This window comes from Gigantopelta aegis, chromosome 9, assembly GCF_016097555.1.
Source record: "Gigantopelta aegis isolate Gae_Host chromosome 9, Gae_host_genome, whole genome shotgun sequence".
Lineage (NCBI taxonomy): Eukaryota > Metazoa > Mollusca > Gastropoda > Neomphalida > Peltospiridae > Gigantopelta > Gigantopelta aegis.
In genome coordinates this window covers 50,265,052-50,329,463 of record NC_054707.1, presented here as the reverse complement: position 1 = coordinate 50,329,463, position 64,412 = coordinate 50,265,052, and the positions used below count along the sequence as shown (strand labels likewise).

The window sequence follows — 64,412 nt, the reverse complement described above, 5'->3', positions numbered from 1 at the left end:
GTCGGTAGGTCCATTAGGCTATTTCTCTGTTCAGCAAATGCATGACAACTGGTATAGCCTCTATGTAATAGATAATAGAAACATACGTTTATAGTACGTCCCACGGGGAACGCATTTTTTTCATACTATGGAATTTACTACAAGTTATTTATTTTTGAGCCGCTTGTTTTCTGAGTTACACACAGAAATAGTATATTTTAGTTTTTTCCAAAACACTTTTATTTTTATTTTTACGTCAAACCAAACTTAAATTATTTACAAAAACAACAAAACAAAATTTGTGTAGGATGGGACGGACTATATGTAATATTCCGATCAGAATAGTCCCCTTCCCCACGTGTTATATTATTTTTGTTTTTTTGTTTTTTCGGTGTATTTCTGGGCACGCATGACCCGACCACTCCCCTAAAAACAACACTAGCCAGTTTAGACTTCCTCTTCGTGGCAGGCCATCGGTCTACAGGCTGGTAGGTACTGGGTTCGGATCCCAGTCGAGGCATGGGATTTTTAATCGAGATACCGACTCCAAACCCTGAGTGAGTGCTCCGCAAGGCTCAATGGGTAGGTGTAAACCACTTGCACCGACCAGTGATCCATAACTGGTTCAACAAAGGCCATGGTTTGTGCTATCCTGCCTGTGGGAAGCGCAAATAAAAGATCCCTTACTGCCTGTCGTAAAAAGAGTAGCCTATGTGGCGACAGCGGGTTTCCTCTAAAAACAGTGTCAGAATGACCATATGTTTGACGTCCAATAGCCGATGATAAGATAAAAAATCAATGTGCTCTAGCGGCGTCGTTAAATAAAACAAACTTTACTTTTAGACTTCCTCTACACAAATTCATGCACATGCGCCTGTTTGACTAAATATTTTGTTTGCTGTAAATTAATTAGGACTATATACACTGCATTATAAAGTGTAAATTTTTCTGTAATAACAGCTATATATATATAATTTAACCTAAATACATTTACCTATAGTAACAGTACTCGTTTTGTTTACATCAAAATATCTGTGTAAACATATTTATGTTGGTCTTGCATGCCGATTATTTAAGGTTAAATGTTAAAATGAAGATATTGTTCTATACATGATTATAAGCGTCTGTGGGATGGTACTAGTAATGGAAAAATGTAGCGAGTTTGCTCTCTAAAACTAAGTCAAAATTACTAATATATTTTATGTCAATAATCCTAGTACCGGTATGTTCATATTTTTACAACCATTGCATAGCACAAACCAGAAAATACATGGGACCATTTCCCGACCTCGAGATTTTCTGAGCTTACGAGATAACGGATGTCGAGATAACGAAGTTTGAATGTATATATCTTTTTAATTTATAATATCCGTATTTTGTAGGGGTGGACTTTCTTTCCGTATGTTGAACACTGCTTTTAAAATTTTGTTTAAACCCAGGACTAGTAGGCCATTTGGTTTAATGCATTACAATGTCTATCTAATTCGTTCTTGGAAGAACTGTCACTCACACGACTGATGTGACAGATCTCAGGGGTCAGTGGTGATTTTTGGCAGTTGTCATTGTAGGCAAGAAGGGGGAGATGGGGATGATGAAACGGTCTTGTGTCGTGCTCGCATCGGTCATATATTTGGTTACACATTTCATTTATTCTGAAGGATTATCCGCCTCAGTGTGAGCACTATCAGTGTATTCTCATTATCCACCCCAGTGTGAGCACTGTCAGTGTATTCTCATTATCCACCCCAGTGTGAGCACTGTCAGTGTATTCTCATTATCCATCCCAGTGTGAGCACTGTCAGTGTATTCTCATTATCCACCTCAGTGTGAGCACTGTCAGTGTATTCTCATTATCCACCCCAGTGTGAGCACTGTTAGTGTATTCTCATTATCCACCCCAGTGTGAGCACTGTCAGTGTATTCTCATTATCCATCCCAGTGTGAGCACTGTCAATGTAGCATTCAATAGCCAATATCTGTGTTGTGCTGGGGTGTCGTTAAACATCCATTCATTCATTTATTCATTCATTCATTCATTATGTACAAGATGGTGTTTTTGTAAATATTCCGTGAGTACATTTTGTTCACGCTGAAGGTGACTCTCAGAAAAGTGTAGACATGTTTTTTTGTAATATGACCAAAGATTTACTACGCGTTGCGGCGTTGTGGCACTCGTCAACGTGTGACGGTCAAACGACGACGACTTCCTGGGGGTATTCTCGCAAATCATCGTCTTAATGCGCCGAGGCAATTAACACGTGGAAACTTAAACCACTTTTCTACGTCACGCCGGTTATTTGATGCTTAAGTACAATTGTGTTAAACACGTGTTGTCGTTTTTTTAGGATGTCAGTCTCGTAATAAATATCATAAATTTAATACGACAATTAACGGGAGGTTCTAAATTACGGTGGACGCAATTCAATAAATTTCCACAAATGCTGAAAGTGAAACGACTGGTAGATATTCCATGAACTGTAAAACATTACATTTTAGTCTCAGTTCTTGATGACGCAGAGAGAAATGCAACAATAGCAATAAGACGTTGATAGTCTCATGTAGTTAATTATAGTATAATGTTATTACTGACAGGCAGACAGACATACAGAGAGAGAAAGACAGAGAGAAATTTATCTGTCTGTTTGTGTGTCTGTCCCAGATATAGTTTCCCGGATGTTTTTCCTCACAATGCCTCAAGATATTGATCAAATAATGTTACAGATCAAGTTTGACATTCACAGCCTATTTTTGATTGTTATGGCCCTAGACCTTAGGAAATAAAAAAACTAAACTTTTTTTCCGGACATTTGTTTTCGAATTGCTTCAGAATATTGATCTGAAATCTGTATATAGCTTTATCTTGTACTGTTCCTGAACAAGTTTGAATTTTATTGCGATATACCCATTTATGACCTTTGAACTTTGCTGGGCCCGGTTGGGGAAATGTATTGCTTTAGCAGCACTCTCAGAATGCCTTTTAAAAATATTTCATACTACGTATATTATAGTATTTAAATATTGAAATTAATATGAATAGAGGTGAAATGTTGGTAAAAATTTGTATAATGACTAACACTGTGGCTGGATGTTGGAAGAGTTTTTATATGAAGGAAATGAAGGAAATGTTTTATTTAACGACGCACTCAACACATTTTATTTACGGTTATATGGTGTCAGACATATGGTTAAGAACCACACAGATAGTGAGAGAGGAAACCCGCTGTCGCCACTTCATGGGCTACAAGAGTTTTTATATGTTTCTTTATGAGCCTTTCTGTTATGAATGGCGAAGAATTAATTTCTGTTGCAGTTGTAGTGGGTTATTTCATAAAGTGACTGGACTAAGTGAGGATTTAAAATTAGCTGTTCCGCGTGAACTGATTTTAAAAAGCCAAAACTTTGGCATTTGATATATTTAATATATTCAAGGAGTACATATTACTTTGGGACTATTTGGTGTCTGAAAAAATAACAGTTATTTCAACACTTGGTTTAGATAGAGCGGGAATCATGTTACATAGACTTCTGGGATCTGTTATATGAATTGTCTCATAGACAGGAGAACGCATACCACATAATTTGATATACCAGTCGTGTAGTATTGGTTGGAACAGGAAAACCCCAACGGCTCCACCAATAGCGAGCAGTCGTGCCCACATACCGCACATTTAGTGATCTCTGTACAGCACCATCAGACAACTTCGCGTGACATCCCGTCGCTAGAACAGGATAAAATAAAGTTTGTTTTCTTTAACGACATCATTAAAACACATTTGGTAATTTTGATAATTTTAACATATAGCCCGAGAAAGAAACCCGCTACGTTTCCATTAGTAGCAAAGGACCTTTTATCTGCACCATCCTACAGACATGATAGTACATACCACGGTATTTGATATACCAGTCGTGGTGTACTGGCTGGAACGAGAAATAGCCCAATGGGCCCACCGACGGGGATGGATCGTAGACCGACTGCGCATCAAGCGTGCGCATTACCACTGGGCTATGTCCCTCCTCTAGAACAGAACGTAACACACAATTAAAGTTTGTAAAACATAGAATTGGAAGCATCATGCTGTCAATCTATGACACAATTGTGACACACCAAATAACCAATAAAGCCGAAATAAACAAACTGTATGCTAGTGTTTAGTGTTTCCGTCAGTCGCTCGGTAATATGTGCAATTTGGAAGATAGAAAGTTATTAATTTTATCCCAATTACCACAGGCCCCCTGGGTCCGCTGGGTAAATATCTATTTTCTATTTCTGTCCATCCATTTGAAATTGCGTGTGAAACAAATGTTTGCTATTGATAAAAAATACATGATAACAAGCTACTATATTATCTGTTATATTTTCTATCTGTTGTAAAACTGTGTATGTTACATCAAGCCGCACTTGCTACTAATGGAAAAATGTAGCGGGTTTCCTTTCTAAGAGTATGTGTCAAATTATCAAATGTTTGACATCCAATAGCCGATGATTAATAAATCAATGTGCTCTAGTAGTGTCATTCAACGAAACATTTGATAGTGGAAACAATCACAACTTTGTATAACTTTCGATTCTACCTTGTGCAAAAATACGATTTTAATCAGGGAGTACGGTTTTGTCGGTCAGATTAGTTGAAAATGTGTAGTGGCTGTATATTAAACGTGTTTCTGATAGTTCTAATATTTGTACTAGGTTAAATTATATTTTACTTCTTAAAATATGTTTTTTTTCGTACGTACGAAATTATATGAAGACAGAATCCAGTTTGGGCTTCCTACAAATATTAAGACGACCAGAAACACATTGAATATACAGACACTGATATTCTAAACAAGAAAATATATTTAATAATTAAATTTAATCGTAGAAATATTTTATTAGTCGGAAACATCTTACAACAGAGCAAACCCACGAATGTCCCTTTAATTTAAACCAATCATATTTCTCTTTTCTTAAGTCGTTGAAAATGCAATTCATAGCATCATTTTATAGTCTACAGGATGATAATTGTGTACCGAATACATTTTTATGTGGATGCACTTGGGATTTTAAATAGTTTAAGGTTTACAAGCTCCGTGGATCTACTTTCCTTCCCACCAAACACTTGACCAAGAACATTGCGATTCTGTGATAGTTGTGGATTTTTGTGCTTCTCTTGTCTTGTAATTAAAGCTTCATTTCTCGTTGCCAAGGTCCCTTTTGATCCTATGGTTTTAAACACAATTTGACTATAGACATTATAAACTGTATATAAATAGATTGTACCATGATTATTGCCGTAGTTTTTATGACATCATGGGTGGGGGAGGGGGACGTAGCCAAGTGGTAAAGCGCTCGCTTGATGCGCGGTCGGTCTGGGATCGATCCCCGTCGGTGGGCCCATTGGGCTATTTCTCCAGCCAGTGCACCTAGATTGGCATGTCAAAGGTCGTGGTATGTGCTATCCTGTTTATGGGATGGTGCATATAAAAAAGATCCCTTGCTACAAATGGAAACTTGTAGCGGGATTCCTAAGACTATATATCAAAATCACAAAAAGTTTGACATCCAATAGCCGATTATTAAAATATCAGTGTGCTCTAGTGGTGTCGTTAAACAATAAATTTTTATGACATGATGGAGCGATTTCTGTGACGACAGGACTAACGTTCAACCATCTGATGAACACCACTTAGTTTCGTTCTTATATCTAATTAAGGTTCATGCACGCTGTCATAGACACACACATCAGCTATCCGGGATGTCTGTCCCAGGGACAGTAAGTTAGTTGTTAGTTGTTAGTGGTTAGTGAGAGAGAAGAGGGTGTAGTGGTCTTACACCTATCCACTGAATCGTTAAAACTCGCTCTGGGTGGGAGCCGGTACCGGGCTGCGAACCGAGTACCTACGAGCGTTATGTCCGATGGCTTGTTCATGTATGCTAAATACTTTTAAAATGTTGAGCACTATTACAGCGATAGTGAGTGTGTGTGTGTGTGTGTGTGTGTGTGTGTGTGTGTGTGTGTGTGTCTGTGTCTTTGTGTCTGTGTGTGTCTATGTCTGTATGTATGTTTGTGTATATATGTGTATGTGTGTGTGTGCGTGTGCGCGCGTACGTGCGTGTATTTTTGTGTGTGCGTGTGCGTGTGCGTACGGGACGGTCCTGTGTATGTGTACATTGTGAAAAACATACTTAAACCACATTAAAGATAACACTATTACACTTACTGTTCAAAGCGTTCTTTGCCGTTATCAAGTTGATAAATTGCTTTAAAATAAGAACGCTTTGTTCTGACACGCTATTCAGTAATTTCTTTAGAAAGTGATTTCAATTGAATTTCAATTTTGAGCGGGTAATTAGATCAATTTGACCCAGTGTCGGTGACAGACACGTGGCGTACCCCAAGGAGGCTTTCTTTTCACGTTCCCATTCCGGGTCGGCGTGGTGAGGGCTAATTTGATAAATCTCGTTACGACGAATATCACAACAGATGAGCTAAACCTACGTGGTTTAATTCGTCTAGTCAATCATGATTTGTGTGGCGTGTAGAAAATACAACGTAGGACAAGCGGCTTCTGTTGTAGCAACACATTCATGTCAGGGTCATAGAGGAAGTCACGAGAACAAGAAAGGAAAGGAATGTTTAGACCTACCCCCCCCCCCCCCCCCCCCCCCCCAACCTCAACAATATTTTGTTTGTCCAGTTGTTGTTACATATATGTGTATAAATTTTGGTAATTGCACTTTTTGGTATAAACGATGAAAGAAAATGAACACAAGAGTAACGAAAGGAGTATTATGTGGCTACTAGGGTGACTAACTTTCAGTAATTGAGAATTCTGCTGTAGAAAATGAAAGAAGAAATTCTGTCGCTAACTAACTTATCTACAGCTTCCGTTTTTTATCTTCTTCTTTTTTCTTCTGTTCTTATTTTTATTTATTTATTTATTTTATTTATTTTTTTATAGATTTATTTTTTTATTGATTTATTCATTTATTCATTTATTCATTTATTCATTTATTTATTTGGGTTTTTTATTGGTTTTTGATGTGTGGTTTTTTATAGATGAATAGTTACTTGAATAGTTAGGAAAATGTGCGACACAATGTTCACAAAGCCAGTTTCTTGTGTTTTACTGGTGGTTCAGTTTTTATTTTATCAATATCTCACGTTTAAAATATTACATGATACAAAACCTAATGTATAAACTGCTGAGAAGCTACTCAACATTTACTGCACGTGCTGATAATGATGATCGATTAGCCCACTATATTCGGGGGGGGGGGGGATCTTCTTCTTTTTACCACTGCCGGGTTTTTTTCATGATCAAATGATTTGTTATTTACTTAATCGAGAGTTGTTCTTTTACCCACACATTTCGAGATTTCCTTTTCATTCTACTTGAACTTGATCTGAGGACTGTTGTCGGCTTTCAAGGACGGAGAACGCCATATTGAATAGTCCACAGGGTTACAATTGGGAGACTGTCCATCAGTCCAAGAAATAACAAAATGCAAAGAGAAAATAATAACTTTCTGAGTGGTAAGGAAGTGCATTGTTTTTATGCTGGGGAAAAAGCCGGCAAGCTGCGGTAGAAGAAGATAATAGGCGGCCAATCGACTTTTGTTTTCAGTATGGTAGATCGTGAGTAACGTCTGAAACATATAGCATGTTTTGACATTCGGTTTAGTATTATGCACCATTTTAAAAGTAAGGAATGTTTGCATGCGAAAATTGGACCATCAATAGACAATATCACAAACTAGTTGTGTGTAAATGTTCATTGATCTATGTTCCATACTTTTCCTGTTATTGAACTTAACATGTGGGACGTTTTTGTTTTCCATTTCATTTAATTTTTTTACTTATTTACGTGTTTATGTCCTGCACACGCACCAAGGCTGTCTATCCAGGATAATGATTTAAAGGGACATTCCTGAGTTTGCTGCAAATTTAAAGATGTTATCGACTAACAGAGACTTAAAATATTAGTGGCTGTATATTAAACGTGTTTCCGATCGTTCTAATATTTGTACTAGGTTAAATTCATTTTATTTCATAAAATCCTAAGATTTCCAAAATCCAGTTTGGGCTTCTTACAAATATTAAAACGACCAGAAACACATTGAATATACAGACACTGATACACTAAACAAGAAAATATATGTAATATGTAAGTTTAATCGTAGAACTATTTTATTAGTCGGAAACATTTTACAATGCAGCAAACTCAGGAATGTCCCTTTAAGGCATCACACTATCATTTGTGGTGTCTTTACTTATTGTAGCAGCTTAACATAGTCTGTTTAGGAAATAATTCCTCATAAAGAAATACTAAAAAATTCTGATATGTTTTTTTAAAATCTTTATTTGATGATTACACGTAGGCTGACCTCTGTAGTATTTCTGTAACCCATTGGTTTGAGGTTACTTGTTATATGTAGTATTAACTGATATCAACTGTGCAAGTGGTATAGTGTCACTTGTATAACAGCAACACGAGGCGGTGCTCAGGCTTCAGGGCTGCTAACTGAACAATTTCGTGGTCTACCTATGTTGAGTTTCTACACGGTACTTATCTGTTGAGAGCACTCCCTAAAATTAGTAGTCACATGACCCTCTCGATAATGTTGTATTTTTCACAGGATATATTCTGACATAGAAATTGCATTGAACTGCATGGAGTAATTAATGGTGGTGTGTCACCTTAATGGTTAGTAGTAGCCTTAGACCTACACCACCCTTTTATATTTTGCTGTCGCCCCATTACATGACGCACCAATATACGTTGACCCCCCCCCCCCCCCCCCCCTCCACCAGTATATAATCCTGGGTACGCCAATGACTGAAGCAGGCCTAATTAACTGTCACCATCCGCCCCTATATTACGACCTCAGGCAAATGGATCTGTCTTTAATTGGTTTTCCTCGTCCTAACAGAATTTACTCAAAGCTTTAAAATTATACTTTAATCACCAATGTTTATATTCAGTTGATGACTTATAAAGTCTGTATATAGCTATTTAAAAAATAATAAATAAACCTGTTTGCGTCATAAGGGATCCATATTAAATCTGTAATAAACACATAAAGTTCCGAACCCATACGAACTCGCATAAAAAACTTTTAAAATTTCAGTTTAATGTTTTTTAAACGGTTTTTTTTCTTAAACAAATTACAGTCATATTAAATAGATAAAATCTCTTCTCTTTTTTTGACACAAGTATGAAGTCTGATGGAACAGCCAAGCTAAGATAATGGCACGCACAGTTCTGCCTTGTTTATCCTGTAAGGAATGGCACATGCACTTTTATATTGTATTTTATATTACATTTTATTATTATTAGCATAAAATGAGACTCAAATAAAATAATTTTTCTGTCTGTTTGTCCAGGCCCGTAGCTGGGGGGGGGGGGGGGAACCGGGCGCGCCCCCCCCCCCCCCCCCTCCCCCCCGGCTTGTGAGTTCCGCTCAAATGAACAAACAAATATCGAATTTTACATACAAGTCCTTGTCCCCAAAAGACCGGGATAATGCAGCCGGCTTTGCTACTCGTCGGACTCCTCAGTCACCAAATCAGTTATAGCGGTATGGTTAAATAATGACAATGTATTAAAGGGACATTCCCGAGTTTGCTGCATTGTAAGATGCTTCCGCCTAATAAAATATTTCTACGATTAAACTTACATAATAAATATATTTTCTTATTTAGAATATCAGCACTGGCGTAAGAAAGGGGGGGGGGGCAAGGTGGGGATGGTGCCACCCAACTTTTCTGATATTTTGCTTTATATTTGCTTATAATAGTATAAAAGTGTATAAATATAAAAGTGTGCCACCCCCCCCCCCCCCCCCCCCCCCCCCCCACACACACACACACACGCGCGCGCGCGTTTTTGGCACATTCCTACGCCACTTATCGGTGTCTGTCTATTCAGTGTGTTTCTGGTCGTTTTAATATTTGTAATAAGCCCAAACTGGATTTTTTCTTCAAATAATTTCGTACGTACAAAACCAAATCGTTTTTAGGAAATAAAATGACATTTAACCTAGTACAAATATTAGAACGATCAGAAACACGTTTAATATACAGCCACTAATATTTTATGCAGACAAATATATTTGATACGTAATTACAATCGTTAAAAAGCCTCTGTTAGTCGATAACATCTTAAAAATTGCAGCAAACTCAGGAATGTCCCTTTAATGCATTAGCACCATCCGGCGACTACATACATAGATACATATATACATGCGTGCTTCTATTGGACAGGAGCACCTTTCTAATTTGGCGCTCCTAACGATTCATTATGACCAAGATATAGATGTCAACGAGGTTGCAACATTATTCGCCCAACAGCACCAGAGGAAAATGCAACTCGACTCTGTATTTATACAATGAAATGATATGATCTTATGCAAGTTAGGGAGCGGGACGTAGCAAGAACGTCTGTCTGAGGTTCAATTTGCTGAAGGTTCGATCCTGCTCAGTGGGCCCATTTGATTATTTCCCCAAAACAGCGTTTATCCTCCCTCCTAACCTCATGGGATATACATTAATATATTATAATTATAAATATATAATATATTTAGAACAACCCATCAAAAATTGCGTCAAATTCTATTTTAATTAGTTATAGATTTTTTTCTATATTTAAGGACGCGGTCAAAATTTACTGACTTCCACTTTCCACTGATTTTTACTTTTTGGTGTTAATTTTCAAAATTTCTAAATTGACCCTATTAGTTAGGTGATTCCTGTCCCGAGTCAGACCCCCGATCTTATCGGAAGCCGGATTCGGGATAGGCGTGTTCGAAAACATAGAGGTATATGGACACGTTTAAATACCTAGTCAAGTCAAGTCAAGATTATTTCTCGTCCCAACCAGTGATCCGTAACTGGTCCATCAAAGGACGTCGAGTGTACTATCCTGTTTGTGTGATGTGGGAAGTGCACGTAAAGATCCCTTGCTGTTATTTGGAAAGAGTAACCATGTGGCGACATCGGATTCATCTGTGACCAAGTATGAATATACTAGTAACTGTGCGTTAGCCATCCAATAACCGCTGATTAATAGTCAATGTGTTCCAGTAGGCTTAAATTTGTTACAATGTTTACCATGTAGCATTTATTATAAATACATTGTTACGACTGAAAACAAACGGTTTCTTGTCGTGGCTCTGTGACCAGTCCATTTTACATGTATTATTCCCGAGTGTTTGTTTTTTGCCTTTACCATAGTTTGACACCCAATAGCCGATGTATTTTTCGTGCTGGGGTGTCGTTAAATATTCATTCATTCATTTTTATTCTCGAGTGTAACCGGCGTCATCACATTATTTAGCAAGGGTTTATATATATATATATGTGTGTGTGTGTGTGTGTGTGTGTGTGTGTGTGTATGTGTATGTGTATGTGTGTATATTGTATATATATATATATATATATATATATATATATATGTATGTATGTACGTATGTACGTATGTACGTATGTACGTACGTACGTACATACGTACATACGTACATACATACATACATACATACATACATACATACATACATACATATACATACATATATATATATATATATATAAACTATTAGACCGAACATAGGTTTTGACCACAGACATCCTAGTAAAGAACGTTCAGGTCTGTTTATCAACACACCGAAACACATTCCATAGTTTGCACATGCATCACGCAGTTGCCCCGTACACGTGCGTGGGGTGTCATTCTCGATTTTTACCATTTCCAGGAAGGTCCATTAATCACTGTGGAACATTATTTCTTTCTGTCAATATTTTTCAATCTGTTGATCATACAGTTGTTATTGTTTTGTTTTTAGTCATTTTTATTGTTTGAATTTGCGATTAACTGATAAAAAACGTCAACTTTCAAATTTCACTTCTGACCCCAATCGTCCTTCAAGATCTTTGGTGGTCATAAAACCTACTGTAATACTGAACTACCGGTTGTAATGTTTGCCCAATGAATTCACTATTATCATATAACCATTCCACACAGCTAATGTACCTTACAATTTTGGCAATTGTAAAATCTTATTAGAGTTCCCTTACTCTTTTTAAAGAATATATATAAAATATACATAAAAATTCGATCCCCCTCGCTAAACATGCTGGCCGGCTGGCTGGCTGGCTTGCTGGCTTGTTAGCTGACTGACTGGCTGGCTGGCTGGCTGGCTGCCTTTTAAAAACACCCTGTGCTGTATTATCGATTATTAATCCAAACCTGTGACGTCACAGTATTGTTCTAACTGTAGATTATTTTTCAAGAATCTATTTGTTTATGCATGCAAATATGAACCAACAAAAAACACCCAATGTGCATTCTATATGACTCGGCGTACTGCTAATGGTATATATGCATGAACTAAAATTAATTTAAGGACATTATTTTGATTATGTTTATGATTATTATTATTATTATTATTATGTTACTACTACTACTACTTCTATTTGGGGTTTTTTCGTCCCAACCAATGCCCCACGACCGGTGTATCAAGAGCTACGGTGTGTGCTGTCCTATATATAAAATATTCCTGGCTGTTAATGGAAACATGTAGCGGGTTTCCTCTAAGACTACCACATGTTTGACATTCAACAGTCGATGATCAATAAATCAATATGCTCTAGTGGTGTCGTTAAACAAAACAAACTTTAACTCTTCTTTAAGAACTGATATGCAGTGGATCGCAGGATATATCGGATTATACTCGTCTCATCCTGTTCTCCGTGACTGATACATCAAAGATCGCGGTATGTACTATCCTGACAGTGGAAAAGTGCATATACAAGATTCCTTGTTACCTTTGTGTTAGGAGTAGCTTGTGTTGCAGAAGCCGGTTTCCTCTCTTTTTCGACCCAGTGTTGAAATCAAACAATTATGTTAGATACCAACCAGTCGTAGTTCAAAACAAAAAAATGTGCTGAAGTGCCTTTAACAGCTGAACGTGACTATTTCAAGAGGTATGGATGTGATGCTGTGCACGTGAGTAATCTGCCGAGGTAATAAATCAGGGGTGAGTTCAAGTCATTTCTCGCTAACGCTTGCTACCCGTTAAACTGAATAACCAATTCGGTAACCAGTCTAAATAGTTTGTAAACGTTTAGCAAAAAAACAACAAAAAACAACAACCGCTGGCTGAACGAACTTAACGTATTATAACAGAATGTATTATAAATTTTAAGCACGGTTTCTTGGCCACATTTCTCATCTGCCTGGGCTGTCCGTTTACGCTAGAGATTAAAGGAACATTCCTGAGTTTGCTACATTGTAAGATGTTTCCGACTAATAAAATAGTTCTACGATTAAACTTACATATTAAATATATTTTCTTCTTTAGAATATCAATATTGAATGTGTTTCTGGTCGTCTTAATATTTGTAAGAAGCTCAAACTGGATTTTGTTTTCAAATAATTTTGTACGTACGAGAAAACAATATTTTAGCAAATCAAATTAAATTTAATCTAATACAAATATTAGAACGATCAGAAACACGTTTAATATACAGCCACTAATATATTATGCAGAAAAATATATTTGATATGTAATTACAATCGTCTGTTACTCGATAACATCTTTAAAAATTGCAGCAAACTCAGGAAGTCCCTTTAAAGGTACTTCACCCTCAAAATATTGTGGGGTTCTTTTGTGTAAACTGCTTACGATTCCTTGCTTCAAATATTTTTCTATGAGCTTCCATGTGCACCTTCAGGCGTTTGTCGTAGCTGTATATCCTCATGACTGATCAATTCTTTTGAAATTAGTCTTGTACAGCTGGAGTGAATACTAACGGCAGATTCGTTATCGTGTATTCAAGTTACAGCTTCTGTTTCTTCTTTAATATTATACTGTTTTGGTGTATTACTGGTAAATAGGTTAACACAATTTATTGTCAGGTTTTGTTTGGGAATTTTTGTTGTTGTTTCCGAAAAAAAAACCCGTTCTTTTGAGGGCAAAATACCCTTAATGAGTGAGAAACAAGAACCAGCCATCACAGGCAAGGAATCAGAAAGAATATTTGCCTAACGATACCTCAGCACACTTTTTTGGCTGTCTGGTGTCTATTGTAGTTATTTTAACATTAATTAGAGAGAGAGAGAGAGAGAGAGAGAGAGAGAGAGAGAGAGAGAGAGAGAGAGAGAGAGAGAGAGAGAGAGAGAGAGAGAGAGAGAGAGAGAGAGAGAGTAATATGTGTCAGAGAGAGAGAGAGAGAGAGAGAGAGAGAGAGAGAGAGAGAGAGAGAGAGAGAGAGAGAGAGAGAGTAGCAACAAGGGATCATTTGTAATAGGCAACGGATATGCAACGTGTGATGTGCAGATCGCGCATACCCAATATATAAACAAAAGCAGATAAGAGCTATCGCTGTTATCACTGCATTGTCACCAAAGGCTAACATAGTTGTAATGTGAGAAGCAAAGATTGAAAGTGTCTATAAATTTCATATTTTAATTCTCTTTAATTAAATGAATCTTCTTAGAACAACATTGCAAATGCATTAGTTTCTCTTTTCTTTGTTCACTATTACCACACACAAAAACAACCGTACATGTGCAACAAGCATTAACAACAATGTTTAATCACAAACTCTAAAGGCGTTTATTATTTCAATATTATTCCAAACTGTCTTTAAACAATTTCCATTTCAGTCCGTCTTTTAGCAGGACCGTCATGTCCATGTGCCTAAAGTGGAGGAACAGAAACAGCATGCTGTCTGGAGGTAGCATGTTTCGTTAGTGTACAAGATGTCTTGGCTTCAGGTAGCTATCCCATAGTTCGTCGCCAGTCTGAAAACAGAGTTTGAAAAACGTAAGTTGAGAAATTAAATATAACATTCTAGACACCTGTTATATACAGCATAGGAAACGTTAAAGGTTTGTTTTGTTTAACGACACCACTAGAACATATTAGTTTATTAATTATGGGCTACTGGATTTGGTAATTTTTTTAATATATAGTTTTAGAGAGGAAACCCGTTACATTGTTCCATATACGCACATCCCATAGACAGGATAGCACATACCACGGCATTTGATAAATCAGTCGTAGTGCACTGACTGAAAAAAAAAAATTAAGGTCCATTGGGCCCTTCGACGGCGATCGATCCTAGACTGACCGCGCATCAGGCGAGTCCTTTACTACTGGGCTACATCCCGGCCAATACAGCATAGGAAGGAACTGAGATGGATGCTACCTTTTCTATAAAAACTATTGAAAAAAGTCAAATTATGTTTACCTATTTCGTAAAGAATTTATTTTTAGAAAATTCTTTATAATTAAAAAAAAATACCCATTACAAAAACAAATTGGTGTGTATTATTAATGTCGAATATACATTCATTCGGAAAACCCTGGCTGGTTACAAACTTTGCAATCAGCCGATGTTTTCCGTGATTGATGCGAAATGACGCAATAACAGTGGGATGATGCAATGCCTCATATCGACAATAAACGCTGGAACTCCAGAAAAGCATGTCTGTTCTTGAAGACCGACAGATTGCAGTCTTTTATTTACATAGATTCAAACATGATACAGCAAAATATAGCATCGAGGATCCTAAAAGGGTCTGGGCGCAAGTATTAATGAAAGCAGAATGAGCCATGCTTGTATGAAATTAATCACCAACACTGCCGCTTGGTGTCGCTAATTTGGCTATTTCCAGGCAATACCGCGCTCAGCAAACAGCGACCATACATCCCTTTACGAGCAAACATTGTAATAAAGTTACAGTACGTCATGAAACATCCATTTAATATTGTAACATGAAGCAGTGCAAACAGGACCAGAGTATGACATTTCAGAATATCTGCCGCACACTAGATCAATACGCTGTGTCTGATGTAGAGAGCTTTCCGTCGGAGAGCTCTATAGACGTGGAAGCGCACGCTGGGAGGGCTATCAAAACCTACACGTCGGGACCGAGGATCATCGATCAGAATGGTGGAAAATAAGAAGGAACAGAAATTTATGTTCATGCGCATTGCGTATGAAGAAAGCTATATTGGAAACGGGAGATAAGTCTAAACCATGAGATGTGGCCCTGAACACTGCTGCACTGCTTCGCCTGGTCTGTAGCAGACGTTTTGAAAACTTTCGGATTCTGGGGAAATGGTGGCCCCGTTTATGATAACCACCGCAAACGTAAAAGCCTGATATCTAAAAAAAAGAGTGTGGTAGTGGGGTGGGGGGGGGGGGGGGGGGGGGGGGGGGGGGGGGGGGGGGGGGGGGGGGGGGGGGGGGGGTCGAAGTGGGGGGGGGGGGTGGGGGGGGGGGGGGGGGGGGGGGGGGGGGGGGGGGGTGTGGGGGGGGGGGGGGGGGGGGGGGGGGGGGGGGGGGGGTGGGGGGGGGGGGGGGGGGGGGGGGGGGTGGGGGGGGGGGGGGGGGGTGGGGGGGGGGGGGGGGGGGGGGGGGGGGGGGGGGGGGGGGGGGGGGGGGGGGGGGGGGGGGGGTGGGGGGGGGGGGGGGGGGGGGGGGGGGGGGGGGGGGGGGGGAGGGGGTGGTGGGGGGGGGGGGTGGGGGGGGGGGGGGGGGGGGGGGGGGGGGGGGTGGGGGGGGGGGGGGTCGAAAATGAATTAGACAAAAGGAAATTTCATTGTATTCAGTATTGGTAAAATTCAGTCCAACATTCTCAAAGATACACGTCTATTAAGCAGCCAACTGTTGTAAAAGGACAATCTACTCATCTTTGTAATCATCTAATATAACTTGTGCCTGCTTAATACGATTTTCGCCGTATATACCTGTTCTATTTAAATACAATAATGAATTATCAATAAATAAAAATAAACTGATCGTACATTTTAAGACAGTCCCTTTCCAAGTCTTGCACTATTTTAAACATTATCAGTGAAATCTAATCCATAGTCCGTATTAACTGATCAGTAACACGACTTGTTCGGTTGCATGGATTAAGATACTCGATATCTAGAAATATCTTCGTCAGTGTTATAAATCCTTTACATTTTTTGTTGAAATCTAATAACAACATGAAAGAATTATCTGCTATGATGATGCGAGTTCACGTGAACTATTTGGAAACAAATGTACTGGGTTTTCGTCTGAAGACTACGTATCAGAATGACGAAAAACCGATTAAAAGTTAACGTTTGTTTTGTTTAGCAACACCACTAGAGCACATCGATTTATCAATCATCGGTTATTGGATGTCAAACATTTGGTAATTTTGGCATAGTCTTAGAGAGGAAACCATCTACATGTTTCCATTTGTAGAAAGGGGTATTCTATATGCAACATCCAACATGCAGGATAGCACATACCACGGCCTTTGATATACCAGTCGTGGTGCACTGACTTCAACGAGAAATAGGCCACTTTATGCACTTAAGGTGATCTTAGGGCTAAGGTTATTTCGTTGAACAAGGCCCTATATAGTAATGAACGCAACCAACCAACATAATTTGTCATCACTGCAATTTTGAAATCAATGACTTCTTAACTAGTTACCAGAAAGCTATGTAACAAATAATAAATAAATAATAAAACGAGAACACAAGCAATAAACCAGATAAAGACGCAAACAAAATCACTTTGTCAGAAACAAAATACGAGATGACTTTAATCCGTTACAATGAGTACTATAGAAAGTTGGTTGATAACTTTTTTCTTAAATTGTAGATGGCTCACTGAAGAAATATAAATAATTTAAAATACTGATATGTCGTAGATCTATCCTAACAAGCAGGTACCGCGCCGCTGGTCTTCTACCACACTCAAAACCACGAGGTTTAATCTCTTATCAGTAGAGATCTTCCAATATCACAGAACGAGGTTTAATCTGTAATCAATATCACAGAATCGTAATTAAAGGGATTAACTTGAGTTTATTGCCAGGTTTTTAGAAATAAAATCGTTACATTATTAAAACTATAATTTACGTACATTTTCTTTTGTAAAACATAAACATGAAACCCAATGCATTTCTGGACATCATAATGTTTTGTAGTATCTTAATATCGATCTTGTGTCTAAAATAATTTTGTAAGCACGAATTTATTGCTTCTTCCAACGTCTTAAAAAAAATTGAAATAATTTGGTCAAACGTATTTGTCCGTATAATGTTTTATTTTGTTGGGGGGGACTCGGGCTATGTACGGATCTAGCACATACGTACGGATCTAGCACATACGTACGGATCTAGTACATACGTACGTATAGATCTAGTACATACGTACAGATCTAGTAGATACGTACATATCTATTACATACATACATACCTATCTAGAACATACGTATAAATCTCGCACATACGTTCAGATCTGTTAGATACGTACAGATCTAGTAGACATGTAGCAGTTTTAATTTGTAATACGTACAGATCTAGCAGATACGAACAGTTCTAGCACATACGTACAGATCTGTCAAATACGTGCACAAGTTTTAATTTGTGATCTGTACAGATGTAGCAAATACATACCGTATCGTTTGGTGTGTAATCGGCGTCTTTTTGTAACTTTCTCGCCAGTAGCTCGAGACGTAGTCGTTGCAATTTTCTTATCTGATCGTACAATGAATCGTCTTGGTCACTTGAACTGAAACATAGAAACACATTAGCGTTTTCACTATAGCAACAGACCCGGTGCCAGCGGTTGTCATTCACTTTGTAGCTAATGTATTGTGTTTATTGTTGTTGCCGTGCTTATATCCAATTACGGTTCAACCACGCTGTTTTGGGCACATACCTCAGCTATTTGGCCTGTCTGTCCCGGAGCGAGGATTAATGGTTAGTGGTTAGTGAGAAGGAAGTCGGTATAGTGGCCTTACATCTAACCATTAAGTCGTTAAACTGGCTCTAGGTGGGAGCCGGTACCGGGGTCCGAATCCAGTACCTACCAGCCTTCTTTAATCTGATGGCTAAAGCTACTATGCCACCGAGGCCGGTGTGTTTGCAAATATTTGTGCATACTGTCTAATAATTATATGAGGAATAACTTATGCACGTTTTTGTTTGTTTTATTCTGTATATTATGTACTCCACACAAAATGAGACGTTAATACATTATGTCTGTCTGGGTTTGTGCGTGTGTGTGTGTGTGTGTGTGTGTGTGTGTGTGTGAGAGTGTGTGTGAGTGTGTGTTTGTGTGAGTGAGTGAGTGTGTGTGAGTGTGTGTCACTGTGTGTGTGAGTGTGAGTGGTGTATGTGTGTGGGTGAGCATGTGTGTATCTGTGTGTGTGAGTGTATGTGTGTGTGTGTGTGTGTGTGTGTGTGTGTGTGTGTGTGAGTGTGCGTGCGTGTGTGTGCGTGTGTGTGTATGTGTGTGTATTTGTGTGTGTGTGTGTGTGTGTGTGTGTGTGTGAATGTGGGTGTGGGTGTGGGTGTGGATGTGTGTGGGTGTGGATGTGTGTGGGTGTGGGTGTGGGTGGTTATTACTCCACTACATGACTTGATCATGTATGAACAATGACTTTATCTGATAAATCACATCGTATATAACGACTTAGAACAGATAATTAATTTAAACATTAAACATATATATATATATAGCAGGAAAAACCAGTGAATACTTTTAAAATAGATAAAGACTGTTTAATGATTAGTGGACTATTGTTGCACAGTCACAATAGACTAAAACTACGTAAGCAACAATATACTACGACTGCATAATAAATATTTATTCAGACTGCGCAAAAATATATAGATAAGAATTAGATTATTGCTTACCTAAAATTAAATTAACCTGCATAATAAAAGATGGACTATGTTTACATACTAGGAATAGTTAATCTTCAGATATTGTTTTGGGGGATATAATTGGATAAATAAAATTGATTTTACATCCTTAACTAAGAGCCTTGATAAAACGCAGTTCTCGATGAAACGGCACACTGTGAACTAACCGAAGCTTGACTAAACAAACAGCAAATCGGTATTCGATAGCAATGTGTGCTCTTTGTAAATAATTAATATAAATAATTAACAATTTTCACTAAAGTTAATATTCTCATGACATTGTCGGCAATTTCCTTCTATGCCTTTCTGGATGAAAATGTGTACATTGTAAGCGTCCGGGAAAATTACGTTAATTAGTTGAAAGATCTTGAAATGCAGTTGTAGTGACTGTTAAGAAACACACATTTCTACGGCCACTCGATAACACTCCATAATCTAATGATACAATCGACCATCGCGATTTACTACTGGAGAATCGACTTAATACATCGACAATTGCGAGTTACTACTGGAGAATCGACTTAATACATCGACAATTGCGACTTACTACTGGAGAATCAACTTAATACACCTGGACGACAAAACCGTTATGTGTGATCAAGGCCGTATCTCTGCATAATGCAGAGTCGAATGGGAGTTTGGTAAAATAATGGTTGATTCCACGAATTTCCACCCAGTGCCTCGTTCACAGCCATCCCGAGTAGGTTCCTTCACTGGGCAACACATCCCTGTGACCAACACAAAGAGGACTGCCTCTCCCAGACCAGCCCACCACATCAAACCCAGCACAGAACAGAGCTCATTGGCATAAATACAGCTGTGGCGAATCGACGTGTTTTAAAAAAAGAAATATTTATTGTCCCAGATCATATAGCAGTGTCGGGGTTGAGAGTCCCGAGTCACTGCTTTACATATATTAAGGAACAGCAAAATTTGGAAGTTGGTTGGCTTTTCTCGTTATGACATAATCTCCATATATTATTAATTCATTTGTTGATACGTTTGTAACAGACTTAAAAGATAAACCCACATTGAGTTATTCACAAACAATCTTCGTATCCACGAGCTTTTTAAAGCGATCAATAAGTTATTTACATTTAACATTTTGAGTCCACCTACTTTATCGTCTTGAGTTACTAGATCACGTTTTCACTTTTCAGGTTTATTCTGCCAAATACATTTTAAAAATAGTGTATTTAGAGTTTTTAAGAACATTTCTCCTGGATTCAGTAATGATAGATGTGTTATAATTAGTATTATTAATGTTTTAAGACTTAATAAGACCACCTTCACAAGTGTGTATCGGTGGTCTTAATAATGTGCTTTCACCTTTGTAATAGTTATTAATATGAAATATTAGTAAACACAGCCCTTAGTTTGTACTATCTTTAACGACAGCAACAATTATTACCTAATCTTTAGTATGAAATATTATTTATTAGTCCTCAGTCCTGTTTAGAGACCGGAAAAATTATTAACTGACAAATAAGAATAGAATTCGAGATGGAAAAAGCAAAAACATACTCAAGGAATAAAGTGGATACGTAGTATTTATTTCCAAAATTCGGAGTGCGTAAAGCACATTGAAATAAAAATGATTTTCTATCACTGCGAAGGTCTTTAACATGTTAACGTACGTGTGTTACACACAGGAATATAGAAATGAAATCATTCGCGAACAGTAACATTGTTCATTGTCGTGGAACGCAGACCACATTCCTGTTCAGAAGTGCGAGTACTCACGAACAATTAGACTGGTTTTAAACGTATTCTATCCTATCAACTCCGTTTAACGTTATACGGTGCATACACCAGTATAGCGAGCGAGCGACCGCAAACCATTGTCTTTCTGAAGATGTATTTTGGTTTTACTGGTTGGGGTGGGACATAGCCCAGTGGTACATTTAAAGCTCTCGCATGATACGTGTTTAGTCTAGGATCGATCCCTGTCGGTGGGCCTATTGGGATATTTCTCTTTTCAGCCAGTGCATCGCGACTGGTATATTAAAGGCCATGGTATGTGCTATCCTGGCTGTGGGATGGTGCATATAAAAGATCCCTTGCTACTGATGGTAACATGAAACAGGTTTTATCTCTAAAACTATATGTTAAAAATACCAAATGTTTAACATCCAATAGCCAATGATTAATAATTCAATGTGTTCTAGTGGTGTCGTTAAACAAAACAAACTTTAACTCTTTTTATGGTCGGCCAATAAGCTAACTAACGGATGGATAAACGGTAAGATTGTATATCAAGCGGCTGTTGAAACGTGTGGCACCTCTTATCCACGGAGGTCTTAACCGTAGCAGTAAATTCCCGTTTGAGATTAACAAATGTAACAGGTCCTTAATAAACGGTGGAAAGGGAAGGCAGGGGACAGATCAAACCTTTAAAAAAAAGTACGACAAATGTCCTTTTGTTTTCTGGAGTAAACCATATTATATTATTGCACCCTGATTTGAAAAACAACAACAACAAACTAACAAAAACGTTTTACTGCGCTGTAGTTGTTTTAGGCTAGTTATGATTATTTCGAATAATAATAAATAAATAATCTGAAAGTATATATTAAAGCGGATATAACTGAAAAATGTAACGGGTTTACTCTAAGACTACGGGTAAAAACGTTAACACATGTTTGACATCCAGTATAATAAATCAACGTGCTCTAATGGTGTCGTTAAATAAAACAAACTTTCTTAACCAGATATAAAACCGCTACGAGGTAGTAATATTGTGTTCATCTAATCAAAGCAAGAACGAGTCCACTTGTGTTTTAGTGTAAAGTGGGGTTATTTCTGTAGCGTACAGCACCTAATGGGTTCGTGTAGTGCAGTTTCGTGCTCATATATTCGTAAGTGATCAACTCCACGTAATAGAACAGCAATGTGTTCTGTTGTTACTGATGTATAAAACAAAGGAATATATTTTTATTACAGATTAAAAAGATGAAGTTTTTATTTCTTCTATTGATGTAATGGCAGATGGCGCCGAAACACAATGAAAATATCGACAATATAATATGTATATTGGACACTGGGTGCGATATTGGAATGTAAATTGAGACAAGGAGTAACAATATTCAGGCGTAGTGGCATATTACATTTACATTAGCTAATTTATACTTGATACAAAGTGCAGCTAGTTACTTTCTGGTGGCCATATTTTCTTATTGTTTGATTTCGTCCGCTGTCTGTAGACCCACCTTTTTGTTTGTTTATCAGCCAACTAACGTTTGTAAAATATAAAATTGTGGACTGTCTATTGATGCGAAAAGATAGAGTACCTGATTAAGACAATGGGTATTATATTTCTAGTATTACGGTGGTCAGTCAGTTGTAATAGCAATATTGTTGGAGATGAATTTCATTATCTGTTTATATGCACAAAAGTTAGACAAGAAAGATTTAAATACCTTAACAAATACTATGTGAATAGACCAAATATATACAAATTCCAGAAACTCTTCAGCTCAAAATGTATTAGTGTTCTTAAATTGTGTAAGTTTATATAAATTATTAACAAACAATTGTGTGCTTCTTGACTTATGTGTAATTTTAACTGTTTTTAATATTTAGCTGCTCATCTGTTTGTATCGTGGTATATATGTTTTTGAAATCATCTTGACAATTTGTATGTTTATTATTATTTATGTTCCTGTGATGCCACCGAATGGGGGCCATGAGAGTAAATAAAGTTCTGTTCTGTTCTGTCGGAAAACATAAAGATGCCAGCAACTTACTGGTTGTCCTCGGTATCTGCGAGTATCTGTTCCGCTCTTTTAGCAGCCACTCCACGACATCTAGGCGCAAAAACAAACCTCCTGAAACGAAAAACAAATACGATAAATTTAAAATAAAGCACACTGGCAGTACGAAATATTTTGAAAAGTGAATATGATGTATTTTAAAGACAATGGCTAAATAGTTTCACATTGTTAAAATTTGTTTAAAGGTGCACGCCTTTTAAATCACCCCTGTGTGATGTGCGATAGCCCATAGGGTGCTATTACCTTAATGGCTAATTGCTTTAGTTCCTTCTTTATAGCAAGAAGGCACGAACAAAAGCATGTAACGACCGGCCTCGGTGGTGTCGTGGTTAAGCCATCGGACATAAGTCTGGTAGGTACATGGTTCGCAGCCCGGTACCGGCTCCCACCCAGAGTTTTAATGACTCATTGGGTAGGTGTAAGGCCACTACACCCTCTTCTCTCTCACTAACCACTAACATTTAACAACTAACCCACTGTCCTGGACAGACAGCCCAGATAGCCGAGGTGTGTGTCCAGGACAGCGAGCTTGAACCTTCATTGGATAAAAGCACGAAACTAAATTGAAATGAAATAAATGATGCGTGTAACTTTTGTTTTGATGAAAGGCGTCAAAGAAGAACAGCCGAGATTGCAGCTTTAAAATTAAAGCTATTTAAAGATAAATGTTCAGTGTTAACATTAGTTTGGTTGGATAAACTTTAGGTGCTTTATGCACTTGCTATTAGCACACATGTACCATAATGATTTAAGACTCCCCAGCCTTAACGTTGCAATAAGACTCCGGGGCAAAATCTTTTAAATTCCACCAAGAATTTTTTTTTTTTTTTTATATAAACCTTTTCTTTTTAATGGAAAGTTTTAAAATATACTTGCATTGATAACTGTGTTTTTATTGTACTTTTCCCAACAGCTCTTTTCACTGTGGTTTTACATAATTACATAATTTTTATTTTTAATGTAAATAATCATATTCCTATACCTTTGTTTGGCACAAATAGCCTATGTGTATTTTTGTGCTGGGGTGTCGTTAAAATTCATTCATTCAATCATTATCTAGGGCAATAAAGATTTTAAAAATTACTTTCGTTCGTTCATTCATTCATTCGTTCATTCATCTTGATCCATTCTTAATTTTCAGACGATATTTTCTGAATGTCAGTTATATTAGCTAGACCATAATGTCACGCATGGTATTGTTCCATTTTGACGAAAGTGGGTCTAAGCAGCCCATAAATGAATTAAAATCCACTGTCATTGACACTGTCAACTAGTTCTAATGGCGAAAACATGCTTACATTTGCACGTAAATTAGGGCGAAAGCGAAAGGTCTGCTAAGTGCCCATAACTTGCTTTTTCACAAAGCGCTTCATTTGCACGCTTTGCACATGTATTCCATGTTCCCAATGCTGAATTTCCGTATAATTGGAGCTTGCGTTCGTGTACGGTGCACACTCCAAATTCGACAATGGTACGACTTCAACTGACTATCGAAGATCGAGGAAGGGCTATTGCTTGGCTTCAGGATGGCAATACGCAAAGAAATGTTGCTCTGAGACTTGGTGTCAGTCAGTGTCGTTGGCCGACTGTGGCAACGGTACCAAGCAACGAATTCTGTTCGAAATCGTCCACGTTCGGGAAGACCCCGAAGCACTACAAATAGAGAGGACCGCTACATCACCAATATGGCTCTACGTCAACGCACAACCACTGCACGCCGATTACGTGACAATCTGCGGACTGCGACTGGAACTCGAGTGTCTGATCAAACCATACGCAATCATCTGAGAGCCAATAATCTACGCTGTCGTCGCCAGGCTGTTCGACCACCACTCCTACCACGTCACAGAACGGCCAGACGTCACTGGTGCACGCTTCATCTGCGGTGGCAACGTGTTCAGTGGGGTCGAGTGATGTTCAATGATGAGTCCAGGTTTAGTCTCCAGTTCAACGACGGTCGGGTTCGTGTCTACAGACGTCCTGGGGAGCGCTTCGCTGACGTTAACGTTAGACAACGTCACCGGTTCGGTGGTGGCAGCGTCATGGTGTGGGGCGACATCTCTATCCACCACAGGACCCCCCTCTATGTGGTGGATGGCAATCTGAATGGAATCCGCTATCTGAATGAGATTATCCGGCCGTTGGTTCTCCCAGGCCTTCAGCAGATTGGCGGCGGGGCAGTTCTGCAGGATGACAATGCCAGACCCCACCGCGTCAGGGTGGTAACGGACTTTCTCAGACAACAAGGTATCGCCAGGATGGATTGGCCAGCATATTCGCCTGACTTGGCCCCAATAGAGACGCCTGGTACGAATTAGGCAGGAGAGTTCGGGATAACCATGCCCCTCCGGCCAACCTTCATGATCTGGGTCAACTTCTTATGGTAGAGTGGCAGGCCATTCCCCAAGAGTTCTTCAGACGTCTGATCAACAGCATGAGGCAACGATGTGTCGAGTGTATTCGCGCCAGGGGTGGATTCACACACTATTAAACGAATGTTCTAATGTGTAAAATCCATGTTTGACAACCTTCAACTTTGACAGCATGTCATGTGACTTTCTTGTATACAGTGACGTTTATTTGTGTGTTTTTTGTAAATATGGAACAATAAATTAAATTTTTGGTGTAGTTTACATCATCAATCTAATACACTCTGAAACTTATTTAATTATAAATTTTTGACCCTTAAATTCTTTGATATATATTACGATTACCATCTTGAATGTTATTTAAAGTACATACAGACATACAGACAGACGTAGACAGTTACTTTTTATTGTTTTCTTTTAGGAATAATTTCTTTTTATTAGTTTGTTTAAAAAAAAAAAATTTATCGTCGTCTGCTTCCTGAATATGAGGGCAATCCACACGTGCGTGTTAAGAACGGATTAAAAGGAATCACAGACAAATACAAAACAATAAAACGTCGTCACAACAAATCACTCGTGTATTTTCGGTTCGATTTCCGATACTCCGACAGGCATCAAGGAAGATCAAACTTAGTGCGGGGAGAGAAAATATTGTAATTGTTTCCACGCACTCACAAAGACTGACTTTTTATTTCGTTAGGCATATAAGCCCTCCCAATACTCCTGCTTGTTGGTAATTTCAAAGAGTTGAATGGCGGGTCAAAGCTACAATTAAGAGATTTTCGCTTAGTCCCAGATTGATTATTAGCCGAGTGTTGAGCAAAAAGCCCACTTGTTATCAAAGGCTAACATGGAAATTATCATGTTTTACTTGATATCGCCTTCTGTATTTATTGAGCTCACACGTTCAAACGGTTCTCCACCATGTTAGGTTTGCCTTTAGTCGATTAACAAAATATTATTTGGGTGGGTTTTTTCATTAGAAGATAATTACATATTTAATCCCTAAGAGAGTTCATGAATAAGCGCTAAACGTAATATGCTTTACACAGGAATAAGGTTATTGCATAAGTCTTTATCATATACTGAAACATATTCATGAATAAGAGAGAACTATAATAGGCGTTACACAGGAATAAGACTGTTGCACAATACGTCTTTCACATACACTGGAATATATTCATGAATGGTCACGGACGTATAATAAATAGGGGCTTTATACGTGAACAAGTATATTGCACTGTGCGTCTTTCACACATGCTGGAGTATAACCGTGAATAGTCGCAGACTATATAGTATGTTGGGGGTTGTGGGGTTTTTTTTTAATAAAGCTGTTTCACAGTGTAGGTTTGTTTCTTATACTGAAAATATATATTGACGAATACGAGCTAAACATAATAAGATTTACACACGAATAAGGCTACTGCACAATATAGCTTTCATACAAATACTGGCAAATATTCACGAATAGTGGCTACACAAATTAAGCTATTGCACAATATATAATAGTGTTATGCCAGCATTAGCGATTTCATAGTGCTAGATTCAGTACTTCATTATACATTCAGTCCATAATATTTCACTTTTTTCGCCCATACGCAAAGCTTTTGATTATAGACGCCTGTTAGCTGCACCTCCGAAGACGTTTTCATGATGTACTGGGTTATTTCCGTAAACTAATTCACATTGTATTACTTAATTAAACTATTTTAGAATAGGTATGTAGGTAGGTAGGTAGGTAGGTAGATAAGTAGATAGCTAGATAGGTTTTAACGTGCACATTCTGAACACGCTGTTTTAGCACAGGCATGCCATGGGCGCAGGTGTCGACATCCACCGGCAGGAATTTTAGAATATAAATTTTACGGTTTTTATATGAAATAACCACTTTCTTCACGCCCTAGGTACAAACAGACGAATCAGTGAATTCAATGACAGTATGATTAGCTACAGTACAAGTTCCTGCGAAACAACAATAGTTTATAGTTGTGTTCATTAGACCGAACCACCGTGGATTTCCCTGTTTACTTTTACAAGACCTCAGTGAAAGACATTCAAAGGTAATAATTTAATATTTTAATGACCAGACGGAGGAAGATTTATATAAATATATACATGTAAGTATACATGAACATGTAAGTATATATGAAGGTGTAAGTATATATGCACATGTAAGTATGTATGAACATTTAAGTATACATGAACACGTAAGTATATATGAACACGTAAGTATATATGAACATGTAAGTATATATGCACATGTAAGTATATATGCACATGTAAGTATGTAAGTATATATGCACATGTAAGTATATAAGAACATGTAAGTATGTATGAACATGTAAGTATATATGAACATGTAAGTATGTATGAACATTTAAGTATACATGAACACGTAAGTATATATGAACACGTAAGTATATATGAACACGTAAGTATATATGAACATCTAAGTACATATGAACATGTAAGTATATATGAACATGTAAGTATATATGAACATTTAAGTATATATGCACATGTAAGTATGTAAGTATATATGAACATGTAAGTATATATGAACATGTAAGTATATATGAACATGTAAGTATATATGAACATTTAAGTATATATGAACATGTAAGTACACATGAACATGTAAGTATGCATTGACATGTAAGTATGTATGAACATCTAAGTATGTATGAACATGTAAGTATATATGAAACAAGCTGACTTTGGGTGTCTTTAGATCGGACTACTGTTAATTTAGCTCTTTACTTTTATAAGGTGTCAGAGAAACACACTCAAAAAATTTAATTTAATATTTAAATTACCAGATTCCGGAAGATTTAGGTAAACAACTACTTGAAAGTATATGTGAAATGAGCCGGTCTTTGCGTGTGTTTGCATGTGAATATCAAGACCAGAAAACAGATATTGGAAAAAGGTATTACGGTAAGAGAAATATCGCTCAATTCACAACGTCTTTTCTTTTGTTTGTTTTCGAAATGAGTGACAAGAAAGGAAGGGCAATGATTATTTTCTTAACGTCACTTCAGGATATTATCAGCGGCCGGGTATCAATTTAATCATCTTGTACGATCTCGTGTTTTTCGCACATGTCAAGCGTATCTTAACAACTGACACACAAACAGAGATGGGTCTCAGTGTAGCCCTTTGTAGTTTCTTGTTACCTTTGGCACTTTCACCCACATCGTAATACTTGGAAATGGCAACACGTACAGTGTAGGTTGTACTATACCAAATAAAATCACATTGGCGACCACGTTAACGTTTGTGTTTAAAAACACTATATGCTATATGCTATGACAGATACATATCAATACTACAACCCCTACTTCAAAGAATTAACTGCAGAAAATGGTACCTTTCATGGCCCATTTTCGGTACAACCTGATGTTTTTACAACACCCCTTCTTTCGCACAAAATTTGAGTACTTTTTTTTACAGGTATCCCATACATGTTTCAAGCACAAGGCTACTTGACACAGTGGTACTAGATAAAATAAAATTGCATACATTTTTACCCAGATAAAACTCATGTTTGTTTACAACCAACACTCATATTTATCACGAATCACAAGACTTGTGGTTTTAACTTCTCTGACAAACGTTCAAACGCACCTCGAACTTTGACCCAACTGGAAGTTATTTGGATTAGTATTACCTGTATGGTCTTGGTGAACACCACTACGATCAACGACCCAAGCCGTGAAAATGGTCTATTTAGTGTGGTACTCCACCGAACAATCACTTCTGGTTTCAATTATAAATGAACTAATGAATGAATGAATAAATAAATGTTGTTGTTTCGTTCATTCATTCATTATTGAAACGAGAATACTTTTTCAGTAGGGTTTCACACGAATAGATAGTTTGCATGGCTTAATAACAAAACATAGAATCCTTGTGAGTATAGAAATGAATGAATGAATGTTTAACGACACCCCAGCATGAAAACTACATCGGCTATTGGGTGTCAAACTGATATAGAAATGAAGTAGTGAAACTGTTTAAATGTGAACCGGTTTGTAGCTATAACAAACGTTGTATGCCCATTTGTTGTGCTATTGTTCTCTTCGTTTGGAATAATGTTGAATAAATATTTGTTTCGAAATGGTGTAAGATAGTTATTATTAAACAGTTATAAGTAAAGTAAAAACAATGTTTAAAAGAAAACAGCAAATATGCTGAGCTTTACCACATATGAGTATGCATGAACTCATGCGTATGAATACACTTATGTTAGAGGGAATAAGAATAAATTATATCCATATTTCAAGTATGGTTACAAAACTATATTCATGTAGTACGTTAAAATCTTGGATGGACTATTTCGTTTAGTTTTTTTATATTGCAATAGCTAAAGTAAGTAGTTCCTGTACTATATACTCAAAGGCAAAAATTATTGTAACATGGATTGTTTGGAGTGATAAATTTGTGAATGGATTTATGGATGTAAACCAGAGACAATGTGCATGAAACAACTCGAAGGAATGCAACCAAGCAGTTGTTGCAGCGATTGCATGTTTTGTGCAAGAAACATGGAATATTCGGGAGATATTCTGTCCAGTGTTCACCATAAAAGGCCAGACATTCAGTCGCAAATCATTGCAACTCTTGTACAGCCTTCAGAAGTCCAAAAGTCAGAAAAACACCATTAGTGAACTGTTTGGTGCAATTTCGTCATGCCACGCCTCAGTGAAAATTACAGATGGCGAGTCATAGGGATGCTTGAATCTGGGACCTCGCAGCGTGACGTCGCACGTCAATTCAACGTCCACAGAAAAAACATATGGTACTTATGGCAACCATATCAACACAACAACCAGATCAAGGACCGTCCCCGTAGCGGCCGGCCACCCGTGACAACCCCTCGCCAAGACACATGTATCCTAACCACGCATCTGCGAAACAGGCATTCCCAAAAACTTTCTCCAGCATTTAGTGGCCTCAATGAGACGACGGTGCCAGGCCTGTATCAATGCTCAAGATGGACACACTCGCTACTGACGGTGTGAACTTCGCTCTGGACCCCCTCTAGTGATGTGGCTCATTTGCATATGGCAGGTGCGCCCTTTTTATGGACTATTGCTCGTTTCCATATCTTCGGACATTTCTCTTTTCAGATTTTAACGTTTCATACACGGCAGTAAAAACTTACACTTTTGTGTGTCACAATAACTTTTGCCTTTTAGTATATGTTTAAGTAGGTGTAATAAGTAATAGCACTAGTGAACTTACGAGCAATCAATTTTTCTAGTTTGTACGAGACACGCCATCGCCAGCAACACTAATCCAAGAATCAGTGTCAACCGCTCTATTGAAGGCTGACTGTTCATATCTGAAAAACACACAAACACACAATTTGAACAAAGGACAACAAATAACAGAAATAACATCTTAAATACCGTAAGTTGACAGTTTTCCTTAAAATGGCTACCAACTGAAAACAGTGATTGAAACCGACTGATATGGAGCGGATGGGGTCAAGAATCGTTTGGTAACGTCCTCCATTGGTAGCGCTAGCACCTCTCATTAATTACGTCAACCTGTATAAAATAATTTCTAATAAAACTCGTCCAATTGAATACATATCCTGCTGCAATAATATAGCATACGACACTACAAATAGGCACTGTGACGGTACATGCTCTTAAATTTGTTTCGCCTGTGGCGATTTTAATTGTGTTAGAGGGCCGTGTGCAGTTCCACATTGCCCGTAGCCCAGGTGGGCAACTTGTTACGTAATACTTCGCGCGATCGGACATTCCAATATGCACTTAGTCCAGCTGTGGAGGCCATGTGGCGAGTAGTTACGTAATACCTCTGCGAGTGCGGGTTTTACAACCGTGATTTGGCGACGATGGCGTCAGTAAGTCTGACGATCAGAGAGAAATATACCGACTCTAGTAGAGTTGGAATATCAGATGATAGGGGGAGGTACCGCCTTGTATCCCCAGGCGAATCCTGATTTATAATAAATAGCTAGTGTTTTAGAGATATCGAGGAGAACGAGAAAAGGACGGCTCCCAGGGAACGTTAGTCCGTTTGGACATTGGTAAATATTATTTCTGCTCTGTGTATAACCTTGATGTGATTGATGTGACTTTAAATATTTTGATACTGTATTATACCAATATTCTTTAGACAGTGTCTTCGGTCATCTGACGAAGTAAATCGTAGACTTTTAGTTCTAACATTATATGAGTATTTGGTAATATAAAGCTTAGCCAGTCATCCTAGAGGACCTAGGTACACTGTAGGTTATTGTCTTTATTGTGATAGGTACCAATATTAATTCTGTGTCACAAGGTTACTGAATGAGTAGTTAGGGTTAATTAAAAATTAACCCGTTAGGAATAGAGCTGTAATTCCTTTATTAATTAAGTTCCCCTGGAAGCGTTCCTAAATTATCACACGTTACTGAACGAGTAGTAAGGGTTAATTAAAAATTAACCAGTTAGGAATGGTGTTGTAATTCCTTTATTAATTAACTTCTCCTGGAAACGTTTCTCAATTATCACACATGTGGGTGTGGTGTAACGGTGAAGTGATTCGCATATTGTGTAACTAGACACCCAGAGATTAACTAATTAAGTGATCAGTTCTGGGTTGTTATTATTGTTGTTATTAATTAACTACTACGGCTGTATATTTGTCAGCGTAGATTAATACAGATTCCAAAGTGTATTGTGTTTTTGTTGTGTTTCTAGAGAACTAACGTGCTATAATTATATATACTATATAAGATCGTATCTCTGATCATACCTAGAGACGAGCCATACTAGGGTTTAACCGCCTGTTACAGAGAGATCTAATAGATATACAGTTAGGAGAGATATTTTGATAATCGTGTTTTATTCAGTTACGGGAATTATAGAATCCCCGTGACAGGCACATATACTTGTATGTAATTTTGGACAGTTTTATGTAACTTGAAAAAAACTAATTTCTTGGAAATGTCCTTGACTTATCTTAGTGGTTCAGTAGTAAATGCCATCGGCTCCAACTCACAGTGATCCATGGCTCGGTTGGGAGATGTAAGAACATTACATCGACATCCCTCTCACTAACCGTTTCTCTCTCACTAATCCGCTTCTTTCTCATCACCTACTGCTCTCTCTCTAACTACTAACAATTAATAATTAATTTCTGTACTCAGCAGTGTTACGGGTGTGCCCAGTACAGCATGCTTGAAACATAATTAAATATAGTCATGAAAATAAAGGAAAAAATATAATTGCACTCCACTGCAATCTGGGTTTTTTGTGTACAATTTCAACATTTCCCTGTTCCTATGCTCACAAAGTTGTAAATGTCGTATTTTAACTTCTGAAATTAGATTTTCTTCTCGAGGTAGCGCTCCCTCGAATCCCGTCTAACCGGTTTGAGTCTTAATATACGTGTATATGTATATATATATATATATATATATATATATATATATATATATATATATATATATATATATATATATATATATATATATATTCACACCCCACCCATTGAATTGTCGGTGGCCCTGTACTTTCAAATACACTCCGCAGGCTAGGCTTTTTGAAGTGGAAAGTTGTCTATGAAAATGGGGGTCTTTTAATCATCGGTTTTCTTGTTTCAGACAAATCAGATCAGTGACCGCCGTACTGACGTTCTCAGACTTAATGAAGTTAAAAAACACTAATATAATCTCCGCCTGAAAAATAGCTTTAGCGAGACATTTTTTTTTATGATTTATGAGATGAAAGTGTTTACTGGGTGATGTAAAAGTAGATATTTTAATCTCAGCCGTTAGTTAGATACAATCAATCTATGAAGTAATTAGTTTGGTTGAAGAACCGAGTGTATATTGATCTAGAGATGTGCTTGAAGAATGTAAACCTCAACGTGATTTAATTTTACAACTAGGCGAGGGGTCGCATCGCCACTTCAATCTTCCCAATTAATGTCGGTTTGTCACATTATTGCAGAATATTATCGTGCCTCAGATCTAATCTCAAATCAGAATCTTAGTGTTTGTTTAGAGTTGATAAATCGGTGGAAAATAGTTTTATATCAGTGATTTACACGATTCCTCCCCCATCTCTCCAAGTCAACAGGCTGGTAGGTACTGGGTTCGGATCCCAGTCGACGCATGGAATTTTTAATCCAGATACCGACTCCAAACCCTAAGCGAGTGCTCGGCAAGGCTCAATGGGTAGGTGTAAACTACTTGCACCGACCAGTGATCCATAACGGTTCAACAAAGACCACGGTTTGTGCTATCCTACCTGTGGGAAGCGCAAATAAAAGATCCCTTGCTGCCAATCGGAAATAGTAGCCCATGAAGTGGCGACAGCGGATTTTCTCTCAAAATCTGTGTGGTCCTTAACCATATGTCTGACGCCATATAACCGTAAATAAAATGTGTTGAGTGCGTCGTCAAATAAAACATTTCTTTCCATCTCTCCAAATCTCGAACCACAATCAAATCGAAAATGTCAATTGCATGCATGTTATAGTCATCGGTTTGACATATGGTGACACAAAACCCCAAATGTTGCATATTTATAATGTAAAAGTACTACATGCATTTTCTTAAACGAAGGCTACTCTATTTCAGAGGTTTAGATCAAAGTCAGGTCAATGTTAAAGGTAGTCAAACTGTGACTTGGTCAGCCAAAGCACGAAACTTGTTTTATTTATGCTTGACTGTTTGACTGGGGTTCGTTCAGGTTTTGAGACTGAGGTTACAGTCAAGTCAGGGTCTAGGTGATAACGTAATTGAATTTCTGCTGGACTATTGAACATTTAAGTGGGTAATATAGCTTTTTGAAGATGAATAGCAGAAAAGGGACGCAGTGCAGGGCATCTCAATTTTGCAACAAAATGTTACCGATTATACATTTTTATTTGATATATTGGGAAGAATGATGGAAATACATGGTAAAAAGGTCTCATGTTAGGACATTTTGCCCGAATATCTGTATAATCTTTGCTGGAATTTGAGGTTTTGCTCCAGCACTAAGGGGAAGTTGCCTCCCCTCTCCCCGCCCACTGCCTCGTACGTTTATGTGCATGGTATGTAAAAAAAGCTATCCCATTGAAAACCCTACTCTTCAACATCTACTGAGTACATGACAACGTTGGTCGACTGGTCCACAAACTTCTACTACACAACCGGACAGGATGTAGCCCAGTGGTAAAGCGCACGCCTGATGCGCGGTTGGTCTATGATCGATCCCCATCGGCGGGCCCATTGGGCTATTTCTCGTTCCGGCCAGTGCACCACGACTGGTATATCAACGGCCGTGGTATGTGCTATCCTGTCTGTGGGATGGTGCATATAAAAGATCCCTTACTACTAATGGAAAAATGTAGCGGGGGTTTTCTCTATAACTGTGTCAAAATGACCATATGTTTGGCATCCAATAGCGATGATTAATAAATTAATGTGCTCTAGTGGTGTCGTTAAACAGAACAAACTTTTCTTCTACACACCCAGAAGTCCATTTCTTAGATAGGTTAAAGGGGACTTTCTTAGTACTGCTTCAACAGTTATCTTTCTCCCCAAACACTTTGAGATTTCCTTGTTATGTCTCCCGTTATGAACTATTCAGCCAGGGACTGTTTTTCAGAGAACGTCGACTGCGATCGTGCAAAAGTCGAAAGCAGCCGTCCGGATATATGTTCATGGTAGAAAAACTTAAAATGGAAATGTCGAAATGTTGGATAAAAAACAACATTCGAAGAAACAAAGAAGTGTAATTCATTCTGGAGGAAAATACTATGGGTTTTGTGGTGGGCCAATCTACGATCGTTTCTAGTACGTTCAATTGATGATGAGTAGGTTCTCATGGGCAAAGCATTCTATGGCATCAGGTGTTTTTGTGGGGGGGTTTTGTGGTAGGGTTTTTTTGTGTGTTTTCTGTGGGGCTTTTATCACGCGCCATTTAACAGTAAGCCCTATATCAAAATGCTTTTTTAAAAAGTAATCCATATATTAAAATACTTTTTCCACTATTTAACTTAAAAAGATGGTGAAATGTTCTCATCGACGAGGTCCTTTTTGGAAATACACAGTAATGTTTACTACATGTATATATTAATTATTTCTACAGTACTGTTGCTACAGGTAATAATTGTTTGATTGATATATTGTTTTATGTCTTAAGACATACTACATGATATATTATTCATGTTTGTAGGAGAGATTTATCTCTTTGTTGATTTTCACTCTCCTTTGGCAGCCGTCTTGAATATTATATTAATTATTTCTACTGTTTGTTTCAAATAATTTTACTGAATTGCTTGTCTTTAAAGTTAAATATAGAAAAAAATATAATTAATGTGTTTATCATATCTGGTTAAATATATACAGCACTTTGTTCGTTTTTAGACTCCTTGGCGGTCATTTTGAATATTTGAAATTGACAACTCAACACCCACCCGGTAGCACTGTTTACATCCCAAATATAAATAAACAGCTTTTTTAAAAATAAACATCAGTAACTGTGAGATTTTTATTTATACCCCTCTGCTACCGAATTACCTGAATTGATCTCTAAATCAGAAACTAAGATACGAATAGAAGTGACTATAGCCAAGCAGTAGGTCGCGAGCCCTAACCTCTGTCATTGCTCACATCAATCGGAAATGCCGTGGGTAATTGCCGTGAACTGTTTAATTCTCCAAGGTATGATAGCACACGAAAAAGGTATATTTCAAAAAAAATTGAGAAAATACCCTAGTATGTTCAAATTCATTGATTTGTGTAACGATAATAATGTTCAGGAGTGGAGTGGAACTGTTTTCTCGTGCCCCTCTCCAAAAAGGTTCAGGCACGCCCACCATGGATCCATGTTCTGACTTCGCCAGTCCATGGTTCCATGGCGGGAGGTAATGTTCAGGTATTGAGAAATTTAGCTCTGTACTGTTTTAAAGAATTTTAACTAAGGAAGAATATATTATACCTCTAACGCTACTCCATAGCACGACGATATATATATATATATATATATATATATATATATATATATATATATATATATATATATATATATATATAGAGAGAGAGAGAGAGAGAGAGAGAGAGAGAGAGAGAGAGAGAGAGATTTTTTTTTTTTTTTTTTTGTAACGACACCAGTAAAGCACGTTAATTTATTAATCATCGGCTACTGGATGTCAAACATTTGGTAATTTTGACTCGCAGTCTTCAGAGGAAGCCCGTTACATTTTTCCATTAGCAGCAAGGGATCTATTATATGCACTTTCACACATGGGCACTCATGATCAATCCAAAAATGGGCCCACCGAGGAGGTTCGGTCCAGCGACGAAATCATTTCAAAGTCCCCGAGTAGACAACCTTCTTGACTGTAGGCGAGTATTGCTGTTTAATTTGTGACATATTTTGACTAATGTTTTTACAAATTGCGCATAAAAAATAAAACGTGTGTTATTTCCTAACCAGTTAAAAAAAAGAGTAGAAAACAAAAAACAGCAAAACAACAAGAGAGAGATGTGTGTGTGTGTGTGTGTGTGTGTGTGTGTGTGTGTGTGTGTGTGTGTGTGTTTAATTAATTACTTGTTCATGTAACAGACGACTTTTGGGGGCTTATTTGAGATATTAGGTCACACTTAGTACATGTCTTTTTATGATTGGTAATCTTTGTATGACTGTGTGTTCATATGCCACTGTATTTCATTTTAATTTATTTGTATGTATATTGTGAAAGTTCAAAGGTCAGTAGGCCTATTGTAATAAACTGTATATAATACATACACTAGATAGAAAATCATCTGTTAAAAATAAATGTTTTACAACAGTAATGCTTGGCTGCATTTTACTTCAAAAATGAAAATGACATAATTGTTTTGAAATAAAACGTTACGTAATTCTTGACAAACACTCCCTCTTCATAACGTTTTTCAACACATCTTATGATGCTCTCTCTCCCATTAGAACATAATTGTTTTGAAATAAAACGTTACGTAATTCTTGACAAACACTCCCTCTTCATAACGTTTTTCAACACATCTTATGATGCCCTCTCTCCCATTAGAACATAATTGTTTTGAAATAAAACGTTACGTAATTCTTGACAAACACTCCCTCTTCATAACGTTTTTCAACACATCTTATGATGCCCTCTCTCCCATTAGAACATTAAGTAATTTAAATCGAGAAGCATAATGACTTATACAATATTAATAACACTTTCTGTTAAAAAGTAAGAAGAATTTGATAATGTTGAGCATGGAGTCTTTGTTTAAATCTAAACTGAATGTTTTATTTATTTGCATAGAGCGGACGGGACGTAGCCCAGTTGTAAAGCATTTGCACTATCAGCAATCGCTCTAGGATTGATCGCTGTCTGTGGACCGTGTGAGTATTTGTCATTCCAACCAGTGCTAATAGGAAAATGTAACGGGTTTCCTCTCTAAGACTATATGTCAAAATTACCAAATGTTTGACATCCAAAAGCTGATGATTACTAAATCAATGATCTGGTGGTGTAGTTAAACAAAACAAACTTTTTAATGTTTTATTTTCATACAGATAGAAAGACAGACATTGATGAGACAGACATTGATGAGACAGACATGCATAGAAAGTCAGATATAAATATGTGTTGTAAATAATATGTATTCCTTCTATAACTACACGACTGTGTACGTATTCCGTTCCTACGTCTATGTTCTATGGACTCTTGGAATGATATACACACGCTGAACAAACCGTTCATATAGTTCATACAGCAGTATCATATACGGGTACCCTTACTGTCCCTTCTGGTACTCTGTTTATTGCAGACTGTAGACTGTAGAGAGCAAACAGCATAGGAATACTTATTCCAATGAACTCTGTCCTCTGCTAGTTTTGATTTAGTAAACTAATCTGGGAGTGGCAGTCTTCTTTGCGGCGGTCAAAACGAGGTATTGCACAGTAACAGATTTCTTTGGGAGTAGCTGTTTTATAGACGAGGCACTAGATAGAGATTCATGGAATCAACTACTATTTTGCCAAATACCCGCTGGACTCTACATTGTGCAGAGATATGGTCTTTACCACAGATAACGGTTTTGTCGTCTAGATAACACCTCGTCTGGAATCGACCCCCCTCGGCGGGACCATTTGGGTATTTCTCGCTCCAACCAGTGCACCACGATTTGTATGTCAAAGGCTGTGGTATATGCTATCCTGTCTGAGGGATGGTGCATATAAAATATCCCTTGCTACAAATGGCAAAATGTAGCGGATTTCTAAGACTATGTGTCAAAATTACCAAATGTTTGACATCCAATAGCCGATGATTAATAAATCAATGTGCTCTAGTGGTGGCATTAAACAAAACAAATTCTTAACTTTTAACTTTCTAAATGATACAAGTTTGAGAAAAAAGGAGACTCTTATATGAAATGTTCTTAAAGGGACATTCCTGAGTTTCCTACATTTAAGATGTTTCCGACTAGTAAAATATTTCTACGATTACACTTACATATTAAATATATTTTCTTGTGTAGAATATCAGTGTCTGTATATTCAATGTGTTTCTGGTCGTCTTAATATTTGTAAGAAGCTCAAACTGGATTTTGTTTTCAAATAATTTCGTACGTACGAAAAAATATATTTTAGGAAATAAAATGAAATTTAACCTAGTATAAATATTAGAACGATCAGAAACACGTTTAATATACAGCCACTAATATATTATGCAGAAAAATATATTTGATATGTAATTACAATCGTTAAAAAGTCTTTGTTACTCGATAACATCTTAAAAATTGCAGCAAACTCAGGAATGTCCCTTTAATAACACTACCTTATCTGGCATTTATTATCCAGTGACGCTTTCTTTCAGTTCATTCATTCATTCATCCACCACAACTGTTACAGGGTTTTGCTATAAAAATTCTTTCCATGAGCCGAGAATCTTTGTGTTCTAGCAACGCCATCACTGACCACATAATTCCCGATATTCGCGCCAGACGTTATTAAAAGTATTATACAAACTACACAACGCAAATGACAGGAATATTAAGTATCCAAGATACTAGTTAAACGCTCAATGAATGCAGTTGTTACATACCTGGGCCAATATTTTCGAAGCTGTCTTAGCGCTGCGATATCGTAAATGCATCGCAGGCCATGACGTGTGTCGAAGTGACGTCATACCTTACGACCGTTTTACGATATCGTAGAACTAAGATAGCTTTGAAAATCTGTAGCCAGGCAAGATATTTTCAAAGCTACATATCTTAGCGCTACTATATCGTAAAACTATCGTAGGCTGTGACGTCACCACGGCACACGCCATAGTGACGTCATAGCTTACGATGGTTTTACGACATCGTAGCGCTAAGATAGATTCAAAAATCTGTAGCCTGGTTCGAATGTTCTGTTGTTATAAATGAATGGATGCAGTTGTACCTGGTGTGTATGTTCTATTGTACACAAGCGGGTGTATCACTTTGTGTGGCTCGTTGTGGGAAATGCATATTATATAAACATACCTTGCTGCTTTATCGGTAAGAAGAACCTATGTAGCGGCAACGGGTTTCTTCTCTGACTTGTTCTCAACCAAATGTCGAAATAACTATATGTTAGACACCAAAATAGTTGCAGTTTTAAAATGTGCTGAGGTGTCTTTAAAGATATATTCCTTTCTTTCCCGTGGCCCAAACTAGATCTGAAGTTTACTGTTACAGTACGACGCTGCTGTTATTGTCCGTCTTGATGCTTTTAAGTAGTTTAATATGTCTCTGTTTTGTCATCAAAAGGAAAAGAATGTTTGTTAAATGTCAACTCAGTAAATTATTAATCACGGGATGAAAGAACAATAACCCAGTCCTAAGGTCAACGTGGCTCAGCAGAGGGCGCTGCCACTGAGCTATTGTTGGGACGGGTGTGAGGATGGAGGTAAAATGTTATTGTCTTTGGTTCATTTATTGGATTACATTTTTTGTTACCAGCTTCGTACACTTTCATTCTAAAAATCCCTATTGGTGTAAAAAACAACAACAAGAAATCTTCAATTGGATTATCTTTAAATAATAATTTTCAAAAAGTAAATGTTCCGCAGAATACTTTTTTCTTTTTACGTGAATATATATACATGTATATAATTTATTATTGATAATTGTAACGTCATATTTTTTTTATTTGAATGACAAATGCACCTTCCACTATCGGTAATTATAACTCCATAGTTTTTGTTAAAATATTTGAATGTCAAAGGTACTCCAGGGACTAAAATACATTCAGCCAATAAAGTGCTATTTCAGATAGCTACTTATTTTAGTTCAAAGACAAAGACAAACCTACAAACAGACTGGAAATCACGTGAACAATGAGATGGATTCTGAATTGGGAAAGGTTAACCATACATACCTTTGTACTTAGACCAAGTAACAATGCACGAGTGACCACACTTAGAACAGACAACAGCTGTTAGTAGGAATACCTTTGAATTGTTTAAATTATATAGATTATTAGCAAATTTTCTTGCCTATTTTAAAATGAGCATGAATGTTTGGTGGTTCGACTTTGTGAATGATAATATTTTATGTAAGGCATTCATAAAATAATGAGTAGCATAACACAATAAACTAGTTTTGAAATGAAGATCTACGGTATTTGAAACAATTCATGAGTTAAGTAACACAGCAGTCTTTTTAAAAGCAAAACCAAAAACTAACAAAGAACAAAAATCACACATTAATTCTTATTTACAGTAAGATATCGGTAAAGATAAACTATTCCTTACAGCGACAACACAAATTAAAAATCACTATTCTCAACATAACACAAACGAAATACCTTTTTTGGTAGTTTTGCCTTCCTTTGATAAGATTCCAGAAAGTAAACGTTTAAAGAAGGCAGAAAACAACGGCTGAGAGTCTTGGTTCGGGCAGGACGTCAGGGATGTAGAATCGGCTGGCCAGAGGGAGGATGTCTTCTGTAGTGTTGTCTTGTTCCGAAAGGGTTCGTCTGGCGACTCCAACTCTTACAGATCGAGCTTTATTCTCGTTGACGCCCACAATGCGCTGTCCGCCTCCCGGATTAGTCCCAATAGGATGAAAATTGATTCTTTTCCACTTTCTTTACTTGTTCTTTTGGCCCGCGCTCACATTCAGACCAGTAGCAGAAAAGGCCAAACTCTTCAAACCGAGCACTTCTAAAGTATTACTTTAGTTTCCGTTCATGTTCGGAAAGACACGGACTAATACAATATTGGGAAATTTTTATTGACTGTAGAACAATCAAGGCTGTAGCTTATGGTTATGCGAGTTACGCGACGCCTTTGCATGCTGGGAATCGTTGGGAATGGTAAAAATAAAGAGATGATTGTTAATGAAGTCTTACTCTCCAATTTACAGTGTCTATTGAAGTCTAGCACTACTCTCACTTTGCAGTACCTAATCGGAGTTCAATTAATGATTGATTAAATATATGACCATTATAGAATATTAACTGGGAATGATACCCGAAAGCATGCGTTTCCAAAAAAGTGTAAATGAAATTGCAATGTTAGATAATCAGGGCAGATAGTGCTATATTGTGTTAACGCCATATTAATATCATTGGTTTAATGTCTTTGAACGGGGTGTGAATGATAAACTAAATGACTATATAGTATTAACACCCAATAGCCGATGTGTATTTTTGTGCGGGGATGTCGTTAAACATTCATTCATATAGTATTAACAAAAGTCTAGCACCCCATGTTCATAGAACTGGTTCAATGTTTTTGAAAGAAAGAAAGAAATGTTTTATTTAACGACGCACTCATCACATTTTATTTACGGTTATATGGCGTCAGACTTATGGTTAAGGACCACACAGATTTTGAGAGGAAACCCGCTGTCGCCACTACATGGGCTACTCTTTCCGATCAGCAGCAAGGGATCTTTTATTTGCGCTTCCCACAGGCAGGATAGCACAAACCATGGCCTTTGTTGAACCAGTTATGGATCACTGGTCGGTGCCAGTGGTTTACACCTACCCATTGAGCCTTGCGGAGCACTCACTCAGGGTTTAGAGTCGGTATCTGGATTAAAAATCCCATGCCTCGACTGGGATCCGAACCCAGTACCTACCAGCCTGTAGACCGATGGCTTAACCACGACGCCACCGAGGCCGGTCAATGTCTTTGAAGGGGAGCAGGCTGAATGATACAATAAACACGTGCTAATTATCAAGTGTTACTGAAGTTTGTTACGTGGAAAATTCTAAATATCGTAACTACTAAATATTGATATTTTTCAATCGATTTATACGAAAATAAATTCGTCGTTGTCAAATGTTTGTCAGTAGTTACTGACAAAAACATCACGGGGTATTTGTGATTAAATATTTACAATTAGTTCGACACATTCACACGTATTTATCAAATAACAATTAGCATTTGCTTAATTGAACTTTATAAAAAAAATAACAAGAATGAATTAATAATAACGATATCCTAGAATACAATATTTCCGTGTGCTACTTGACTTGTGCAAATACATTATGTACATTTGGTTGCCGATAACGTTAGCACATTAGAATGAATAGTTATAATAATCATGTTAATATAAAATATGCATATGAAAAAAGAGGTTTAACATGTATCAAACATATTGGAATGAGTGTTATATTAAGCATGTTAAAATAAAATATGCTTATGGGGACAAAAGGTTTACGGTGAGCAAGCACATTGGACTGAGTATTATAATAAACATGTTAATGTTAAATATTCTTATGGAATGATTGTTATAATAAACATGTTAATATTAAATGTCTTTATTGTGTAAAAAAGGTTTACATTTATAAAGCACATTGAAATGATTGTTAATTTGAAATATCTTTACGGAGAAAAGGGTTTACATGTATCAAGGCCATTGGAATGAGTGATATACTCGTAATAAACGTAGTTATGGCACTAAAAGTTTACATTTATTAAGCACATTGAAATCAGTATTATAATTAACGTCTTAATACAAAATGTATGTGTCATAATTGTTATCTGGCTAAAGTTAAACGGTCTCAAACTCTGTTACAGTTTCCAGTCAGTAAGTGAATTATACCATGGACAATGATTTTAGTGACCACAAAACGTGAATGGTTAAAGGTCTTATTAAAGAATTATTTATGAGACACTTAGTATTTGTGTCAGTGAAAGATGATGCACAGTGATGTCACAATTAGAACGCATGTTATCTGATGGACTACAACAATAATCTTCGCCAAGCTAGGTGCAAATCAGATCTCGAATTATTGAATTAGTCCCCTACCGGTCAACCCGGACGGTACTATAGGTTTCATCTCCCCCCGTCTGTCTGTCTGTTTTACCATGCACTGATACAGATCAAAGCAAATAAAGAACTTGAACTTGAACAGCGTGCACGATTTGTGCGTGCATCACTGGCCATAATGTACTCAGAACGAGATAACATAATAATTATAACACTAGTAAACACTCACCAAAATAATTCTACTGGCCCTTAATATTTTTATTATTGTGTTGGGGGATTGCTTCTTTCTTAAAAAATTATTCATAAATATTCATGGTTCATTTCAGATCTTTTTTTTTTTTTTTCTTCTTTTTTTTTCTGGCCCTTAATTAATTTTGTGGAGTATGCGCTTCTTTTGTCCAACAAGAATGGAAACGAACCCAATGGGTCCAGTGACCGGGGTCGAGCTTGGGACAAGTCTCTGCTGAGGAAAACGTTGAACCTGGTCTGCATAATTAAAACCAAATGAAGCTAATTTCGTATGTCGTCAAGATTACAAGTAACAAGACAGAAAATCTGTAAAATGTGCTACATTAGCATCTCGTTACGAAATGATAAACCAAAGTATTGAATATTTCATTTTCAAACAACACAAATGGAATTAAATTTAAGATCACAATGGCGACATGTGACAAAATGTCTAGTTAATGTCTATTTTTGTTAACCAGCTGTAGGTTTTCCAATTTCGACTCACTGTTACTAATCTGTGTGTAGGCCTACTTGGCTGTTTTTTCAAAATACTCCCTCTATATTTCAAAACAATACTACACCGTCTCACTCTTATTAAAACATTCCCTGTTTGATAACCTGATTTGCGTTCCACCCTCTGGCAGATATTATGGGCGTGTTTAGGAGACTGAGCGCTCGCAAACTAGTTGACTGAAGCCATCATTATCTATCATATCGCACATATCTATGGTTAGGCCCAAAAACCAGTCTAGCAAGCGACCGTGATCTGTCGGCCTCCTGAATATGCATCAGGTATGCATAATTAAACACGTGCTGCCGTCGTAATTCTCGTATCACACGATAAGGGTGTATACTACCAAATCAAATCCCATAGACGACAATAGTAACACATGTGGCTAAAACTCCTACCTGCAACGTATCAACCGACATAAACGCCACGGATATAAATACTACCACCTCTCACACTTAAAGTGAATCAGAAAAAATTGGGGGTCAAGCTGCTCGTTTCTGAGATAACGGGTAGCGTCTATGACTACCCTAGTTCCGCACAAAATTCGAGTACTTTTTTTTACAGGTACCCCATACATGTTTCAAGGACAAGGCTACTTGACACATTGGTACTAGATGAAATAAAATTGCATTTTTTTTACCCAGATGAAACTATTATTTTTTACAACCAACACACTCACATTTATAACCAATCACAGGACTTGTGGTGTTCACTTCTCTATCAAAAGTTGGGTGCACCTCGAACTTTGACCCAGCCGGAAGTTATTTGGTTTAGTACTACCATCAGGGTCATTGTCATATTTGCAAAACAAGGTACCATTCTGTAAAGAACCCTGCTTTCGTAACGCAGTAAGCTGTACGGAATGGAACTTTGGTTGGCGAAGATGAGTTATTGTATATTACTTTTAGTGTAAATCTGAATGACAAAATCATTAATAGTACAACTCGTATATCTGCACAATGCAGAGTCTAAAAGATGTCTAACAACATGTCGTTCGCATGAATTACCGATGCTGAACTTGTTATTTTGTGTTATTTTTATACACACCTCCGCTCTGCACAATCCAAGCATTATCCAACTTATGGTCCTGCTTTGATATTACTTATATGTACGCGTTAAAAAATTTTTTTATTAGATCTCGTCCAAATATATCGTACCTTTTTCTGCTTGTTCTGAATCGTTTTTCTAAAGAACTGACTGTATATTTGGTATTTCTTGAAAAAAAGACCTGACTACAATCTAACTGTAGACCCTTGAATCGTCAACTTCGCCTGTTCCAATTGCTAATGACGTCACCTTTAATGACGCCGTTAGCTTTCCGGATGTTATTGTCTATTTGATCCCGGAAAAATAATGTAATTAACCAATCACAATGCAGAACACACTCGCCGTCAGTTTACAATTAAAATTTAACGTTATATTTCAAACCAAAAATGTATATTTATTGACCGTACATTCACAAAGTAGCAAACATCGAACAACTGACACAAAATATACATTGAACTATACTGAAAACGCACCATCCAATTTCCATTTCTTTTACTATCGCATTCGTGAGATTCATAACCCTAGCCCTTGTATATCATTTTAGTATCATTTATTGCCTACCAGAATACACCCATTTAAACAAATACCAGATAAATATATAGTTTTATTCTTCTCTTATCGTTTTTGCAATTACAAATCTGAATGGTGCCTTTTTAATAAAAGGAAGGAAACGTTTTATTTAAAGTCGCACTCAACACATTTTATTTACGGTTATATGGCGTCAGACATATGATTACGGACCACGCATGTATCGAGAGAGGAAACCCGCTGTCGCCACTTCATGGGCTACTCTTTTCGATTAGCAGCAAGGGATCTTTTAATTGCACCATCCCACAGACAGGATAGTACATACCACGGCCTTTGTTACACCAGTTGAGGAGCACTGGCTGGAACGAGAATGTTTTTAATAAAGTTCAGTTTACTACATACAAATATTTGCATATATCTTATTTAATTCTTAGATGGCATCTTAGCATAATATCTCAACCACAAATTGTGTATTTATCTGTACGTTTAATAAGTATCAAACATCGAGCAATTGTTATAAAATATACTACCTATTTATATATCTTTAATTCATGGATGGCATTTTCTTTGAAAATGTTCTTTTAAAGGGACATTCCCGAGTGTGCTGCACTGTAAGATGTTTCCGACTAATAAAATATTTCTACGATTAAACTTACATATTAAATATATTTTCTTGTTTTGAATATCAGTATCTGTATATTCAATGTGTTTCTGGTCGTCTTAATATTTGTAAGAAGCCCAAACTGGATTTTGTCTTCAAATAATTTCGTACGTACGAAAAAAATCTTGTTTAGGAAATAAAATGACATTTAACCTAGTACAAATATTAGAACGATCAGAAACACGTTTAATATACAGCCACTAATATTTTAAGCAGAAAATAAAATATTTGATATGTAATTACAGTCGTCAAAACGTCTCCGTTAGTCGATAATATCTTAAAAATTGCAGCATACTCAGGAATGTCCCTTTAAGACATTGGTACTAAAATAGTGAATCTTCTTTCCTGACACAACAGCCTGGCCAGTGCTCGTAGACCTTCATTGATATTTAGTGTTGTGCTTCTAGTCTCAGCTATCTGGACTATAAGTCCAAGACAGGTTAGTGTGTTTGTGTGTGTGTGTGTGTGTGAGAGAGAGAGAGAGAGAGAGAGAGAGAGAGAGAGAGAGAGAGAGAGAGAGAGAGAGAGAGAGAGAGAGAGTGAGAGAGTCATTAAAATCGATCTGGGTACGAGCCGGTACCGGGATGCGAACCCAGTACCTACCAGCCTTACGTCGGATGACTTATCAAGTATACCACCGAGACCGGTTATTCACAGACAACGCGTTCTCCATACCCAGAGCAATTTATTATCTTCCCAGTGTTCGCCAATTAACGATACGTACGGGCTACCGACTGTTTACACTGGCTGGCGAACCGCTGTTTGTTTAGCGAAACCTTTGCGTCACATGGGAGAAATGTCACGATAGCTACCCTTATTGCATTGCATACAGGAATATAGATCAAAGGTAAAAATGTAACATTATTTTACTCATTCTGTGCAGAAAAGAACACCGCCTTGGGCGATTCAGCGTAACACAATAGACAGCCTCAATGTATGTTTGGTTTAGACGTGCGTGGAACAAGGATATAATAATAACTGTCGACTTTCTAAACAAACGTTTGAGAAAATAATTTAACCCAACTGAATAAATAATCACTATAGCCCTGTTCAATTGTTTAGACCCTAAGTTTTTTTGCAAATGTTACGTTTAATTCCTATTCAGTCCTTTCAATAGATTTGGGTAAAATAGAAATAAGTCAACTTCGTACATTTTAGATGGTGAATTGTATATAAAACCTGTCGAGATTTGGATTTGTTTTTATGTAAATGTAAAGGAAACAAGGATTGAAGGTCGGATTTTTTAGGGGTGGGTTTTTTTTTTTTTTTTTTTTTGGGGGGGGGGGTGGAGGAGGAGGTATTTTTGTTGGAGGTTTGGTTGTTTGTTTGGGGTTATTTTATTTTTTTATTTTTATTTTTATTTTATTTTTTTTGGGGGGGAGGCTAGTGGTTTGTTTTGTGTTTTTGTTTTTGTTGGTTTTTGTTGGTGGTGATGGGAGTTAAATGATAATTAATTTGACATCATAATAGATTCTCCATGGGATACACTGTAATGTTTGTTTATAATAACAAGGTGTCACTAATAAGTGTAAAAATCCGTATTTTAGTGTATATTAAAGGGACATTCCTGAGTGTGCTGCATTGTAAGATGTTTCCGACTAATAAAATATTTCTACGATTAAACTTACATATTAAATATATTTTCTTGTTTAGAATATCAGTGTCTGTATATTCAACGTGTTTCTGGTCATCTTAATATTTGAAATTTAACCTAATACAAATATTAGAACGATTAGAAACACGTTTAATATACAGCCACTAATATTTTATTCAGAAAAATATATTTGATATGTAATTACAGTAGTCAAAAAATCTCTGTTAGCCCATAACATCTTCAAAATTGCAGCAAACTCAGGAATGTCCCTTTAAAATGTAATGTATATGCATGTATATTTAGCTCATGCGCGTTTGTTTCCATTGAGCATACACAACACCCTCTACAGCTTATTCGTACATGACTCCTGACGATTTATTCTTCCTTATTAGGGGTGTGCAGAATTGCCGATATACCAATATATTGTGATTCAAAAGGTAAATAACAAATTTACAATACACCCCACCTGTATCGATGCACTCGGTAATTTCCGTATTGTGAGATCGCTGGGAGCCGTAAACACCAGTCTCTTTGCTTCGATTTTCTCATCTTACATTTTATAGTCATAACAATTATAATATTATGGTCGATATATTTCGAAGTTTAAATAATAAACTTTAACCTACCTATATCAAATATTTTCTTAAATTATAAACCGTGCTCAAAATACTGCTATAGAGAATAACTGATTACTGACGATATTAGCTATATCTTGCGAAGGTTCGAATGGCATTCGCTATTCTACCTAAGCAGGATAAAGCTGATATCTTAAGACAGTAACCAAACGAAAACTCAATGGAATGAACCGATATATTTACCGTTTTCGAGAGTAGTATGTCCACACGTGTTGAATACCGTATCGCCTAGAATATCTATACATCAAAACAAATAGTTCTTAAATAACAACAATTGTTTTCTTATATTTTAAGTTAAATATTGTCTTCAAAATTGTTTTAAAAATCAAAACAATCAATAAGAAACAAAAGATTAAGTAACTTTGAACAATATAACATTCATTTGTTGATTATAACTATATCATAGCTATGTTTTTGGTCAGTAGCCGCAAATATAAACATTTATCTAGTCGTCATATCTTGACAATGTACATAATGATTGCTGTATATATTATGATACATACCGTGACACAGGGTAACCATACAAACATTCTCATAATATGCATCTCATTTCTTTAAATAATCACTAGCATATACGTTTCATTCGTGTGTACAACACAAACACCGACCGGCGGAGCTGTGGACATCCAGGTTTAGTGCTTTAAATATTTTCTAGATGATTTATGTGTCATTACACGTGTGGATATTACATAGAGAATAATGCATGAGTGGCCGTTAGATACCATTTATCTCACAACGAGTTGTTTATAAAAAGTATCTAACGAGCGAAAGCGAGTTTGATACGTTTTTAAACAACGAGTTGTGAGATAAATGGTATCTAACGGACACGAATGTATTATTCTATTTCTTACATATCCTCAAAAACCATGTTTTAAGCAAATTTTAACATATTTTTCGACTAAACGTTATTTACAGTCGTTGCAGTCGTAGCTATCTTATGCGACACAGACACATGGTTGTCAGGATAACTATACGTCACAGTGTAATCTATTTTCACCGTGTTGTATTTTATTGGATGCATGGCACTTGTCAGGGGATCCTATAATACCCGTAACTGAATGAACACGATTATCCAAATATCTCTCCCAACTGTATATCTATTAGATCTCTCTGTAACGGGCAGTTCAACTCGCGTGGCTCGTCTAGGTATGGTCAGAGATAAGATCTTATATAAAGTATATATTATTATAGCACGTTTAGTTCACTAGAAAACACAACAAAAACACAATACACTTTGGAATCTGTATTAACCTACGCTGACAAATGTACTGCCGCAGTAGTTAATTAACAACAACAAATAATAACAACAATCTAGGATGACTGGTTAGGCTTTATATATATTAGACAGTGAGCCTACAGTTTACTGCGTCAGATTACCGGCAGCACCGTCTAAATAATATTGGTATAATACAGTATTAAAATATTTAAAGTCACATCAATCACATCAAGGTTATACACAAAGCCGAAAAATATATTTACCACGCCCGGACTGAACTTATATATTTCGTTCAGTGGACGACGTCCGTTTCCCCTGCAGCCTTCCTATGTTTCTCCCCGATATATCTAAAACCCTAGCTATTTATCATAAAACACGAATATCGCCTGGGGTTACAACGCGGTCCTCTCCCTATCAAGTGATATTTCTACAGCGACCAATCCGGCATATTTTTCTTAGATCGCCAGACTTGCTGACGCCTAGTCCGCCCGCAATACCCCGAACGTACCGAACTAGTGGAGGTATTACGTAACTACTGGCCACATGGCCTCCGCAACTGGTTTGGGTGTGTGTATTAGAAAGAGCTCGACGACCGTCGCGCAGAGGTATTACGTAACAAAGTGCCCATCTGGTTTAAGTGCATATTGGAACTGCACACGGCCCTCTAAAACAATTAATATCGCCACAGGCGAAAACAAAATTAAGAGCATGTTCTGTCACAGCACTGGTGACCTGGTCATCACCTAGGAGCAGCCAGCTGTATGTTTTGAAATTGTTAACGCACGTACATGTGTAAACAACCTATGTGTTATCAAAAATAACGCATGATGTTTTCACCAACGGGTGTAATAAAGCTTATTATGACCATCTTCAATATGGAATTAAATTGTAATACATATTAGTAAGTAAATACCGTATTTTGTTTTTAAAAATTATTGGAAACAAACGAAGATAAAATTTCACAGGTAATAATACTCATCAAAACAGCGAGAAAACAGTGTTTTTCCATTATAATTTATTTCCAATTTAAAAAAAAAAAAAAAATTATGTGTTTTCTGCCTAGTACAGGAAGTATATTACACTGCTTACAAATTACGATTTCCCCAAAATCGCTTACAATATGTTTTATAGCTCGAGATATTAAAGGGACATTCCTGAGTTTGCTGCAATGTTTAAGATGTTATTGACTAAAAGAGACTTTTTTAACGATTGTAATTAAATATCAAATATATTTTTCATGTTTCTGATCGTTCTAATATTTGTACTGGGTTAAATTTTGTTTTATTTCCGAAAATATATTTTTTTTCGTACATACGAAATTATTTGAAGACGAAATCCAGTTTGGGCTGCTTACAAATATTAAGACGACCAGAAACACATTAGATATACAGACACTGATTTTCTAAACAAGAAAATATATTTAATATGTAAGTTTAATCGTAGAAATATTTTATTAGTCGGAAAGGTCTTACAATGCAACAAACTCAGGAATGTCCCTTTAATACGTTGTATAAAATTAGAAGTGGATTTAAAAAGAATTAGTCATAAGGTGAAGAAAAGTACTTGTTTTTGTAAAAAAAATAAATAATAATAATAATAAATAAAACAAAAAATGATTACATTGGAAACATGACAGGTACACCATTAGGATTCATTTATAAAGTGAACATCGATTACTGGATATCCAACAGTGAACAGATCGACTTCTCAATACGAATATCGGGTATTCAATTGATCCAAGGTGAAAAATGGCGTGCAGAATGGTAATACAACTATTTTTTCAAAAAACAATTTTGGCATCTTTAGATATATTATATTTTACCTACGGCAATATCCTTTGCGTCTTTATGAGCAGTTCAGTACGGTTTTAAAGAGAATGTGGATGTTTGTGCACTGCTGGGGGACATTCTACCGCACTTATGGCTGCCACCGACGTCTAAAATGTCTAACCGAGAAAAAGAAACTTCTGGGACCAATTTTAAAACGTCGTCGCAATGTTCTTTATTTAAAAACTGTTAGATACGAAGACGTTATTTGTGGCTCACGGATACACATAGCTGAACGGACCACGAATCCTCCCCACCGAGATTCGCTCGCCAGTAATATAATATTTGATGATCGTAAGAAGTGCAGAGCATACAGTGACGTGTTTGCTGATGACGCTAATTGACTGGAGAGGATCACGCGAACATTGACACAGCAGTGAAAATCTCCAATCTGTAATGGACGCTTAGTTCTTACGAGTTTCCATTTAAAACATTTCATCGGCATATTCTCCATGCTGCATTGTCACTTACACAAGTCAATGGCCACCCAATTGAGATTTGTACTAGCGAGGAAATACATTAGTTACAGTGTTTGCTTGAGAAATGAGGCCACTCTTGAAAAGAAACCAGATGAAGAGTTCAACATCTCGAATACCGATATTCAATTTAGATGAATATTTACCATAAGACTGTCGGTTTTTATTTGTTTCTTCGAGAAATGGTGTCATCTAATTGGTGTACCAATAACAACTTAGACAATACCACAGATATCCCCAAACAGAAACCCATAATACAAATACTATCGTTACATATATAAAGATATTAGTAGTAGTAGTAGTAGTAGTAGTAGTAGTAGTAGTAGTAGTAGTATATTACGTTACTATAATATATCTGACGTTATTGTTTGGGGATGCCTGTGGACAATACCACCTCGAGGAAACAGATCTCACAGAATTGTTTAAAATCCATATGGGAAATATGAAAAATATCAGTTGGAATCACAGTCTTGGACCGATACCGGATATTTTTACTGTAATAGCGATCCATTTTCTACATATCGTTACCACGACTCAACTATGGTAGTAAAATTGTTTCAACATGTATATTAAAGTTATAAAATTAACCAATTACATACCTAACTAAGAGTTTCGGGTAATTTTGCTACTACTACTACTACTAATAATAATAATACATGCACAAAAAATACTCCCAAAAAGACACGAAATAAAAACTTAAATCCAAACCCTCGTCAAGACCGGATCCGATAAATGACCTCAAGATATAATTTAATTTTCATAACAAACAAATGTTAAATTAAATTATTCCATTTCAACTCTAAAAAAAAAAAAGCATTGAACAAATCTCTTGGTATTTGATTTGTAGGATTAATTGCATGCAACTGTCGAACATTATGACATGCTATCCAGATAATTAGTCCAGCTAAACGAGAAGGTTTACAACGAGATGACATGCTCGACGGTGTTTTAGTAGTAGTGGGATGACGATCGGTAACAGAGCGCCTTGAACAGATGCAACAGGTCGTAGGATCCATCACACTCGATAGATTCGTAACACCCCACCCCAAACCCTACTATGTTACAGCAGTCGTGGAGCATTAATTGGTGATGTTGGTTTCTCAGTCGCCCATCATAGTACATGTACTACCGAGTTCAACGTAGGTTATCTTCAACAATCACAAAAAAGTGGTATTATAACATGGTATAGCTTTAGTCAATGAACACAATGTTAGGGCCATACTTGGAAGGTGAGGGGACAGGGGCAGTAAAATGATGAGGCGACATTTAACCAACGTATTCTCTAGTTGGACAAAAAGGTCACTATAAAACGAAAAAGGCAAGGGGTGACCCTGGCTATAATACCCTCGGTTACCTTTAGTGAAACTGGATTTGCGCCCCTGTGTCTATGACGCATCCAGCTACTGGTGTTATTATGTTGTTGACTTTGTATATTACGACTTTCACGTTACGATAATGAGTTGTAGATGGCAAGTCATCAATATGTATCACCGCTGTCGTACTGGCCGATATAAACCAACACTGATAACGCGGGGGCGGCTTGCCCTCCTCATACACTTGTGTTCCTAATAAAGATTACTCTTGGCGTATCAAAGACTCGATCAATGGCGATTTCACTCAAATAACTGTCAGAAATTATTTGCCTTGACTTTTCTTTAACCAATTCGATAATGTTACAAGGGTCGTTCTTAGCGGAGGAGGACAGGGGAGGGGAAGGAGAAGCAAGAGGCTAGCTTAAAATTGCAGACTCTAGTCTCTACCCGTAAAAATGGACACTAAGTTTTATTAATCTACAAACCTGTAACTCATTTGGATAAAGTTACAACAGAGTGAAACAAGAGTATGTGGCGTTGAAACGGAGAAATACCCTTAAAATGGACTAGAACTCGACTCCATAACCGTTACTTCTCAGAATTACATGTGTTTTTAAAAAGCAGCATTTTGTGATATTAAAAACACCAGGATGACCAGAAACATTGCCGATGTACTAAAAACTGATGATCTAACTTTAAGCTGTACCGGACGCGTCCGGTTAGGATATGGCAATTGAAATCAATGATTTCTAAAATAATCGCTCGCATCGCTTGCGTCCGGTTAGGATACTGCTTTTAGTTGTGAAATGTGTGCCAAATCCATTTGTTTTTCAAAAGCAATACAATATCTTTCAATCAATCAACCTTGATACTTTTTGTGTACAAATTGTTTTATGTCTACTAGAGTTTGCCGCTAGGTGTGGGCTGTTCTAAAACAAAACCACAAAAAAATCACCCACAGACAAATAAAAACAAACAAAACAAAACAAAACAAAATCCAAGCCAAGCCAAGCAGAGCCAAGTCAAGCCAAGGCAAAAACAACAACAAAAACTCTAGCCATTAGAGTTTTATAACTATTTAGTATTTTTAAATAAATAACTGAATTGAATTGGGCAATTTAAGGAATGTTATACAGTTTAAAACTATGTCCTTATATGGATAGTATCTAAGCAGTAGTAATAACTCATTAAAGCAATCAAAGTTTGAAACGCCGTACAACTAAATAAATAAAAAAAACCAAATCAATCAATCCATAAATTAACAAACATTAACAAACAAACAAACGAATCAGTCAATCAATCAATATCGAGGGACAGACAGGCGGATGGATAAAGAGACCGACAGACATGTTTAAAACATAGGTCATTACAAGAACATGTAAGTGATTACGTTACTATTATTATTTATATAATCTAAACAGAAAGCTATATGCACGAACCGTGATATTCAATAGGCTGACAAATACATATATAACCTGTAAATGGCAACCAAAGCAGACGGACAATTCCAGACAATTGCGGATAACCATACAATTATTATGCAAATCCGTAATTATGGAAGCCATTCGTAATACCATATATATATATATATATATATATATATATATATATATATATATATATATATATATATATATATATATATATATATATATACTGATCCGGTAAGGTAACAGAACTAACAGCAATTGTATATGAGCCATTCACAAAATGTAATGGAAAATAATATTACAATAATATCTATGAATTATAGAGGCTTAAATGAGACTCTTAAAAGGAATAAATTATTTTAGTTTTAAACAATAAGATATTTTAAAACTTCAATATACTGTCTTCAGGGTGTACATTTTTACAAAAGATCTATAAGAAATTGTTAAATAGAAAGCTGAAATGTCCCGTAAAGGATCTCCTCGGGAGTGGCCGTCCTCCTACAGACGAGGCACTAGATAAGAGATTCATGGAATCAACCACAATTTTGCGAGATGTCCATTCGACTCTGCATTGTGCAGAGATACGGCGATGATCATGTATTACGGTTTTGTCGTTCAGATTAGATTAACTGTACTGACATAAACTTCATATGGACTTTCATTTTATGTAAATTAAAACTAATCATCGTGTATCAGTTTACGACATTTGTGTTAATGTCGACATACTTGTAGTTGGTAGTAAATTGTAAATCCGAACAGTAGTACAATACTTTGAGACTCAGTTTGAAATGTATTTTAAGAGTTAACTGCCGATTGCTCCTTCCTGTCCTAGGCGAAGGTGCCGGCGTAAGCCAAAACCTGCGCCAACGACAGGTGTGCGCTATAACAGCTTGGTCTGAATGTGCACGTTAAACCCTATGACATGACCTGATTGCACCTTGTCAGTGTCGAGCCGTGGCGTTAAATTGTTTTATTGTCAGGGCTAGTATTGGTAATTATTATATACATATGTCGTTTGTGTGTGTGTGTGTGTGTGTGTGTGTGTGTGTGTGTGTGTGTGTGTGTACGCATATAATTATATTGTTGGATGTGTTTCTATAAAAACAAATCTGTATTCTTGTGTTACTGTATTGTTATCAACAATTTTAAAAAAACAAAAAACAAAAAAACAAAAACATTCCAGACAATTACGGATGTTTTAGTTTTGGAGTCCAGTTGTGTGTGGATCAAGTCTTCTTTGCTGTTACAAAGTTTGCCAGCCAGTGTTGTCCCGCTCGACAATGGATTCGGGTCTATTTACGTTTACGGTGCGGTTTGATCAAATCAGCTGTCAACAGGTGAATTATTCAAGGGTGCGGTGCGTTTGCGGTGAAGCATACGGAACCGCATGCGGCTCTTCTCTAATGGCCTTTGTAGAGCGATATCAGTACGCATGAACGGGATGACTTCTTTCATTATTACGGTGCGTTTGCGGTACTTTTGCTGGACCACATATGCTTATTTTTAATCAGTCTTTGTGGCGATCCGTGCGGATGAACCGTACGGCTTTGCAAATAAAATTGTCATTTAATTCACGTTACCTTCAGTCATGTCTCGAAATGGTGTATCTGTGGAAAATACAGACAAATTTATTGAATTGGTCAGAGAGAACCCATGCATATAGTATATACGATGTCAGGATTGCTGGTTGTTACAATGATCCAAAGACCACATGGTTTTAATACGCCTACATCCTTCAGGTTCAAGCACGTACACCCTGGGCTCTACCTCTGGTGTGACCAGCGACTTGGTCCAGGGTGGAAAATACAAAGATGTGTAGAAAATACAAAATATGTAGGACAGCATAGCCAGGATAGTGGGAATGGAGCACCCTAATATGATAATTACTATTATTTATTATTAAGATTGAAGTCCAACTTTTGTTTTAGCACAACAGACTTTGAAAAAAAGTAAAGTTTGTTTTATTTAACGACGCCGCTAGAGCACATTGATTTTTTATCTTATCATCGGCTATTGGACGTCAAACATATGGTCATTCTGACACTGTTTTTAGAGGAAACCCGCTGTCACCACATAGGCTACTCTTTTTACGACAGGCAGCAAGGGATCTTTTATTTGCGCTTCCCACAGGCAGGATAGCACAAACCATGGCCTTTGTTGAACCAGTTATGGATCACTGGTCGGTGCAAGTGGTTTACACCTACCCATTGAGCCTTGCGGAGCACTCACTCAGGGTTTGGAGTCGGTATCTCGATTAAAAATCCCATGCCTCGACTGGGATCCGAACCCAGTACCTACCAGCCTGTAGACCGATGGTCTGCCACGACGCCACCGAGGCCGGTCAACAGACTTTGAAATGAAATAAAAAAGGTTTTTTCAAAATTTCGAGAAATTTAACTTCTCATCTGACTGGTCATGCAAAAAAGGTGTCTGATAAAGGCATACCCCACTAATGGGATCATTCTAACCGCAGACATACCGCCATCGTAAACGGACCCACAAGTTTAAGTTTGTTTTGTTTAACGACACCTCTAGAGCCCATTGATTTATTAATCATCGGTTATTGGATGTCAACCATTTGGTAATTGTTATATATAATCTTAGAGGGGAAAACATTTTTCCATTAGTAGCAAGGGATCTTTTATATGCACCATCCCACAGACAGGATATCACATACCACGGTCTTTGATATACCAGTCATGGAGTACTGTCTGGAACGAGAAATAACCCAATGGGTCCACTGACAGGGATCGTTCCCAGACTAACCCTGCATCAATCAGGCTAGCGTTTTGCCACTGGGCTAGGATTAGGGCTAGTTTTATCACTCGGATCCACAAACATTCTGCAATTGCAGACGGAGAAATGGAATCCTATCTAAAGAAGGACACACGTTTACGTTCAGGCACACAGCCAGTAAGGCAGGCGGGCAGATAGCCAGCATGATACATATTCCTCAATTTAACCGCTGACAGACATGTAAATTATTAATAAAGAATGATATTTTCTATTACTAAATTCATAGTCCCCACCCCAAGCAATGCAACATATATAAAGTGATTATTTTTATCATGGCAGATTAAAGTAACCGAACTAGAAAGTGTAATGAACCAAGAACGTTCATATTGATTTTTATTAAATTCGAAACTGATATTTTCCTGATACGACTGTAGAAAGATTGAAGGAAATTGGGCAATTGTTTACTCTTCCGAAGAAATTGTTATTTGTTGAACAGAAGTAATCGCTGTCAATGAAGGCTGTTACATCTCTGGGCCTACTACAGTTCAAATAATTATTTTCCAAATTATGTCGAGAATCTGATTGTATTTACCTCGATCGTTAAAATATGAATAGTATTCTATTTATAGGGTAAAAAACAATTGCACTGTACCAGCTGCTCGTACAATACGAAATAAAATCTCATAGGCAACAATGTTATCGTATGTGGTTAAAACACTATACGCAATACATCAAGCACAAATTATGACCCATAAATATTAATACTCCAACCAAGATATAAAGTGAAGAAATGAGAACCTTTGTAAAAAAAAAAAAATAATAATAATAATAATTGTAGTACTTAGTTTTACAAATACCCCAAACATGTTTCAAGCACAAGGCTACTTGACACAGTGGTACTAGAGAAAATAAAATTGTATGCATTTATTGCACACATAAAATCAATTTTGTACACATTTGTTACCAGGTTGTATTGACCGCTCTATGAAAAGTTCGGTGCCCCTCAGGATTTGACCCAGCCGGATGCTATTTGGTTTAGCGCTTCCAGCTAAAATGTGAATCTTAAAAACTTCACCATTTAAACTTTTTTCTTCACCTTTTACAAATTAAGAGAAAATTTGATTGAACGAACAATAATAGCATACAACAGAAATCACATCCCATCAGTTTTCTTCTCATTGTGTTTTGTGTCTATAAAATTATTAATGTTTCCTTCTCAGGTTTTGTGTTTTATGTCTATAAAATTATCAATGTCTTATTTTCATGTTTTGTGTCTACAAAATTACTAATGTCTTCTTCTCATTACGTTTTGTGTCTATAAAATTATCAATGTCTTCTTTTCATGTTTTGTGTCTATAAAACTACCAATGTCTTTGTCTCATGTTTTGTGTTTTGTGTCTATAAAATTATCAATGTCTTCTTCTCATGTTTTGGGTTTATAAAATTATTAATGTTTTCTCACTGTGTTTAGTGGGTTTAAAATTATCAATGTCTTCTTCTCATGTTTTATGTTTTGTGTCTATAAAATTATCAATGTCTTCTTCTCATTACGTTTTGTGTTTTGTGTCTATAAAATTATCAATGTCTTCTGTTCGTGTTTTGTGTTTTGTGTCTAAAAAATTACCAATGTCTTCTTCTCATTACGTTTTGAGTTTTGTCTATAAAATTATCAATGTCTCCTTCTCAGGTTTGTGTTTTGTGTCTATAAAGTTATCAATGTCTTATTCTCATGTTTTGTGTTTTATGTCTATAAAAGTATCAATGTCTTCGTTCATGTTTTGTGTCTATAAAATTATCAATGTCTTCTTAACATTCTGGATCCAATTTGATAGTGTATTTACTGAATTAATTGTACATTGTATTATTAAAAATATGTGTATTTTTATAATAGTTTATTTTCTTTTTTGTTCAGCATATTTACAATGTTTAAACACTTGTTACTACACACATCACAAGTATGATAACTGTTCAAAAGTTGTATTTTATAGATGGAAAATTATACTTTTAACAAATAAATATCTATAGTCCATCCCATCCTTTTTCTTAAATAATTTCAGTTTGGTTTGACATAAGAACAGTAATAGTGTTTTGAAAATAACAAAACAATATTACCTTTCTGTGCAATTTAAAAAAAAACACAATCGGTTCAGAAATAAAGATCTTGTTGTAAATTCCACAGTATGAAAAAAGACATTCCCTGTGGGAAGGACTATAGGCAGCGACAATTTATGTACTACACATGATATCATTACAGATACCACGTGTGTTTACATCTTCCAGGTGTAACATTGCAGTCATATGCATCGATTTCGTGCAGTCTGTTTCAATTGTTTAGGTGTTTAGATGTGATTTTATACCAAACGTTTTAATCTATTAAAAACATTTTTGTATGTTTGATGTCTTATATTTATTTACAGTAACAGCGCATCATAATGCTACTGCAATATTTAGCTTTTATTCCATTGATTGTATTAATCATATTCAATAAACAAAAACATTGTTGGCGATAATTTTGATTAGAACTTTAGTTTATTTGTCGTTGCATTTCTTATCTTTGAAAGTGGTTGGTTTTGTACCTATTGAAACACTGAAATAGACTATTAGCTGATCACATTACAAAATCAACACTTGACAGTTCATATTTACACATTCAAACCAAAGTAGAATAAAATAGCAAATGATGCCCCTTTGTGTTCGTACTATATAAATTTCTATCTGCATGTTGCGTTCGTGAAGATTTCCCCCAGCAAAATTGTAGTAACCTAACATAGCGACGTTTAACTCGCTGGTATAGGAACTGGAATCGATTTTACAAATGGAAATATGCTGTCTGGTGATTTTGACACTGAATATTTCTATTATTACCTCACCTCCCCGGAATCAATCAATATACATATGTCACCTTTAAAGAAATAAAAATTCAATAAATTATTAATGCGTTTCCATTTATAGATGGCGATAATCCACCGATTAAAGCAGAGGCTGAAAAACCGCCAACCTCTGGTATAAATATTATTAAGATTGGGGTTTTAAGCAAAACAAAAATACTGTTAGGAACTTTATTCCATTACACGAATGTATGGCATAATACACCTGGAAATGAATTAAACACCACCTAGTTTTCACTGTGTGGCATATTGTTCGCAAGTACTTGTAACCAGTTCGTGCATACAAAACAGTGAAATTAATGTCCTGTGCATACAGAGGATATTGAAAAATATTGACCACAAGTAACACTGTTGTTACATCAATATTCAGTGTATTTTAGGGGTAAAGACAAAACCGTAAATGTGTATGGAAATGTATGTTAATTAATGATAAAGTTGGAAGACTGGAATCACACTGATGTAATCTAATCATGTCATTTCGGTAAATACCCTGTAGATACAGAATATGTGAACAAAAATATACATCTCAGTATCTGGTTTAAACCTCGTTGGCACGGACAATAACTCCAAAGCGACGTTTTGTTTGCTGTAAAATTTAGGTGGTGAGCAATTTCCAGATGTGTGTATGTATATAGTTTATTTAATCTTCAAACGAAACGCTCTATACTTTAGTTTTTAACACTATGTCAGTTTGCAGCTTATTGTTCTACTACAATCACTACCACCAACACCGCCACCATTATCATCGTCATTATGTTATTACTACCATTAAATAAAATTCATTTATGCTAGGCGGATGAAAGGGTACATACCCCAAGGCGTATTACATATTTACAATTTATTGCACAGATTAATCTACGATGGATCCATTGTTTTTCGTAGCATCAATCATTTTGTAGTGTGAACGACCATCCACGTCGTTCTTCTGAGCAGAACTTGTTGATCTAATAAAATCAATTGACCCTTTTGGCTTTCACGCAAATCACAAATCCATTTGGTATGACCAACATGTACGCCATTATCAACGTAATGCGATAGCTCGTCTGGTGAATTTAGCTTTATTTCGACAAATGTATCCAAATATAGGTGTGCACTATAAAGTATCCTGCCAACAGTTCGTAGATTTGAAAAAGTTTGTAGTTCTGTTTATCGACATCACCAGAGCACATTGATTTAGTAATCATCGATTATTGGTTTTCAAACATTTGGCTACTTGACATTTGATTGAAATAAAGAGGCTATATTGATCCTCCAACTGATAAAGCAGCAAGGGATACTTTATATGCTCTTCCCCATAGACAGAATAATGCATAACATGGCTTTGATGTACCAGTCATGGCGCATTGGTTTTGACAGGACGAAATCCATCATGGACGAGTAATGATGTGACACACTACAGTTCAGACAAGTGCTCTACCACTGAGCTACACCCCACCCCCACCCCACCCCCACCCCCAATAAAAAGTTCATTTTGTTTTATGACACCACTAAAGCACATGATTGATTTATTATTGGCTATTGGGTGTCCAACTGTCGGTGATTTTTGACATATTATAGTCTTAGTTACGAAACCCGCTACATTTTTTCCATTAGTAGCAAGGGATCTTTTATATGCATCATCCCACAGATAGGACAGCACATACTACTACCTTTGATATACCAGTCGCGGTGCACTGGCTGAAACGAGAAATATCCCAATGGGCCCACTGACGGGGATCGATCCTAGACCGACAGTGCATCAGGCGAGGCGAGCGCTTTATCACTGGGCTACATCCCACCCCTCGTAGCTTTGGTGTACGTATAAATAACAAGAACGGAGAGCATCTGAAAAGAGACACTTGCTGGTTTATTAATTTCCATAAATGTTTATTCGTCCGTCGTGCAGTGGGATAATTAGGGAACTTATAGTGGCTTCGGAGGAGGTGGATAACGCCATAACCCTTTTTTTAATTCATATTTCTGTCAAATACTCAGAGTTCTTTACTTTAAATATTCTTCTATGAATATTTTTGTAGGTTAGAGAGGTTCGAGTCTGGTGCGCAACAAAAGTGGCAATCCTCCTACAGACGGAGTTGGAACCACATTATCATGGCCAAGATCAGCTCTCCTCTGTAGACAAATGAAAACACCTTACAATGAGTCATGGCTGTACTACTACGTTTTATTATCCTTCTTCTTCTTCTTCTTCTTCTTCTTCTTCTTCTTCTTCTTCGTGTGTGTGTGTGTTGTTGGGTTTGTTTGTTCGTTTGGGGGGGGGGGGGGTGTTGCTTTTTTTGTTGTTGTGTGTGTGGATTTTTGTGTGTGTTTTTGTTTTACTATGAACTCAGAAATAAATTTTAGGTTCTACAATGTTACAAGATGACGAAGCATTTCAGAATACAACTTGGTGTGTTTGGTAGGACGTTGGTAATATGAAAGTGTGGCTAACCATTAACTCATAGTCCTGGAACGACAGCCCACATAGCTGAGGTATGTCCCAAGAGTAGCGTGCTTGAACCGTAATTCGATAGAAGCACGAAAATAAATATAAATGAACGTTGAGTCTAGCCAACTATTTTTCTTACGTGGGTTTCTCTACCCAGCGTTGATTTCACGTTGGGTGTGTTTGTACACGTTCAACGGAAATATGACGCCCAATAAATAAATATAAAAAACTTCTTTCTGTCATCTTGGACAGGACAGATAATTTCTTGTCGATAATTGACTTGTCCTTGCAGGAGATTTGTTGGCAGATTGCATTAAGAAGGTGCTCACTGAGCCTGCGTCTCTCGTCGCCGATACAATCGAATAAAGTGAACTAATTGCCAATGTTGATTAGCTGTGATTTGAAGAGATTCTTATTCTATTAGCGCCACTCATCAGGATGGGATTCGTAAAGCTATCCAAATTGAATTTACCCCTTTTCCTAAAGTGCTTTTGTTTTATCCAACCTGTCAGCGGTTCGCCTCTTTTTGTTAGGAATCTGTGGCGCAGTTGCATGTTATTAACGAAGACAGATGTCACATCCTCCAGACAGTGTCGGCCTTAGAGGAACGAGGCACTGTCGCGAGTGCGGGGAGAGGAATGTGTTTAACCTAATATTCCTCAACACAAATTTAATAGACCAGACAACGGTTATAAATGTAATGCACACACTATAAAAACATTACATATTCTATTAGTGCCACCCCTATCGCCCCATTCAAATAAAACATCTAGAAAAATTATATAAAACAGTGAATTGAAATGTGTCAAATTGAATGTATCATGAATGTGTTTGTTTACAATCTTTCAGCACATTATTTTGGTCGGTA

General features: G+C 36.9%; 1 protein-coding gene across 1 annotated transcript; it reads right to left on the bottom strand.

Moving 5' to 3' along the window:
- Window positions 1-14,564: 14,564 nt before the first annotated feature.
- Window positions 14,565-42,034, bottom strand: LOC121382099 (elevenin-Vc1-like). Its single transcript, XM_041511593.1, has 5 exons — window positions 41,614-42,034; window positions 31,058-31,157; window positions 23,415-23,495; window positions 18,415-18,529; window positions 14,565-14,766 (listed from the first exon to the last, which is right to left on the bottom strand). The coding sequence occupies exons 2-5, from the start codon at window positions 31,153-31,155 to the stop codon at window positions 14,713-14,715; spliced, it is 348 nt and encodes a 115-aa protein (XP_041367527.1). The 5' UTR covers window positions 31,156-31,157; window positions 41,614-42,034; the 3' UTR covers window positions 14,565-14,712.
- Window positions 42,035-64,412: the final 22,378 nt, after the last annotated feature.

What these genes read in the sequence shown, in the direction of transcription:
- LOC121382099 (XM_041511593.1), bottom strand. Translation starts at nt 31,155, where the DNA reads ATGAACAGTCAGCCTTCAATAGAGCGGTTGACACTGATTCTTGGATTA. An exon ending in GCAGATACCGAGGACAACCA is followed by an intron (nt 18,530 to 23,414) that starts GTAAGTTGCTGG and finishes TCTATGTTTCAG; the next exon opens with TTCAAGTGACCAAGACGATT. An exon ending in ATTACACACCAAACGATACG is followed by an intron (nt 14,767 to 18,414) that starts GTATGTATTTGC and finishes CTCTGTTTTCAG; the next exon opens with ACTGGCGACGAACTATGGGA.